The following is a 54,002-nucleotide window of genomic DNA, read 5'->3' as shown; positions in this document are numbered from 1 at the left end:
ATAGAAAATATTAGGTGATAATAATAAAATCACTTGTCTAAAAAAAGAATATGAGAAGAGATCTTCTTAACTTAAAAATATAAATATTAAAATGAATATATTCTTTTTTTTCATTGATAAAACTATTTAAATCATTAAATAAATAGATTATTAACAAAAAAATTAAGTATAAATTTAAAGATGTATTCTTAAAGGAAATAATTTTTCCCTTATCAAGAACTTAAAATTAAAATATGATATAAGTACTATTTTAATTTTATTGTAAGAGAAGTAACGATATTTTATTTAATTTTTTTTAAAGATTATTGGAAATAACAAAGTTTATTAAGTCTCATATTTTATTTAATAAATCACTTTTACTATATTTTATTTTAAAATATATCTCTTTTACTTTAATAGCACAATTTATTTAAAGATTTTAAGCTTGAAATTGTAATGTTTACTGATTATTAAGTTTTAATGTTTACTCATAATTTAGTAGCATGATGTTTATAAATAAAAGAACTAAAGAAAACATGCAAATAATATTTTCATTAATAAAATAAATATTAATCACTTGTAAAAATATATACAAATGAAGATTTTTTTGTATGTTATTTTTTAATTTTTATCGTTATAAGTTACGTTATTAAATGTCATGTTATCTAAGTGGTGATAAATCATTATATAACATTAAAATTTAATAATCAATGAAACAGTAAGACTAAAATTCTTTTTTTCATTAAAATTATGGGTTGACGAAAATAGAGGGATCAAAAATGAAATTTAGTCTATTTTAAAATTGAAAATGGCTAAATTACACTTTTAGTCTTATATTTTCATTGATCCGCAATTTTGCTCCTCTATTTAAAAATAAAGACATTTAATCTCTTTAATTTTAAAAATATGAAATTTTGATCTTCCTATTAAATTAACATTTACTAATTATTAGGTAATAATAATAAAATCACTTGTCTGAAAAAGAAATATAAGAAGAGATATTCTTAACTTAAAAATATAAATACTAAAATGAATATATGCTTTTTTTTTCATTGATAAAACTATTTAAATCATTAAATAAATAGTTTATTAACAAAAAGAAATTTTATAAATTTAAAGATGTATTCCTAAAAGAAATAATTTTTCCCTTATCAAAATCTTAAAATTAAAATATGATATAAGTACTATTTTAAAATTTTATTGTAAGAGAAGTAACGATATTTTATCTATTTTTTTTAAATATTATTGAAAATAACTAAGTTTATTAAGTCTCATATTTTATTTAATAAATCTCTTTTACTATATTTTATTTTAAAATATGTCTCTTTTACTTTAATAGCGCAACTTCTTTATAATATCCAATTCGTTATGTGAGTAATACTCAAATTTATCTGACTTTGATAGGAAATATTCGGTTTGACCGAGTATAAGTATGGATAATATCCAATTTATTAAAATAGATACGAGGATGAGGATGTGTATACACATATCTACTTTAAATTTCTAGAAATTTAATTTTTTTAAAAATTTACTTGACATTTATATAATTCTCTCTATTTTTAATTTATGTCAAATAAAACTTAAATAATATAATTTTATAATTATAACTCTATGTTGAAATTCTTATTTTTTAATATTTTTTTAAATATTTAATTATTTTTTTGGCAAGTAAGAAATGAGTACGAGTATATTCGATACTCGACGATGATGAAGACACAAATTCCATATTCGTCAAATATGGGAATGATGATAAGTATAAAGAGCGATGAGGATAATGAAAATCGTAATCCCATCACTCTATTGTCATCCATACTTCAAATTGATATCTACTGATTGTTGAGTTTTAATGTTTATTCATAATTTAGTAGCATGATGTTTAAAAATAAAAGAACTAAAAAGAATGCAAATAATATTTTTATTAATAAAATAAATACCTATCACTTGTAAAAAATATACAAATGAAGATTTTTTTGTGTATTATTTTTTAATTTTTATCATTATATGTCACGTCATTAAATATTATGTTATTTAAGTGGCGATAAATTTATATAATATTAAAATTTAACAATCAATGAAAATTAAATTGACAATAAGACTATTTTTTTTATTAAAATTATGAATCGAAAAAAATAAAGGGATCAAAAATTAAATTTAGTCTATTTTAAAATTAAAAATGACTAAATTACACTTTCAATCTTTTTATTTCATTGATCCACAATTTTGGTCCCTTTATTTAAAAATAGAGACATTTTGTCTCTTTAATTTTAAAAATATAAAATTTTGATCCTCCTGTTAAATTAATATTTACTAATTATTAAATTTTAACGTTTAGTTTTACTTAAGTACTATGACATTTAGTAATATCATATATAAAAATAAAAAACTAAAAATAACATTTAAATAAGATTTTTTATTAATAAAATAAATATCAATCACTCTAAGAAATAGATACAAACAAAAATTTTCTTTATATTAATTTTTAATTTTTATACTAATATGTCATGTTATAAAATATCACATTATTTAAGTGATAATAAATTATTAAATAACAAAAATTTAACGATTAATGAATATTAAATTAATAATAAGATTAAAATTTTATATTTTAAAAATAGAAAATTAAATATTTTTTTATTAAAAATAAAGAGAGTACAATTATAAATTGATACAAATAAAGAGAGATTAAAGTGATAATATTAATATATGTTAAAAAGACTAAAACAAGAATAAATAATTAAATTTATAGATATTTAAAACATTCTAAAAATTTATTCAATATATGTATTTTTAATTTTAGGAAGTGCATTTTGTGAGTATAAAAATAGAGTAGTTAGTTGTGGTGGAGGTGAGGTGCAGAAAAACAGGTAGCAAACAGTAAGAAAGAGAGAGAGCTGCAGAATTCCAAAAGAACCCACCCTTTCTACTCTTTCACATAAAAAGCCTTGGAACCATTTGGGGAAGGAGCCACCAAAACCAAAACCATGACATAGAGACAAACAACCCCTCTCGCTATCTTCGTCCTAATGGCAACAACGGTTATATTCTTCACCTTCACCTTCACTCTCCTAGCATTCTTCGCCACTGCCCAAAACGACACCGTCCTAGAGATTCAAGCCTTAACCTCCTTCAAGCGGAACCTCCAGGACCCTCTCGGCTCCATGGACGGTTGGGATCCCTCCACGCCCTCAGCACCCTGCGACTGGCGCGGCATTCTCTGCCACAACAACCGAGTCCACCAGCTCCGCTTGCCGCGTCTCCAACTCGCGGGTCAACTCGCTCCCTCCCTCTCCAACCTCCTCCACCTCCGCAAACTCAGCCTCCACTCCAACAACCTCAACGCCTCCATCCCCTCCTCCCTCGCGCAATGCCTCTTCCTCCGCGCCCTCTACCTCCACAACAACAACCTCTCCGGCCACCTTCCGCCGCCGCTCCTCAATCTCACCAATCTCCAAATCCTCAGCGTCGCCCGCAACCTCCTCTCCGGGAAACTCCCCGGCCACCTCTCCGCCTCCCTCCGCTTCCTCGACCTCTCCTACAACGCCTTCACCGGAGGAATACCACCCTCCCTCGGAACACTACAGAACCTTCAGTATCTATGGCTGGATTCAAACCGCATTCACGGAACCCTACCCTCGGCGCTCGCCAACTGTTCCTCTCTGCTGCACCTCACCGCAGAGGATAACGCCCTCACCGGAGTTCTCCCTCCGACCCTCGGAACTATGCCGAACCTTCAAGTGCTGTCGCTTTCGCTCAATCAGTTCTCAGGTTCGGTCCCGGTGTCCGTGTTTTGCAACAGGAACTTAAGAAGCGTGAAGCTCGGCTTTAATTTCTTCACGGGGCTTTCCGCGCCGCAAAGTGCCGAATGCGACAGCGTTTTGGAGGTTTTGGATGTTAAAGAAAATGGCATTGCTCACGCGCCGTTTCCCTCGTGGTTGACCCACGCGACAACGCTCAAGGCTCTCGATCTTTCTGGAAACTTCTTTACCGGTTCTCTGCCGCTCGACATTGGGAACCTTTCCGCGTTGGAGGAACTGAGAGTGGCCAATAATTTGTTATCTGGCGTTGTTCCGCGTAGCATTGTAAATTGTCGGTTGTTGGAGGTTATTGATCTTCAGGGGAACCGGTTCTCTGGGTTAATTCCTGACTTTCTCGGGGAACTGAGGAACCTCAAAGACTTGTCTCTTGCCGGTAACCTTTTTACCGGCTCGGTGCCTTCTAGTTATGGAACGCTTACTGCGCTGGAGACGCTGAATTTGAGTGATAATAAGTTAAGCGGGGTTGTGCCTGAAGAGATCATGCAATTGGGGAACATGAGTGCTTTGAATCTCGGCAATAACAAGTTTTCGGGTCAAGTTTGGCCCAACATTGGGGACTTGACCGCTTTACAAGTTCTTAATTTGAGTGGGTGTGGGTTTTCAGGCAGGGTTCCTGCTACGTTGGGGAGGTTGATGAGACTCACGGTGTTGGATTTGAGCAAGCAGAACCTGTCGGGTGAGTTGCCGGTTGAGGTTTTTGGGCTACCGGGCCTGCAAGTTGTGGCGCTTCAAGAGAACCGTTTGAGTGGTGATGTTCCTGAGGGTTTCAGCAGCGTAGTGAGTCTGCGGTATCTTAATCTTAGCTCAAATGAATTTGTTGGTCACATTCCAATAACTTATGGGTTCCTTAGTTCTTTATCGGTTCTCTCTTTGTCTCACAATGGTGTTTCTGGTGGAATACCTCCCGAGATTGGTGGTTGTTCTCAACTTGAAGTTTTGCAGCTAAGGTCAAATTTTCTAGAGGGTAACATTCCGGATCAAATCTCTCGGCTCTCTCGTTTAAAAGAGCTTAATTTGGGTCGCAATAAGTTGAACGGTGATATCCCAGATGAAATATCTGAGTGTTCTGCTCTGAGTTCACTCTTGTTGGATGCTAATCACTTCACGGGTCATATACCAGGTTCCTTGTCCAAGTTATCAAAATTGACCGTGTTGAACCTTTCTTCAAATCTATTGAACGGCGAAATTCCGGTTGAACTATCAAGCATTTCTGGTTTGGAGTACTTCAATGTTTCTAGTAATAATCTTGAGGGTGAGATTCCTTTAACGCTTGGCACTACATTCAACGACCCTTCTGTGTTTGCCATGAACCAAGGCTTATGCGGGAAACCCTTGCACAGAGAATGTGCAAACGTGAGGAGAAAAAAGAGGAGAAGGCTAATAATTTTCATAGGCGTGGCAGTGGCTGGTTTGTGTCTCTTGGCCTTGTGTTGTGGTGGCTACATTTACAGCCTCTTGAGGTGGCGCAGGAAGCTTCGAGAAGGGGTCACGGGTGAGAAGAAACGGAGCCCCACAACGAGTGTGGGAGGAGAGAGAGGTAGTAGAGGGAGTGGAGAAAACGGAGGAGGGCCAAAACTAGTGATGTTCAACAAGAAGATCACGTACGCAGAGACATTGGAAGCAACGAGAAACTTCGACGAAGAGAACGTGTTGAGCAGGGGAAGATACGGCCTCGTGTTCAAAGCCTCTTACCAAGATGGCATGGTTCTCTCCATTCGCCGTTTTCTCGATGGGTTCATAGACGAGGGTACCTTCCGCAAGGAAGCGGAATCACTAGGCAAAGTGAAGCACAGAAACTTAACAGTTCTTCGCGGCTACTACGCAGGCCCACCCGATGTGAGACTTCTTGTGTACGACTACATGCCCAATGGAAACCTAGGGACTCTTCTCCAAGAGGCTTCTCAACAAGATGGGCATGTGCTGAATTGGCCAATGCGTCATCTCATTGCACTAGGCATTGCGCGAGGGCTAGCATTCCTGCACTCGGTGCCAATAGTGCATGGTGATGTGAAGCCTCAAAATGTTCTTTTTGACGCAGATTTTGAGGCCCATTTGTCTGAATTTGGGTTGGAGCGGTTGACAATGGCAGCAGCATTGGAAGCATCGTCGTCGTCGACCCCAGTTGGGTCCTTAGGGTATGTGTCGCCGGAAGCTGTGTCGAGTGGGGTGGCAGCGAAGGAGGGTGATGTGTATAGCTTTGGGATAGTGTTGTTGGAGATTCTGACGGGGAAGAAACCGGTGATGTTCACGGAAGATGAGGACATAGTGAAGTGGGTGAAGAGGCAATTGCAAAGGGGCCAAATATCGGAGTTGTTGGAGCCAGGGTTGCTTGAGCTAGACCCGGAGTCTTCGGAGTGGGAAGAGTTTTTGTTGGGTGTCAAAGTTGGTCTCCTATGCACAGCAACGGATCCTCTTGATCGACCATCAATGTCTGACGTTGTTTTCATGCTCCAAGGTTGCCGGGTTGGACCGGAGATTCCATCGTCAGCAGATCCCACTACACTACCTTCCCCTGCTTGATTAATCATTTCAGGTTTCATTTTAAATTTGTTTTCTAATTTCTATCAATTGAATTAAATTATCATCATTTTTGGAGGGGGATCCATGGTCTTTTTAATAATGGTATGGTCCTAATTACTGTTGCGCCAAAAGAAGAATTCGTGTGTGCCTTTGACCAAACGGCGCCGTTTTCAATTCGGATGGTCGAATTGATTGTTCGAGACAAATACAATGAAAGAAAATGATTCGCGCCAAAAGGAGGAGCTATGCGGCCACGTGTCAAGTCAGGAACATCCATGAAAGTAACCGTTATTATGACATGGAGCTTGTAATGGATCAGACAAAGGCATCGAAAAAGTGGAATGGGACGTCTGAATTTGTCGGCTTTCATGTTTTTCCTTTCATTCTAGGATTTTTTATATATAATAGAAAAGGTAAACACAACATGATTCCAAATACTAATAAAATTGATTTGAATAGAAAACGGAAAGGGTTGGTGGGTGAATTTCTTTTTATAAATAATGCAACATAAGTGCAACAATTTTTTCCCCCGGGTTTTGATTTTTTTTAAATATATTTCTATTGAAATAACGAGTTAGAGGTCAGAACGGCACATGCAACTATTTTGGAATAATATTTAACGTGAAGTTTGTTTTAGAGTATATGATTGGCGCCACCTCCACACTCGCACCACCTAGTGTTACTGGGACTCAGTGTGTGTTTGATTTTTATATGTAAATTTACATGGAAACTCCTATTCATTGCTTCCGGTTAAACATGATTTTTCACGTCTCAGCTTTAATGCAAACACAAGCTCCATGGTTCGTTTTCGAGCTTCTCTCCCCGTGACGATTTCATTGCCTTCCAATATTAAATCACAATTCAATAGAATCATTTGGACCAAAAGATGAAGGAGTTACACGACTTAACTGAGAAACCCAATAATTATATATAACTCAAGTGTTCTAAACTGTTTTGTATATTATTGTTATTATGACATGTACTTTTCATAAATTTTATTATATATGAATTTGATTATTCTCAATTATTAATTTTTGTAATCAAAGAAATTATAATTATATTTTTCTTTGTAGTATATGTCTCCGTCGAGAAGAAAATCATAAATAAACGACAAATAAACAGGTGAACCTTCATATATATATATATATATATATATATATATATTTATTGAATCTCTCTTTAGGTAATTTAACGCTTTGATGATGAGAACTGAGGTCCGAAGGTAAAGGAGAACAAAAATGAATTATGGACACTTATATGCTATTAGACGCTTAGAAAGATAAAAAATAAAAATAAAAATAAGTATGGTAAGTGATTTGATGTAATGGGAAGAAGGATAAAGAAAAATAATACATGTTGGTAGGATATTTATAATTAATAGGTTTCCATCATTGTTTATACATTAAAGGAAAACTCCTTCCCAACTTTGCGTAGAATAAAACCAAAAATCATGTACAAGTTTCAAATATAAATAAATTTCAACGTGTTTTATTTTGTTTAGTAATATTATAATCAAAATAGTATTAATTAATGTTTATTCTTAATGGGTATGTTATTCTTGTTATCAAATTTCAATAATAGATAATTTTTAAAATATTTATTTTTTAAATAAGATTTTTCGTTTGGTATATTATTTTTTACAATAAGATTGATGCAATTAAATTATGCTCACAACTTATGATTAATGTAATTTTTTTTATTAATATTTAGAATTGGAGGGAGTAGAAGTAGAACGTTACGTCACCATCATTTCATTTTATATAATGTTGGTGAAAAATAGACTAAAATACTGCGTTCGATTTTGATAAGGGCGTGATTGGGTTCTGTTCTGGGTATTTTGAGCAGAAGGTGGGCCCTAGCGCGTTGTCTCACCCGCACTAATTTTGTGAAGCAATTATATATTGGCACGAAAAATGTTATGTATGTGATGGGTCCCAATATGTGACAATAAAAAAGGAATCCAATTCCCAGCACTAACAGTTGAATTGGAAAAGACGGAAGGATTTTATGTTGCTTTGCTTGTGTGATAAAATAAATACGATGGCATAGGTTGCATTGCATGACCAAGAACAAAAGCCTGCATTAATGTATTGCTATGAATTCAATTCAATTTAAGTTGTATGATAGTCCCAACGTCTAATGGCCCACAACCAAAAACCCGGAAATTAATAGCTCATGCACTTCTGCACTTGCCAGACTCAGTCACTCGTCGTATTTAGTGCAGTAAACGATGGGTCGTTTTCATTTTTCCATTCAATGGGGTGAAAAGTACAGGGAAACCAGGTGGCTGCCATTGCTTTTTTAAATCTTAGTGAAGTCAGTCCAAGCTTGTGAGTAGGAGTTTATATAATATAAGATATCCATTTACCCATGGTTACACAAGTGCCTCAGTGGCTGGTATAGTTGCTTTCGCACCTGAACTGAAAGCATTGCCGCAGTACCCATTTCTTTCTTGATTGGGACATTTCTTTTTCTTCAATGAAACGAGTTGGGGAAAAGGGTAAAAAACTGTAACTTATTAACCAGGAAAAGTAAGGGCAACTCCTGAGAATTGTGACTGAGGGTCAGGGTCCTCTAATATCAGAGGATATTTTCTCGTCAAAATTATTTTCTCATATAGCACAACATCCTAAAATTGCCTTCACGACATAAATTTATCACAAGCGCACCAAGCTTTAACCATAACAAATTTCAGTTGTGAAATTTCCCCTATAACTCGTTTTTGTTGAAATTGCTATTACAAATATTTCCACTAAAGAAGAATGTTAACCAACACTCTTCTAATACTATTTCTAATATTGGCTGTAATTTATAAACATTCCTCTTCCAGTTTAATGAAACAATTCAACTATGAAATTTAAATAGACAAAAACAAAATATAGACAGGATGGGCACAAAATTAAGACCCAACCTATGCAGAGGTTAGCCCTTCAGGAAGAGATTCATTGTTTGGTGTAAGAAACCTTCGACAAGCATAAAAAACAGCGGAATGGAAGGCAGTTGGGTTGTCAATGAACGCAAAGTGCCCAGCCTGTGCAACAAGTAACTATTTTTAGTTTTAATAATATTAAAAAATATCTCCATATTAGGGGAAATGGGAAAATATATACCTGAGGAACCCTGATGATTTCACATGGAACCTTCATATGCTTCCGAGCTTCTCGGGCACCTTCATAATTCATCCAGTCTTGGAAACCATATATGAAAGTGGTGGGCACCTTCCACTCGGAGGCACTGCAACACCATAGTTACGGGGAATAAAACATTAAAGTCAAGACTCGAGAATAGAGTGGTACATCAAGTAAATGAGGAATCCGTATTTGAAAATACAGAGAAGTAAAGCCTCAAGAAAATTTCGACTAAAGCCCATATATGACATTAACCTTAGAATTTAGGATATTTTCCTAAAATCTGCAGAGTAAAGAAAGTTTCAGTTTGACTAATGGACTCTGTGAACAAATATTTTCGGTATGTTTTCTTTCTAATGCTAGTTAGATATTACCAAGTAAGCCTCTTTCCTACGAAACAGGCTTCAATTTTCGTAAGTCAGCAATAAATCACACTACAAATCCAAGTTCTACTCGTTCACCAAGCATATTATTGATGTACGTTGTCAACAGTTATCTTGATAATGTTAATAAAGGCTAAAACACTAATTGGGTCCCTTATAATAATTGTTTGTTTCAATTTAGTCTCACTTTTATTTTTGGTTTCAATTTGGTCCCAAACTAATTAATTAGTTTCAATTTGGTCCCTTAAAAATTAATTGGTTTCAATTTGGGACTTCCGTCCAAATTATTTAAACGGAGTTAACTTTTGTCCACATGGATGCCACGTAGATGCATACGTGGATACCACGTGGATGCCATGTGGATGTCACGTGGATGACAATTTTTTTTAAAATACCTGGACCCAGAACGGCCCGTTCTGAAACCGGAACGGGCCGTTCTGGTTTCATTTTTGGTGTATTAATTTTGCATTCAGAACGTCCCGTTCCAAATGCAAAATTAACACACAAAAAGTGAAACCAGAACGGCCCGTTCCGGTTTCAGAACGGGCCGTTCCGGTTTTAACTTTTTTTTTAAAATATAAAATATTAATAATTTTACAAAATATATATTATTAATTATATTTTAATTATGTTGTTATATCTAATAAAATAAATATTTTAATAAAAATTAGTAATTTTAAAATTTTTACCATAAAAAATATTTTTCAAAATTATTATATTTTTTAATAAAATTAATAAAGAATATCATAACAATACGATTTTAGTTTCTCCCATTAAAAATTAATAATTTTAATATATATATATATATTGCGAAAAAATATAATGTATATTTCTCTGATTTGGGAAAAATACAAAAGTGGTATAAATAGAATACAAGGGAATAAATCTGCACACTAATCTATCCCTAAAAATTTAGGAAATAATTCTCCCTATAAATTCTGTATCTAAATAATTAAAGGAGGGGAAATAAAATTGATCTTATTAACATTAAATCTTTACAAATCAGAATTGAATATTCTGATTGATATATGCTGATTTTCAACAGATTCTGATTGATATGTGCTGATATCCAACATATATATATAATGTTTTAAAATTAAACAATTATTTATCTATTCAAATTAACATATGTTATAATTTTTGATATTATATCAATAATATTATTAATATATTTATAGATAAACTAATATACTTTTACAAAAATATAAGTATATTAATTAGAAATATATATATATGATCTTATATATTTATATTTTTGTAAAAATATATTAATATATATTAATATATATTTATCAAATTATTAGTTTATTTATAAATATAGGAAAAATATTATTGATATTAATTTATTAATAATATTAAAATATTAATAATATATAAATTTTATTTATTTAGTAATAATAAATATATATCATTTGATACATTACAAAAAATTATAATATATGTTAATTTAAATAAGCAAACAATTATATAGTTTTAAAACATTATATATATATATATATATTAAAATTTTAAAATTATTATATTTTTAATAAGAAAGACTAAAATTGCACAATCATGATATTTGAGAGATTAAAATTATTCAATTAAAAATGGTGAGACTAAAATTACACAACTATAATCTTTTAAAGACTGAAATTACTCAATTAAAACCTTAGGGATCAAAATTGCATAATTATCAAAAATACAATGAAGGCACTATTCTCAGTTTTGGAACGGCCCGTTCTGAATCCAGAACGGGCCGTTCTGATGCACTTTTGGTGTGTTAATTTTGCACCTGGAACGGGCCGTTCCGGATGCAAAACTAAAACACCAAAAGTGCAACCAGAACGGTCTGTTCCGGTTTCAAAACGGGCCGTTCTGGGTCCAGGTGTTTTAAAAAAAAAATTGGTATCCATGTGGCATCCACGTATACATCTACGTGGCATCCACGTGGCTAAAAGTTAACTCCGTTTAAATAATTTAGACGGAAGTCCCACATTGAAACCAATTAATTAATTTGAGACTAAATTGAAACCAATTAATTAGTTTGGGACTAAATTGAAACCAAAAATTAAAATGGGACTAAATTGAAACAAACAATTAATATAAGGGACCAAATTAGTGTTTTAGCCGTTAATAAATAAGTAAAAAAAGACTTAGTTTCGCAATCCTTCCTTTACTTTTTTATCCGTGCTCCTCTAAGGATGCATATATAGTTTGCTTGACAATACGGATGTAAGCAGGTTGGATTCGGCCGGATTTGGATAAACTCACTATCCAATCCAATCAAAAAATTTAATAGGTTGAGTCGGATTTATGAATTTTTTTTTAAATCTAATTCAACACCCAATCATAAATGAGTTGGATTGGATTGGATCAATTGGTTCAATTGGTTCAACATAATTATATTTATTTATTTTTGTAAAATTTTAAATATTTCAAAATAGATGTAAATCATTTGATACATTGTTGCAAATTCAATGTTATCAACCTATAAAACAAACAATAATACAAATTAAATTCTAAAATAAATTTATTAATTTGTTACATTATTACTCAAAAAATCAACATTAATTAATACAAAATAAAATTTAAAATAAATATATTATATTATTACAATGCTATTAACCTAAAACACAAAACTTATTACTAAGTGAGAGTTGCAGTGAGTATTGTTCTAAGCAAATAATCATTCAAATACAATTATTATTATTATTATTATTATTATTATTATTATTATTATTATTATTATAATATATGATCGGGTTGGGTTGGATTGGTAACGGATTGAAAACACAAAATTCGTTATCCAACCCCGTACAGTACCGGGTTTTAATCAGATTGGGTTGGGTATGATCTGAACACTGAAAAAATCTGATCCAAACTCATTGGATTGGTTTAGATCAGTTTGAGTTCGTGGGTTACACCCCTACTTGATGATACAGGATAGGATATGTACAAATCACTAGATGTAGTTTTGACATCGCCAGCAGCGGCTGCTATTTCATTCATAAACAAGGTCTATTGTTTTTATCTAATAGTTTCACATAATGTCAAGAGATTAGTATTTTGACTACACGAAAACAAGAATAATCAAGCCACTAGGAGTAGAATAGAAATGAAGGGCTTAGGAAATTTGGAAGAGGCTACAGGTTCAAACCTCCAATCGTTGTATAAATAAAAAGTACTACCTACTAAGAAGAAAAGAATCATTAAAACGGGAATTTCAAAACATTTTTTCTCTAGCAGGAGTTCCATTTATCTTTGGATCAAACTGACTTCAAGATGTCGAAAGACGCAGTGTTTTTTTAACCAAAGTTACCAAACTGGTGTTCTTAACATGTCTCTAGAAGCAGTGTACTGTATACTGATTTTGTATCTACAATTCTAATTTCTACATACAATTTTTTTTTCCAAGAATGACGTGGTTGTTGAACTACAGATTCCAGAAGACACTACATATGAAATCTGAATAATTTTTTTAGGATAACAAATAATTAGTTGAAGACAAATTCTAATTTAATAATAGAAAGAGAATGATCACCATACCTGAGAAGAAGGGGCATCCTAGCAAATGCTCCAAATGAAAAAATATACTTTAAGCAGAGCTCCCCACTAGCTTTGGCCGCCAATGTGTGGTAAACATAATCTTTAACAGACAGGAGACTAAAATTAGAATGCACTCTTACATCTATACAATATATCAATGTGTTCTTTTGCCAGACCTGTCAGCAACGTTGATTCCTCTTCGGTCAATATTTCCCCAGTTGAATGTGTACCAAACCTAGCACTTGTATACCTGCGGACTATGTTGGGACCCAAAGGACCTAAACCTCTGAAGCAAACATAAATAAAACAAAAAAATTAAATAAAGACAACTTAATAAAATCAAATGATTAACATAACAACAACTAGCAGTACGTTTGGTACTAAAAATGATGATTCCATAGCGAACTTTGTTCTATCATAGAACTACAAATCAACATCCCTTCCCAAAGAGGTGGGATTGGTGATTCCATGCTTCATTGAATGAGATTTAATTACATTTTCACAACATTCCCTCATTTATTTTCAAGAATGAGAATTATTGTTCTGTATTAAAGTTATTATTCATATAATCTTATTTTATGTTTAACCTACCTTTCATCTATTAAATTAATTTTAAATATTTATGTAAAATCTTTAAAGAATAATAATTATGTAAATATGTGAAAATATAAAAATATAACAATGACATAGAAATGCAATTGTGACCCAAAGTTTTATCAAGAAAATGTCATAAAAAATGTATGAAGTACTTTATCCAAAACACGTGCATATTCTCAATTGTTTTCCTACAAAAAATATTTACTCTTTTCTGGCAACATCATTTGTTATTTAAAAAAATAAAATTGAACATTATATATGAGGATTGAAGAGTGTTAATCCTCTTTCCTTTTTTCAGTTAAAAAAAGTCCTCTTTCCCTTTTTTCTAGTAAGGGTATTTATGTCATTTGGATATTCAATCCTGCATTGATTCCAAGGACTAAATAATTGAATGGCTCGGAAGTTATTCCATTCCAAAAGCAAACAAATTGTACATAGGGAATGATCATTCCATTTAAATTAATTTCATTCCATTGCAATTCCATTCCTATTCTGTATAGTTATCAATTCCCGTACCAAATGTGACATAAGTAAACCAAGTGGCAAAGAAAACTAGTGCATTTAAGTTAACCCATATTGCTTGATTTATAAATGGCAAATTGCTCGGATTGAAAATATTATATTTGAATGCTATCAATGGCAAATGGTTTGCAACTCAAGCAACAAGCCCCCTGTTATGCCAAATTACATAGAAGATAAAAATTCTTCCAAAACAATTCCATCCATGATTTAGACTTAGCAATAACACACAGAGCCCATCATTCAATAATGAATAGATCATGTGAATACAAGTCAATGCACTAGTCTACTTTAGTGGCATAAAATTATAATAGATATGAAAGTGAGTCAGAGAAATATTATTAACCTGAACATATAACGAAATGCATTACATTATCACCAAGTGCAACCTTTTATTTTAGTGTCAACTTATTTAAATTAAAAGATTTTAGGTGACTATATGAATCTAGGTACCACAGCAATAATGCCAGTCCAATAATCAGATGCAGATAAGCACTGGTCAAACAGACTTTCTTAAGCCAACAAGTTTGAGATACTACAAAACTCTACTAATATTATGCATGTGATACACATTGAGGCAGGCACAAGAACTGAAATAACAATAAATAAATAAATAAAAACCTATATTTTACGATGAACCTTCATCAAACCCTCAATACTAGCATTGCAAAGCACGTTTCACCTGATGAACTAACTTACACTTGAGAAAAGAGAAACGAGACAAGAAGTTTTACCTGATAATTTTTTGAGGTGTAAAATTGGATTCCCATAGATGGTTCAGAACTGCTCCCTTCCATGTTGAGCGAAACTTGGTAAACCACTCAGGCTTTGCATCTGATTCTGATGAAAACCCAGCAGGCCCAACCAAAATCAAGTGTTGTACGTGCTCAGGGTGCTATATTAAAAAGATTACAATAGACATCAGAACGATCAAGAAGAGGAAATAAAGTGAAAATATTTAGTATTTTAGTGCAATGTGGGAAGAGATTCACCTTGAGCGCATATTTAGAAGCAACATAGCCACCAAAAGAGTGTCCAAGTAGTATAAAATTGCTCAAGTTTTTGGCTTTTCTCCATTCCTCAAAAGAATCAATGAACCATGCCTCAGTTTCTGCATGATCAACAACAAATTGTGATTTATAAGAGGTTGCCACAGTTACGACTTCTAAGTTGAGCAACAGAGTATAACTTTACAATTCCAATTCCAGATCAACTGCAACATTGCATTCTTAAATGTAATTCTTAATTAACCTTCAGTGCTTTTGCATGTGAAATCAGGTCTGCTTGATCCACCCCATCTGCAAAACAAGTTTTGGAGTAGGCAGTGAGGAAAAGACACAATCATCCGTGCAGGGCAAAAGAAAAAAACTAAAAAAAAGCCCAGGGTAGAAGATGCAGCAGACCTATTAAAGGTCCCAGCCCAAATAGGCTTGACAATTAGGTACTCGCCCTTTAAATGTTATATCTAATTCACTTAATTTTTCCAAGGGAGAAATGCTAAGAACACATTCTCCAACACTCTTTTGAACACACTTCCTTCTATTGGTTGAAATCATTAAATTTTGTGGGTCCTAGATCTAAATTAATGATTCTCTCATGGTTTTAAAATTTTCAATAAATTTTATCCAACAAAAAAGAGTGTGTCAAAGACTGTATTGCTAGCACTCCTAACTCCTTCTTCCAGGAACAAAATGGAGCACAAAACCAGAAAAGTACTTTGAAACAATAAGTCAACAACAATGAACAGTGGGGACATTAGGATGAAGAAAAGCATAACTCACTCACCCAAGTTGATCAACAGCAATGACTCTAAATCGAGAGGCAAGCACATCAAAGTTGCGAAAAAAGAACCCTTGGGAAGCAGCATAACCATGAATCATCACAAGCGTAGGAGAGTCAGGTTTACTGTCAAAGGTAACGGTGTTAATAAACCGCGGCTCATTGCTGGATGACCGGAACCATGTCACTTTGGAGCCAGGAGGACCAGAACCTATATTAACATGCTCTTGAACATAACCAGTCCTGCCATAACCATAGAAAATTAATAGTCAATCGCACATAAAAATTCAGAGTATAAACTTTTCTTTTACGCATAGCAACATAAGAACCTGTTCACATTATCACCAGACCCACCTAGTAGTTCATTCAGAGTATAAACTACTATTTAATATTAATAGCAAATAGCAATCAATCCCCGAAAATTTAAGAGGCGAATAACTCTGAAGTTTAGGGTTAACAAAAAGGGATTTAAAATTACTTACTTGACAACGGAAAGAAGGCGCTTCTCGGCAGCGATGATATGATCCACTGAAGTGGGAATCCAACGAGGCCATAACCTGAAGCTTTTCGTTTTGGACGTTAATCCGACATCGTTTTTGCTTATCTCTTCCGCCATTGTTATGAATCTCCGGCGCTACTCCTTCAAAATTGATTCGATAATGAATTTACGAACGATAGATTGCAGAACACGCAATAGCAAAACAAGAGGCTTAAAATAACAACAGTGGTTTAGACTTTAACGCGTAATTAATAAACAGAATTGTAAAATATAATCGTCCTCGTCAATGAATACGTTACGATATGGTAAAGTATAATAATAAAATGAAAAAAGGTTGAATTTATATGTGAAAGCAATGAAACAGTTTTGTAAAGTAATCATCGAAACAAATTGCAGGAAAAAGTGCTTACGCGAGCAGTGACGCAGATCCATGGCGAGGCACCGACGCTTATCCTTGAATCGAATAATAGAAATTAAAGTCTTTTTGGCAAGCAAAGGGGAAGATTCCTATTACTTTCTTTTATACTATTAGGTTCCGTTTCTCTATATTTAATATGCTTAATTTTTAAACTTTAAGATGTTAAATTCAAGTTCTAAATTTAGTTAACTTTTAATATTATTTTTTATTATATAAAAATTTAAAGATAAAATAGTCTAAAAAATTATATACATAAATAAGATATCCTTTTATAATAAATAATAATATAAAGGTAATATAGTTAAAAAATTATATACATAAAAATAAAATATTTATTTTATAATAAATATATATAATAGCTTCCAAATAATATACACATTGATTAATTATTGAGATTTTATAAGATATCAATAGAGGTATTTTATGTCTTTAATAAAAAATTAAAATTATTAATATTTATTAAATCAATTGATTTTGTATTTAGTTTCATATTTTAAAATTTTGAGTTTGAGTTTTAAATATGTAAAAAAAAATTATTATTTAAAAATTTAAGAGTGGGATTGTTTAAAAAATATATACAATATGTAAAGGGAGTTATAATAATACTGATGTAACTTTTACTTTACACCGCTCAATAACTTTATATTAAATGCGAATTTTGTAAACCCAACCGTTAGATTGAAAGTTCATATCACTTAAATCATATATACAAAATTTTATATTAATTCAAGATGATTTGATACTTCATTTTTATAAAATAAAATTGATGTAATATATTCATTTCAAAATATACTAAAATATGAATGGTTTGATCACCTTTAAATTATTGTTCAATTTTAACAAAATTTGATATACATATATAAAGTGATATGAACTTTCAATCTAACGATTAGATTTACAAAATTCACATTTAATATAAAATTATTAAGCGGTGTAAAACTTGGTAAAAGTTACACCGGTGTAATTATAACCCCCTCATATATATATATATATATATATATATATATATATATATATATATATATATATATTATAAATATATGTTAAAGATGTATTAGGTAAAATAGTAGATATGTATATTATTCGTTTTAAATTTATACTCCATGGGAATTCCTATATTATTTGTTTTTAAGAAAATATTAAATAGTTGTAAATAAAAATATATACTTTTATTATAAATAAAAAAATAAGTATATTATATTAAATATTTAAAATCTTTTTTAAAAAGGTAAAATTTAAAACGGTCCAAAATTTATATATTAAATTTAATTCTAAAGTACCTTTTATTTTTAATTAAAATATAATACATGTCAAAGTAGCTTTTATAATACCATTTAATCATAAGCAAAAGTAATCATATTTATGATAACCATTATAAAAGTTATTTAAATAATGATTTATTATTAACAGTGTAAATTTTTTATAGTGTAAATTGAAATTAAATTCTTGTGAAAGATTATATATTTTCAAGATTAATTTCTATTGGTGTTAAAAGATTCCACAAAAGAATCCCAGGTGTTGTACTTGAACTAGACTCTGAACCGAAACTGCACGAGACTGACAAGTCATGGATGTGGCAACGGTGGATATGAAGCTGTAATGGTGCCCTGGTGGTATTTTTTTTTTATTTAATTTTTTCCTTTGGGAGTTTACCAGTTGGGTTGGGAGAGACAAAAGTTTAGAGTCTGACATGCTTTTGATTTTATTTTTAATTTTAATGAGTTGTCAATTTTTAGTGGTTGTGTGCAAAATGTGACGTGTTTTGTCGCATACAAGAATTACTCTAAAATTTGTCAATTCTTTCCCTGGTTGGGATGTATCAAAACTTATGCCTTTTCTAATAAAAGTGGACAAGTACCAACTTGGAAATAGCCATAAAGTGCAAGTTTTGTTTAGGGATATTAAAATTATCCGGGAGTATGACCACATAAATGATGATATGTGTTAATTTTGTCAGAACTTATATTTTTTAAAAATATTTTAATATTTTTTATTTAACCCATATTAATTTATAACTTTTTAAATAATAGTCCCTAGCCTATTTAAATATGTTTTATCTTCTTCATTTTCTTACCCATTTCATTTTCATTTTTGTTCTCCTTAAGCCTCCATCGGAATCCGAAGCCACCGATTCAAGATCGTTGTCGCTGCCGCCGGATTCTTCCCGGAGCTCTTGCTTCGCTTGTTGAATTACATTCAAGTTGCCCATAAGGTTGAAATTCAAAATCGCGGAGATGGAAGAACTGTTCTCCAACATGCTCCTACGAGAATCTTCCATCACAATGCTTATGTTCCGGTCCCACTCCGTGCCGTTTCTCAACTGCACTGCGGCGGCGACAGTAGCAGCAATAGAGGTGGAGAACATGCTAGGGTTGAAGTAATTCTCACGGAAATAGTGCGACAGCGCAGACATGGTGGAGTCGGAGCTGCGGAGGGAGATGTTGAGAGAGGTGAAGTTGGCGGGGATGGTGTCGGTGCCGAAGCCAGAGATGTGTCAAAGAGAAGAGAAAAAATGAAAATGAAACGGGTAGGGAGATGAAGAAGATAAAACATATTTAAATAGGCCGGAGGCTATTATTTAAAATGTTATAAATTAATGAGGGTTAAATAGCAAATATTAAAACATTCTTAAAAAATATAAGTTCTGACAAAATTAACACATGTCATCGTTTATGTGGTCCTAGTCACAGAAAGTTTTGGCACCCCCTAAACAAAACTTGCACCAAAGGAAATGCCTAAAATAAAATTAAAAAAAAGTGGGACATGTCTGCTGCATCTCTATTTGAATAAGTTTAATATTAAAAATAGAATATTTTTCGTTGTATACATTTCTACAAGATATATACTTCAAGTCAAACAATTTCAATGTTTTTAAACAGACATAAAAATTTTCATAAAATATCTATCAGACATTATCAATGTTAATTTTTCACTCAATTGAATGTGGATGAGAAGATCAGTCTCTCTCACCCACAACATCTCCTTCTCATAGAGATTTCCCTAAGGCATTCTTCTAATTGATGAATATTGTCCTAATGCATCTTTCAATGAGTTTGCCTTATGGTATCTCTTTCCTTTTTTCCTCTCCACCACTCATAAGAAGACTCGACACAGGGTAAGGGTAAGCCTCTGTTCACCATTTATATCCTTTGTTTAAAAAAAAAAGAATGTTTAAGCCGCACATCTAGATGATTTTGTCTGTGTGATTATTATATGTGCAGAGATACAGATATCAACTTGTGTTTTAAGCATGTTATTAAAGTTAAACTGTTCGTACTTTAAGTATATATATAGTTCTCTTGCTTAATATGGAATTTTTATCGAAGGTTTACTAGCATATGTGTGAGGCTAAGAAAATTGGATTATAATTTCTTGCTAATATAATTAGTTGTTTGGTTAGGTTACAGTGTTTTGCAGTTTGCTTTTTCACATTGGGTCATGCCAAGAGAAATATATTCAATATAACCATGTAAAATTGTTCATAACAAACTGCTTGGTGTTTTGCAATTTGATGTATCACATTACCTTTTTGATAAATTAACTGATGGTAGTAGCTCTAAGAACAATGTTAGGCACACACATCACTTCATAGTTTCAAGCTTCTAAATTTATCATCATCTTATTATAATTCTATAATGTTGTACTTTTTTAAGTCTGTACAGTACTTTACTCTCTTTTTGTCATTTTCACATGATGCATTCTCGTTCAAGTGATGGGTAGCAAGCTTTATTTTGCCTCAATTTTGTAGTGTAGTAATAACTGAAGATCTGCTTAAGGGGGATTGGTTCTTAGTGATATGCTTGTTGTACATTGTTGTCCATCTTCACATTCATCACGAACAAGAATCTTCTATCTGATATGAAAATTATACAATCACAAAAATTAACAATAACCTGAGACGTGTGATGGTACTGTCCTTAAGGACTTATCCGCGTGATCCGCAAGTCCCCCAAGATATAACGGGTTCTTGTTAGAAAATATTAAATAACACTATAATGTGACTCATGTGAATTAAGAGCTTAAACGTGATTTAATAAAATAAAAGGACTTATTGACAAATATGGGAAGTTATTATTTTCAAAATTTATAACTGCTGATAACTAACTTGATGGAAGTTAGTTGAATAAGAGGAACTATTTGAGTTCTATCTCTGCCATATGAAACATCTCTCATTGTTTTACCATCAAAGAAAGTGATGTGAGAATATGAAGCATGGAAAGAGATAGATTGGGAAAATGTGATTGAAGAACTTATTCTCATTACAGTTGTCATGGATCAAGGTAAGTCTTTCTTACTATTATAAATGTATGTGAGAATCATAAATTCTAAGATCTTTATGGTATGCAGTAGTTTTCTTAAATCGTGAATGATATATGAAGGCTACAACTTACATGTGGTATCAGAACATGTTTTGTGAAATTTATGATTCTCCACTAATTAATGATGTTTTTCCAATTTTATGAATCCTAATTCTAATCGAAAATGGGTCAAGAACCATATTTTTTGTTGTGCATATTGAGAATGGTTTCAATTTGAAATGTCCCTTAAAATCGATCCTGTTACGAGAACCATCATATTATGGATTGTTATCAATTGCTTAAAATATATATATATTGAATTTAAATGGAATTGCCGAATCATTTTCTTCATTGTGAATTTCAATTTCAATTGGAAATTAATTGGAATCGTGCTATTATGTTTTCGCTGTGCTTCTCGGAATTGTTTTCAATTTGGAATTGCTTGAAATGAAATTAAGAACCTTCCTGTACCTAAAATTCAATTTGACATGTAATTGGTTGCAATATTGTCAATGATTATATTTATATATGATGTGATTAGAATTAAGGGAATTTAGTCTCATTTAACTAATACGCACAGTTACAACATGTGTGTGTATTTTGCTCAGAATTGTATTTATTTTGGGATTAAATGTATGATAGATTTGTAATCATCAAAGTGGTCAAATCTTTATGTTTTAGTTAATTCCAAATTAATAATAAATTTTATTTCAATTACCCATAGAATGGATGCTAAATTATAAATTATTGATTTATGGGTTGATTGAAGTTTATTATTATAAGATGTTTATGGATCACCCAAAGGTTGATTAGTTATTTTTATAATTAATGGATATGACTGTTGGTAGTGAGTATGCACTATTAGCTTTATTTACATATCCAAAGATAATAAGTATTTCTAATTAATGCATATATCTTATCAAATAATGTTAATATTATTAACATCATTATGTTTTGTGTATTAATGTATCACCCAAAGGAAAACATTAGTATGCATAGAATGCTTGTTTGTTGTTTGAATTTGTATCGTATGTTTAATTTATGACTCAAAGTAATAATGTTAAGCATGTGTTAATTGCAGTATCTGTTCCTGTATCTTTGCATTCTCATGCTATGTCTGTTTCGGTCTTTAATGGGTTGAATTTCTCTGATTGGAGGGAACAAATCCAATTTCACTTAGGTGTGTTGGATCTTGATTTAGCTATTCAAGTTGAAAAACCTACTGCTATTACTGATGATAACAGCAATGAAGAGAAAGTCCATTATAAGGCTTGGGAAAAATCAAACAGACTTAGCCTGATATTTATGCGAATGAGCATAGAAAATAACATTAAGTCTGCTCTTCCCAAAACTGAAAGTGCAAAAGAGTTTATGAAATTTGTGGAAGAGCGCTCCCAAATTGCTGATAAGTTTTTTGCTGGGACATTAATGAGTACCTTAACCACCATGAAGTTTGATGGTTCTCGTACTATGCATGAACATGTCATTGAGATGACAAACATTGCAGCAAGACTTAAGTCTCTTGGAATGGCAGTAGTTGAAAATTTCCTTGTGCAGTTTATTTTGATCTCATTACTGTCTGAGTATGGTCCTTTCCAAATGAACTATAATACCATGAAAGATAAATGGAATGTGCATGAATTGCACAATATGTTAGTTCAAGAGGAAACCAGACTTAAGAATTAAGGAAATCACTCCATTCATTATGTGAATAATCAGGGAGCTGGAAAGAAAGTTAATAAGAAACATGGAAAGGGAAAGGGACCATTAAAGATTGATGAGTCCTCTACTAAAATCCAGAAGAAAACTGACAAATGTCATTTCTGTGGGAAGTTTGGTCATTTCCAGAAGGATTGCCCAAAACATAAAGCTTGGTTCGAAAAGAAAGGTGAGCATAATGCTTATGAATGTTTCGAATCTAATTTAACTAAAGTTCCCCATAATACTTGGTGGATTGATTCTGGATGTACAAATCATGTTTCTAATATGATACAGGGATTCCTTACAACCTGAACCATAAGCCCAAATAAGAAGTTTGTCTTCATGGGGAATAGAGTGAAAGTTCTGGTGGAAGCCGTCAGGACTTATCGTTTAATCCTTGACACTGGATTTCATTTAGACTTGTTTGATACTTTTTATGTACCTAGTATTTCTAGGAATTTAGTTTCCTTGTCTAAACTTGATGTTGCTGGATACTCTTTTAGGTTTGGGAATAATTGTTTAAGTTTATATAAGCGTAATTGTATGATTGGATCTGGTACACTTTGTGATGGTTTATATAAATTGAATCTTGATAATTTATATGCTGAAACTCTTATGACATTGCATCATAATGTTGGCACTAAACGTAGTTTAGTGAATGAACGTTCTGCTTACTTGTGGCATAAGCGTTTGGGACACATTTCCAACGAAAGGATACAAAAGATTAGTAAAGAATGAAATTCTTTCAAATTTAGATTTTACTGATCTAAATGTATGTGTGGATTGTATTAAAGGTAACAAACAAAACACACAAAGAAAGGAGCCACAAGAAGCACTCAGCTTCTTGAAATTATACACACTGATATATGTGGACCTTTTGATGTTAATTCTTTCAATAAAGAAAAGTACTTTATCACTTTTATTGATGACTTTTCACATTATGGGTATGTCTATTTACTGAATGAGAAATCTCAAGCAGTGAATGCCTTGGAAATTTATATAAATGAAGTGGAAAGGCAATTAGACAGAAAGGTGAAAATTGTCAGGTCAGATAGAGGTGGTGAGTATTTTGGAATATATGATGAGAGCGGACAACATCCTGGTCCATTTGCTAAGTTCCTTGAAAAGTGTGATATTTGTGCTCAATACACAATGTCAGGTACACCACAACAAAATGGTGTTTCAGAAAGGCCTAATCGAACCTTAATGGATATGGTTAGGAGCATGTTAAGTAATTCATCTTTACCTGTATCATTGTGGATGTATGCTTTAAAAACTGCCATGTATTTGTTAAACAAGGTTCCTAGTAAGGCAGTTCAAAAGACACCTTTTGAGTTGTTGACAGGTAGGAAACCCAGTTTAAGACACCTACATGTTTGGGGTTGTCAGGCAGAAATTAGAATATACAATTCGCAAGAAAAGAAACTGGATGCAAGAACAATCAGTGGGTATTTCATTGGTTATTCAGTAAAATCAAAAGAGTATATGTTTTACTGTCCTACCCATAGTACAAGAATTGTTGAAACTGGAAATGTCAGGTTCATTGAAAATGGTGAAATCAATGGGAGTGAAACTTCATAAAATGTGGAGATTAAGGAAGTTAGAGTACAAGTTCCTTTAACTAGTGCTTCTACTTCAAGAATTGTTGTTCCCCATGTTGTTGAACCAAACAACAATCAAGAAGAACAACAAATTAATGATCATGTGGTTAACAATGAACCTATAGTAGAACAACCATAAGAAATAGTATTAAGAAGATCTCAAAGGAAAAAAAGATCTGCTATTTCAAATGACTATGTGATTTATCTACAAGAGTCAGAAAATGACTTAAGCATTGATAATGATCCAGTTTCATTTTTAGAAGCTATTAATGGTGATAATTCTAAAAAATGGTTAGAATCCATGAATGATGAGCTTAAATCAATGGCACAAAATGATGTATGGGACCTTGTGGAATTGCCTGAAGGGTGCAAGAGAGTTGGGTGTAAATGGGTCTTTAAGACTAAGTGTGACTCTCATGGCAATATCGAATGACACAAGACTCGACTTGTTGCCAAAATTTTTACTCAAAAGGATGGCATTGATTATAAGGAAACCTTTACTCCGGTTTCTGAGAAAGATTCTTTCAGAATTATCATGGCATTAGTAGCTCATTATGACCTTGAGTTACATCAAATGGATGTTAAAACTGTCTTTTTGAATGTGAATTTAGAAGAGAATGTTTATATGGACCAACCAGTGGGGTTCATTGAAGAAGGAAAGGAACATATGGTGTGTAAACTTAAGAAATCAATATATGGACTTAAACAAGCTTCCCGACAGGTATATTAAGTTTAATGATACTATTATATCCTTTGGATTTAAGGAAAACACCGTTGATCGGTGTATATATCTGAAGGTTAGTGGGAGCAAGTTTATATTTCTAATTCTATATGTTGATGACATCTTGCTTGCAACTAATGATCTTGGTCTATTAAGTGAGACTAAGAAGTTTCTCTCTAATAACTTTGAAATGAAAGATATGGGTGAGGCAGGCTATGTGATAGGAATAGAAATATTCCGTGATAGATCACAAGGATTGTTAGGCTTGTCTTAGAAAGCCTATATTAATAAAGTTTTAGAGAGATTCAGAATGGATACATGTTCAGCATCTCCCGTTCCAATACAGAAAGGAGACAAATTTAGTCTTATGCAATGTCCAAAGAATGATTTGGAAAGAAAATAGATGGAAAATATCCCTTATGCATCTATTGTTAGGAGTTTAATGTATGTTCAAACATGTACAAGGCTAGATATTAGCTTTGCAGTTGGTATGCTTGGTAGATACCAAAGTAATTCGGGATTGGATCATTGAAAAGCTGCAAAGAAAGTCTTAAGATACTTGCAAGGGACAAAGGATCACATGCTTACTTATAAGAAATCTGATCATCTTGAGGTGATTGGATATACAGATTCAGATTTTGCCAATTGTATAGATACAAGAAAGTCTATATTTGGTTATGTGTATCTTTTAGCCGGAGGAGCAATTTCATGGAAGAGTGCAAAGCAGACAGTCATTGTTGCATCCACTATGGAGGTTGAATTTGTGGCATGCTTTGAGGCCACAGTTCAGACTAATTGGTTGCGAAATTTTATTTCGGGACTTGGAGTAGTTGACAGTATTGCCAAGCCGTTAAAAATTTATTGTGATAATTCTGCAACTGTTTTCTTTTCTAAAAACGACAAGTATTCCAAAGGTGCTAAGCATATAGAATTGAAATACTTTGTTGTTAAAGAAGAAGTTCAAAAACAAAGAGTGTCAATGGAACATATTAGCACTAATCTTATGATTGCTGACCCTTTAACAAAAGGGTTACCGTCCAAAGTATTTACTGGCCATGTAGAGAATATGGGCATTATGTCTACTATTGAATGTTGAATGTTAATGTTGTTATTAATGCCTATTTGACACTCTGAGCTCATTTAATATACAAGTTTCTGAAATTTGTGTTTTCTACTTTATGTATATGGATGCAAATTATGATGCAGAAAACATATTATGTGTTTATTAATGAAAGAGTGACTTTATGTTTGAACCCATAGTAAACTTATCATTTTACGGTCATATTAAGGAGAAGAATAATATAGTAATACATGGAAGGAAATGTGTTGATTGAATGACATATAACCGTCATGACTCTTATTATTTTTGTATCTTTAATTATGACTAATGATGGAGCCAATTTATCTAAGGTCTTTAATGCGCATTATGATTTATGTAATTATTAAATCATTAAGTGTTATGACATCACGAGTCAAGTGGGAGAATGTTAGAAAATATTAAATAACATTATAATGTGACTCATGTAAATTAAGAGTTTAAACGTGATTTAATAAAATAAAAGGACTTATTGGCAAATATGGGAAGTTATTATTTTCAAAATTTATAACCACCGATAACTAACTTGATGGAAGTTAGTTGAATAAGAGGAACTATTTGGGTTCTATCCCTACCATATGAAACATCTCTCATTGTTTTACCATCAAAGAAAGTGATGTGAGAATATGAAGCATGGAAAGAGATAGATTGGGAAAATGTGATTGAAGAACTTATTTTCATTACGGTTGTCATGGATCAAGGTAAGTCTTTCTTACTATTATAAATGTATGTGAGAATTATAAATTATAAGATCCTTATGGTACGCAGTAGTTTTCTTAAATCATGAATGATATATGAAGGCTACAACTTACAGTTCTTGAAGGAAATTGATTCCGTGTCCATTGCATTACAAATCAGAGTAATATATACCAGATACAAGCGCCAAGATAGGCTATAAAATAGCTAACTAATGGCTGAAATTATGGTAACAAATATTGACTAGCTAAATAAAGATATATACAAGTAATAAGAGAATATATGCTAAATATATTCTAACACACCCCCTCAGTCGAAGCGGGAGGCTCTCGTATGCTTAGACTGTCCCTGAAATCATTAAATAGAACGCGCGGAAGCCCTTTTGTGAAAATATCAGCAATTTGGTAACGGGACGGCACATGAAGCACACGGACTTCGCCACGAGCCACTTTCTCACGAACGAAGTGAATATCCATCTCAATGTGTTTGGTGCGTTGATGTTGAACAGGATTGCCGGATAAGTATATCGCACTCACATTGTCACAGTAAACTAGAGTAGCCTTTTGAATGGGACAATGCAACTCTAGAAGCAGGTTTCTGATCCAGCAAGAATCAGAAACAACATTAGCCACACCCCTGTATTCCGCCTCGGCACTACTGCGGGAGAGAGTATGCTGCCGTTTGGAAGACCAAGATATCAGATTATCCCCGAGGAAAACACAATACCCAGAAGTGGAACGACGGGTGTCAGGACACCCACCCCAATCAGCATCTGTATAAGAGATTAGTCTATCAATGGTGGATTTGTACAAATGCAAACCATGGGATAAAGTACCCTGAAGGTAGCGTATGATACGCTTGAGAGCACGCATATGCTCATTTGTCGGAGCATGCATATGAAGACAAATCTGCTGCACGGCATAAGATATATCAGGCCGAGTGAAAGTAAGATATTGAAGAGCCCCTGCAAGACTGCGATATTTGGTTGGATCATTAAAAGGAGCATCGCCGGTGGCACTAAGCTTGGACTTAGTGTCAACGGGAGTAGGACATGAACTGCAGTTAGACATGCCGGCACGTTCAATAATTTTTGCAGCATATTGTTTCTGAGATAAAAAAAGACCATGGGCATGACGAGTAACAGTAATACCCAGAAAGAAACTCAGAGGGCCTAAGTCCTTCATAGCAAACTCAGAACCCAAAAGAGTCATAAAATACTTACGAAGACGATCAGATGAAGCCGTAAGTATTATGTCATCCACATACAACAGAATATAAGCAGTGTCAGAACCATTCTTGTAAATAAATAAAGAATGATCTGACTTACTGTGAGAGAACCCAATGGTAGCAACAAAATCAGCAAATCGTTGATACCAAGCGCGAGGAGCCTGTTTCAAACCATATAAAGATTTCTTTAAGAGGCAAACATGATTTGGATGATCTTTGTCTCGAAAACCCATGGGCTGATGCATATAAATTGTTTCATTAAGATGACCATGTAAAAAGGCATTCTTGACATCCATTTGATGGATAGGCCAAGATTTAGAGACAGCAATACTGAGAACTGCTCTTATGGTAGCAGGTTTAACCACGGGGCTAAACGTCTCATCACAATCAACACCTTGCTCCTGTGTTTTTCCATCTCCTACAAGACGAGCCTTATAACGCTCAAAAGAACCATCAGATTTATATTTATGGCGCAAAATCCACATAGAACGAATAACATTCACATCCGGTGGCCTAGGCACTAATACCCAAGTCTTATTATCAATTAAAGCAGTAAATTCATCTAACATTGCACGATTCCAATTTGGGTCACGGAGTGCACTAACGGGATTTTTTGGAATAGGAGAAATGTCCTTAGTGGTGGTCGCGTGACAATTGGTAGAGTACTTAGGATTTGGCTTATGAATGCCACTCATAGAACGAGTTGTCATGCGGTGGAGCATGGGGTTATTGGGCCTAGGAGAGGAGTGTGGTGCTGACATGGATGTAGGTGATGAGTTTGGGTCAGGGACTGGGCCACGTGAGGTGGGCGAGGCCAAGATAGGAGAAGAAGTTGGAGGGGGCTGCTGCAGCGTCGGTGCTACATGAGGAGTGGGCCGAGACTGAGCAGCATGAGAAGTGGGGGTTGCTGAGCCCGTGTGAGACTGCGGCCCATTGGGAGGAATAGGTGGAGAGTTGGGCCGTTGGGTTGGGCCAGGCTGTGGATTTGGCTGTGGTGCTAAATTCTGAGAAATAACATGCATGATTGATGGATCAATATTATCACTCAGAAAATCATAATTTGTAGGAGTGGTTTTGTGGAATTTTGAAAACGGAAATTCGGTTTCAACAAAACGCACATGACGACAAATTATTATTTTTCCACTAGACATATCATAGCATTTTGAGCCACGATGGTTTGGAGCCGGACCAAGATAGGCACAAGGGGAAGACCGTTCCTGTAATTTGTTTATAGTAGTGGAGGGAAACAATGGAAAACATAAACAACCAAAAACACGCAAATCCGAGTAAGAAGGGTTACTTTGATAAAGGATTTGTGTGGGTGATAAATAATCTAAGACCTTAGAAGGAAGGATATTAAGAAGATATGTCGCCATAGATAGAGCATGATGCCAAAAGGACGGTGGCATAGAAGCATGAGCTAGAATGGTCCGAATGATATTATTGATGGATTTTATGTGTCTTTCGGCTTTACCATTTTGGGACGATGTGTGAGGACAAGAAAGACGAAAGACTAAGCCATGATGATCAAAGAACTGCGCAAGAGTGCCATTAATATATTCCGTGCCATTGTCATATTGAAAAGATTTTATATTACGTTCAAATTGAGTTCTGACTAAAGCATGGAAAGATATGAATAATTGTTTTACCTGTGATTTTTTTGCAATAGGAAAAGTCCAAAGAAATTTGCTATAGTCATCAAGAAAAAGAACATAATAATGGTGCCCGGAAGAGCTGGCAATTGGAGAAGTCCAAAGATCACTATGAATAATATCAAACGGTAGAAAAGTGTATGAGAAAGAATCATAAAAAGGAAGTTTAGCATGTTTTCCAAGAGGACAAGATGAGCAAAAAGTCTTACAAGCCTTATTACATTCAATAAATTTAGTACTACGAAGAGAATTGATAATAGTATCGCCAGGATGACCTAAGCGATTATGCCAAATATCATGAGACATAGTAGTAAAAGCTGAATGTTTGGGTGCTGTGGCTTGAGAATTTGAGAAGAGTGGATATAAGTCCCCAACACTGTCACATCTCATTAGTCTGGTCCCCGTCTGTAAATCATTGACCGAAAAACCAAAAGGGTCAAAAGAAATAGAAACCATATTGTCAGTGGTAAATTTACGAACAGAGATCAGATTTTTAATGAGTTTGGGAGCATGTAACACACTTTGAAGAACAAAGGGAGGATGAGGTGGGGGTAAATTAGTGCTACCGTGACCGACAACCGGAATTAAATGACCACTACCAACAACAATGTTTTGATGTTTAGTGCTTGAATTGAAATAAGACGAGAGAATACCTGCATCCGCCGTCATGTGAGATGTCGCGCCGGTATCCATGTAGTAGTTTCCATCAGGTTGAGAGAAAGATAGAGCATGCATAGCGGCCTCAATATCAGTTGGCGTGTAACTAGCAGTAGATGGAGTCATGACATTGAAGGCTTGAGGTTTGGGCCCAAGCACGCCAGGCCCAGTAGGTGGTCGTTGGGCCGTGTAATTTGGTCGTGGCTGCCAAGAATAGGCAGGGAAAGGACATGGTGGAATGGTCCACCCTCCCCAATTTGGCTGCCACTGTGGCCATTGAGACTGAGCTTGAGGACGTGGCTGCCACTGACTGGACTGACCACTACTGGCCCCACCTTGCTGACCGGACGTTTTGTCGTTCCCCTTATTTTTGTTGTTGTTGCGCCCTTTGTTGTTACTGTTGTTGCGTTTAGGAGCAGAGGAGGAGTCATTGCTAGTTGCTGCAACCATGGCTGTGCCACCGCGGGTCCCGGATTCACGTGCGACACGTGCTTTGATGGTGCGCTCTGCCATTTTCAACCGTGATCGACAGCTTTCGAATGAAGGTAGGGGCTCTTGATTTTGGATGAAATCAACCGTACCACTGTAGGCCTCTGGCAAGGAACCTGTGAGACGTAACACGAGCCGCCCATTTGACACCGGGGCATCAACATCCGCAAGCCGGTCTGCAAGAGATTGAAGGTAATTGCAGTAGGTGTCGATGGTATGGTGTTCCTCGAAAACGGCACCGGTGAAGTCTTCTTCGAGGAGGGTTGCTCGCGAAGCCTTATTGTCCTGAAATAAAGCTTCGAGCCGTTTCCATGCTCCCTCGGCTATGTCATTGCGTCGTAGGATAGCAAGGAGAAGGTCAGAGGAAATGGTGCCATATATCCACTGGAGAATCGCAGCGTCAAGACGTTTCCACATGGCAGGATCGACTGTTTTTGCAGCAAGGTATGCTGCTCTGGCAGGTTCCTCTGTGGGTGGGACAATATGATCGTAGAGATCGTGAACCCGAGTAAGGTTGGTAAACAAAGCAACCCATGAGTGATACAGAGCCTGCTCGTTATCTAATGTGACAGGAACAAGAGATTTCACATTGGTGATAGTGAGGGCAGGGTGAAATTTGGCGCTTTCTGCCATGTTTGAGAGTGAGAAGAAGAATGGGGGAAGAAGAAAAAGATGAACGGCTAGGGTTCAAGAGATAGGATTGAAACTGTCTGTGATACCATGAAGGAAATTGATTCCGTGTCCATTGCATTACAAATCAGAGTAATATATACCAGATACAAGCGCCAAGATAGGCTATAAAATAGCTAACTAATGGCTGAAATTATGGTAACAAATATTGACTAGCTAAATAAAGATATATACAAGTAATAAGAGAATATATGCTAAATATATTCTAACAGTTCTTCCCAATTAAAAATTGAGGAAACAGAACTTACAAGTTTTCTTAAGTGAGAATAACCCATAAGACTCATGATATAATCAAGAAAAGATGTGTGTGGATATATATCCTCAAAATCTTCTGTATGTTATATTTATAATAAAAAAAAACTGTTTCTCAAAACTACATTTGACCAAGTCATAAGATAAAATATATTATCTCTTGAAGACCAAGTCAAAATATAAGATAAGACCTAATCTAAAAGACTAAGTCAACAAGACTAATTCTAATTAAAATATTTATTTAATAAAGTATAATTAATTTAAAATATTTTCTAATTAAATAAACATATTAACCTTTTTGAACATCACTCAAAAATACAACAATGCTAACTAAGGCAAGAAATTCATTTTAGTAAAAAAAATGATAGAGAATCTCTATTAATGCTAACATATCACTTCATGCATTTCAGTCTTGAAAACATTAAAAATATGAATGTTTAAAACTAAAGACTCGGAGCAAGAATGCTTGCATGTGACTAAAATCAACGTGAATTGTAAGATAATTAATAGAACCAAGCATAAAGTAGTAATAGGAATAAGCTATGGTGTTAGAGTTGTCAGAACTAGGAATTAAGCTTAAATATTATTAATTTTTAATTATTAGAGTTGTTAATTTTTTGTTTTTTTTTATTTTTGTCAGAAGAGACTTATTCTCGGAAGCAATTAGGTAGAGGGATATGAATTATATAGATTATTAATTTTTTATACCTATGGACGAAGGGATGAGGATGATAAAAGTCATTACGACAAGAAGAGACTACATCTAATAATTTCTTTGTTTTTATAAATACCACTTTTTTAAGGATTTCTTAGTTGATATGTTATAAGCTTTTCATTATATGTTAATGGGGATATATTCTCATTTCCATGTAACTTTATGTATTCTAAATGATTTGACTTAGCTAACAAGTGGAACATGGGTAAACTCTATGATGTGTATGTATTGCTGGCACAAGGAGTATTACATAGCTTATTAAACAATCTTATCTTAAATTGAGAAATTATTAATTTGTTAAGATGAACAAGGACCGAAAGTATATATTTTACTTTGGTTAAGTGCTCTGAGTTTCCATGTCTGTAAATGCCATACTTATGGTGGAAATATCCATGTGTCAGCTCTTTTGTATTTTTTATTAACTATTGTTTATCACTTTATCCAAATTGTGTTATTGTAGTATGATTCATATATTTTAGTTTTTTTTTGGCATGTTATATATCGTGAATAATTTTACCCTTTTGTGTACTTATTTTAACTCCATTTTTTTTTATGTGTATATAGTTTCTCTCAGTTCCCCTTATGAATATCTTTATCTATGTTTGTATTTATATTGGGTTTTAAAAATGTGGTCAACTATCTTATAAGTACCACTTATTTTTATTTTTATTTTCCTACTGTTTATCAGTTACCTTCTCAGTAACACCTAATTTCTTTATTGTTTTTTAGAGTTAATGATGTAGACTGAAATTTGAATTTGAATCCAAATATTAACATTAATTTTTGCATCCTAAAATGATATCATATTGTTTATATATCAGTTAATGGATTGAGTCCTTCCTCACACCTCTCTTTGTACTGAATTCCTTTATCTCTTATTCTTTTGATTCCTCTTCACCTGAGTTTTGAATTTAATTTTATATCATGAATATCGTTGGAAGACCAATTGATATGGTGAAAAATATGTGAGAGAAGAAATGATTAGATTATTAAGATTAGGTCATTCGTATGTACTTAATGATCAATGTATCAATTTTATTTTATTTTTATCTTCGTATTGAGCTAACTACATTCACGGTCTAATTTCTCTGTAGTACCTTAAAGTGAGAGACAGAGTACCTTTGATCAAATTTTGAAATTCATTTTTGATCGTTTGTCTGTAATGTATTCCAAAAGTAAGGGATGCTAAGTGTGTGTAGCCTGCTAAGAGGAATCAAATGTCACCTGGTATGTCTATTCAAAGCAACTATATGGCCATTTAGATAATCAGTTTTATGAATATACAATCCAATTTAACAGCTCAAGAATTTATTTCATTTATTAAAATATACAAAAATTGATTGGTAATTGGTAGTAATTATCATATATTGACTTAAAATATAATGAGTGTTTTAACCACTTCCCAGTCACGATGTTGAGTTGTTGACAAGCTTTCTGCAATGCAATATGTTAATTGTATAAAATAAATGAAAAGTAAAAGAAATGACTCTTACTATAATCCAAAACAACAAATAGATTGACATCAACATCGAACTCAAGAAAGAGACCTACATCAATGCAAAGCACAATAGATATTTTTAAAAGAATTGCAAAACATGATACAAGGAGATGCATGAAGTACATGAATTAAGTAACTCACGGTGGTCGTGACCTTGCTGCAGAAAGTTAGTGGCCATAACTCATAAGTCATAAGATGCTGAACATCCAAGAGAATTGTGCTTAGATTAGATGTAATATATCCACTTTGATAATTAGATTAGATTGGTAATATTAGCATTATTACCATGATTAATTACAGGTGCATGAAATTTTTATTTTATTATAAAGATAAAGATAATCGACTTCCACTTGCTTTTAACAATATATTTTGACAAATATATTCCCGAGTTCGCATTATAATTATCTTTCATCTATTATTTATATTTTGTCCATTGTGGTTAACTTAGATGTTTTTCTTGACACGAAATAAATATATTAGATGTTATATTTCTTTAATTTATAATAAGATTTCATGAGATTAGTATGCGAACATTAAAGTGTGATAACTTTAATGATTTGTTTATGCAATTCAAACTTAATTTTTAATCTTCGTATTTGTATAACTCAAATCCTTCTTAAATTTTTCAAAGATATACACCAATACATACTTATCAATAATATTTTAATTATAATTAATTTCAATTTATATAAATTCTTATATATTTTTTTAGCAAATTTGATGATACCTATACGTGTTGGAGAAATTAAATACATTTATCATTTTATATTTTAAAATTAAAAAATATTTAAATTTAAGATAAGTTACATTGTTTTTAATTAAAAATAATTTTTTCATACATAAAAAATTATAATTTTATAAATATTTTAAATAAAATAAAAAAAATATACATTAAACTATACCAACTTAAATATTTCTATTTTTCCTATATTTTTAGAAAAAACTCAAATATCTAATTATGTTATCTCAATATAAAAAATAATTTTATAGACATGCATTTTTAAGCAGGAGTATCCTTCTAGTTATTATTTAATTATATGACTTTTACGTATCTTGTCTGAATTTTATTTGTTCACTTTATGGAATCCATATGGCCCCACGTTTAAGAGGTGCTTTTGTTTTTCTTTGAATTTTTAATGACCTTTTGGGCTTTTTAGTTGTGGGTCACATCTGTTAGGGTTGAGTGGGTTGGGCTGTCTCCATGCCTCTACAGTGGCCTAAAATGCGGGTGTGAATAGCAATATGGCAGATGATAAACACACCTCCACTCTCGTATAAGCACGCTCTTTTTTTAAAAAATATATATAAAATGTCTAAATTACCCTTAAAAAAATAAAATTTCTAAATTTACACCCCTTTCCCCACACTCCCCGTACCCCGCACCCTCACACCCCCAAAAACCCACACACTTCAATGTCATCGATTGTCAATTATACTATAGAACCAGAACATCGAATCATGAATCCAATCAAAAACTAATATATCTCATTCTCAAATCAAAATAAAAACAATGAATGCCTATCAACTGAAATCATAAAAAACAAACAAAACACACAAAACCATATTCAAACAAGAACTACTCACATACAACTTCAATCTATATCTTCTGGAAAATTCCTCCATCTCCTTTCCCCGCTGTCGTGCGTAGACCCACCTGCATCAAAAGGATTCCCCAGATATATTCTAAAAGTCCTGTGAACAGGCCTGTTACTCCCCCTTGCACCTGCACCGCCATTGTCGCTGCCACCACTATCTCTCCCACTGGACCTCGACCCATCACCGGCGTTCCCCTGCGTCCGATTCTCATAATCGGCGTCATTTGTGGGCAATTCGTACCGGCACACGCGACAAGAGTTGTGCAGGCGAAGCCAGGGAATCAAGCAATCACCGTGGTACACGTGCTTGCAGGGCATTTGCATCACATGCGACCCCTTCTCGAACTCTCCTGGCAAACCGCACACTGGTTCAGCTCCGAGTTCAGCATGTCTTCTTCGACGGTGACGGTGGGGAGGTTCTTGACGACGTCCTTGGCGGCAGGCGGCGTGCCATAGCGGTTGGGGTCGTTGTCGGCGAGCTGCTGCATCAACTGCTCGAAGCCAGGGCCGGGGTGCGGAAAAGGGGGTGTAAATTTAAGAATTTTATTTTTTTTAAGGGTAATTTAAACATTTTATATATTTTTTTTTAAAAAGGGGGTGTACTTATATGAGAGTGGAAGTGTGTTTTTCATCAGCCTAGCAATATCCGTGAACAAAGCCCATTTTTATCAATTCTCACTTCTATGTCCATTTTCACAGCCCATCAGTTTCCTAACGTTCAATTGTGATCGCTACTTAATTTCCATGACTGTTTTGAGACTTTGAGCTCAAGTTCTGTTCGTTGAATTTGCTGCTTGTTATAGCAATTTCTAGCACGTGTTGCAGCCTCTAATTGAAGTAAAATTAGAATAAAACAAAAACAATAAGATGAATATGTGTACACAGAAAAAAAAATACTATGTAAATTTTATAAAAATTCATTTAATTGGTCATTTACTTTCTATCAAATTTATTTAATTGAAGAATAAATAATATTATATAAAATGTAAGCACCATACTCTATGCAATTAAATAAATGAGTTGTATAAATCTATTCACAAAATTATAAAATTCATGCTAACACAGATAATATTGTATTCTTCAATTAACTATTTTAAAAATTAAACTATGAAAATATATAAAAATAAAAAAAAAATTAAGACAAACGAAGTATTTATACATAATAATTGGACTTCCAACAAAAATCTTCTTCTTCTTTTTTTAGACATGCATTTTTGCTACACATAAGACAAAACATTCATGTAAAATTACATGAGATAAATAATTTATTTGAATAGTATGTATAATATTTATATATGAAATTTGTACAAAAAGTACTTATTTGACGAACATGATATTGACAATAATAGAAAATTTAAAAAAATATTATTATGCATAAATTCTTAGAAAAAGATTGATATTTAATTTTGTAATCTCAAAACAAAAGTTTAACCCCAACTTATTTTTAATATAGCTTGTCTTCAGATATTTAAGTATGTATTGTTTGAAACATTTATAAACTTATAGTTTATAATATGTTTATTAAAAGTCAATAATAACAATGCTTTATTTTAATTTATGATATCATTTAGTTGGTGAAAAAAAAAAGTCATGTTACTATATATATATATGGTACTCTTAAATGTTTATAAATACTTATAGAAATAAAGTAAATTAGAAGGGATTATTTACTGTATATATACATAATACTATTAGATATTATATTTTTCAATAATGTAGATATTGATAAATAGTAATAAAAAAAATTGTGAAGTGAAGTCCAATAATGTAAATTTCTTAGTTAATTGTTATATATGTGTGTGTAATCTTATCATTTTTATAAATTTTTATATAATGTAAATTTAATTGATCAAACTATGAAATTATATGATATTATACTTAAGACAAGTATATCAAATTTTACATGATTTGAACTTTTATATATATATATATATTTTAAAATAAATATTTACACATATTTTAAATATCATATTAAATGAATTTTAAAATAAAAAATGCAATGAACTAGTAAATAATTTTGTGTGAAATTTGATATAAATAATCTTGAGTATAACATCACATAATTCAATGGTTGGATATCATTTAAATTTGTATTATAGAAAAAGTTATTAAAAATATAAGATTTGGTATAAATGTCTAAATTTTATACCTAGTGTCAAAATATCTGAACTCTATCTATTTATCTATCATCTCTTATTTATATATATATATATATATATATATATATATATATAGATAAGATACATATATTAAAATTTGCAGTAAGTATTATCTCTTAGATTTTAACTTAATTGAACTTTAATTTCTTATAATTGCATTATCTTTTGGTGATCATGATCCTCATCTCCCTTAATTATTTGCAAGTATTTTTGTAGCAATCATATTTTTTTATTATTAGTTAAAGTATTTTTAGGAACTTTTTTTTAGGAGAGAATTTTTAGGGATCCTCTTAACTACTTATCTAATTTAGTTTTTATTTATCATAATTATTTATAAATTAAATTTTAATTTTTAAAATAAATTATCTATAAATAAAAATAATCTTGGGTTACAATATAAATTATTTATCATAAATATAAAAGATAATGTATATATTTAAAATTATTTATTTTATAAATTTTAAATATAATTTATATATTCAAATAATACTAATTTTCTTTTGCACATATAATTTATTATAAATTTTAGTAATATAATAAACATTTAACTTGTGCATTGCACGTACTAAAATACTAATATAAATATTTTTATTTTCTTAAATTCAATTACATTTTCTATATATCATGTTTAATTTTTATTGTTAAATTAAAATTTATTTGTTTTAAGTTCTATCATATCATATTGTCTTTAATATATTTAGAATGGTATGATTATATTATTATCCTTCAAATTTAAATCAAATAAAATGTTCTTTTTATATTAACTTAATTCATTGAAAATATAATGGAATGATTTTAATGTATATAATTAAATAATTTATACAAAACTAATAAAAAAAGTAATTTATACAAAAAAATATATTAATCGGGTGCATTTGCAAGAATAAAATGTTAGGTTTACTTAATTATATCAAATACTAAAAGTTTTTTCTTCTTCTTCAATTCGGTTTGATAATTTGACTGAGTTGGATGTTAACAATTCTTTAAGCACCTTTAGTTACAATCACAAATTGACAACAAATTTAACGGTGTTCCAAAAATTAAATACTACAAGGCCCGAATGAAGAAAAAATTGGTTAAAAACTTTACCTATGCTCAAAGACTCGTATTTTAATATATACAGGAAGTTGAAGTTCCATGTATAGTTATTATTAATTATTTTGTTTGTTAAATTTTTGAAATTTTAGATATTTAAAAAGTATAACGATCGAATCATCTTTCGGTTAAATATGATAAATATTTTTACTTGAAAATAGTCAGTTATTTATTATTATCACATTTAAGAAATATTCACTCGTATCAATATCATATAAGATTACTACAAAAAAAAATTTAATGTTTGAATGTACACGATCTTTAACAAGAAGATAAAAGAAATTTGAAATATTTGTTTTTATTGAAAAAGATATAAACCTTATCCTATTACACTTCTTTTCTCTATATATTCTTCAAAGCTCTCAATTTTAGTTGTTTCAACTTTCAAGACAATCATATCACTCTCTTTTTCTTCTCTTTTTCCAATGTATGATTTTTTGAGTACATTAGATATGAAGAATTCAAGGCACTCAGAAGATGAGAATGATCTTACTGAACTATCACTTTGGCATGGTAGTCCAAAGAGAGCGAGAGACTCTCCCACAGTAACCCCTCCTCAGCCAAATATTTCTTCCATGGAAGAAACACAAATACTAAACCCTAATCCTAGCTCTTCATCAATGCCATCTACCAATGACATCACAGTAACCCCTCCTCAGACAAATATTTCCCAGTCTAGATTAGAGATGCGTATTCCACAATTTAATGGACCTGAGAATAATTTTGATGTGGGTATTCCACAATTTAATGGACCAGAGATTAATTTTACTCGTGATATTATCACTTTAACAGGTAACCCTGAGTCTTCCCATACTAATCCATCTCCCGAGCACAACATCAACCCTCAAAATGCTGCTGATGTGGGTGGAAATCTTTCCAAACCAACTTCGGGTCGCACTCGTCGTGCTCCATCTAAGGGTTTGGCTAGAGGAAAGAGTGAAATAATTCCAACACTTTTTCCTTGGGCTACAAATCGTCGAGCCACCGTTCACAACCGCAAATATCTTCTACAAAACAATATTCACATCATCACAGGAAAAGTTCAGTGCAAGAGGTGCGAGCAAGAGTTCGAGTTGAGGGTCGATCTGGAAGAGAAATTGGCTAAGTTACGAGAATTCATCAAGAAGAAAAACTCCATGTTTGATAGGGCACCCACTGCTTGGGTGAATCCGGTGTTGCCAAAATGTACGGAATGTGGAAAAGAAAATAGCGTCAAACCCATCCTCGGAAACACCAAGAAAAAAACAATTAATTGGTTGTTTTTGTTGCTTACCCAAATGCTGGGTTTCTGCACCCTTAATCAACTCAGATATTTTTGTAAACACAACAAAATTCATCGAACCGGTGCCAAAGATCGCCTTCTTTACGTTACCTATATGAGTCTCTTGAATCAGCTTGTTCCTGAGTGGTTCGAATAATTCTTGATGTACTCATACGATTCCTGGTTTTTTTGAGTCTAGGTCATTTCAATTTGAATGTTTGTTTTATTATTGTTAAGTTAGTTTGAAGATATATATATCTTATGTTTACTTTCAAGTAGCAATATATACGATATTCTCGTGTTATTTGTCATCTGCTTTTGCGTAAGATCGAAAGCTATTATATATTTTAGAATTGTTCTTTTACATCTTGTGTTCACGACTTTTCCATGTGTACGGATAAATACAATATTTATTACAGGTTTGATGCAAAAGAAAATGATTTTCGTTTATGGGAGAGATCAACTATAGGCTATAGCTCGATATAATTTAATCAAGAATTTAGCATTCTTATTATCGATATATTTATTTATTTCGAACTGTCAAAAATTTATTAAAAACTCAATTAAAAGCACAAGGAAAGTCTTATTTAAGTTAGGACAAAAAAAATAATGTACACCTCAAATGCAAGAGCAGCATACAAAAGTTATAAAAATAAGGTAGCACTGCTATTGGATAAAACGGCTGATACCCCATATTATTATATAAATAAGTTTTTTCTTGGCTGATAAAAAAAAAAAATAATTCAGCAATTGACATCAGTACTGTTCCCTCCAATTAGACCTTGCAAATGCTTGATATGCTCTTGTGCTTCATTATTATACATTGTTGTTTGAAAACCAAACCACCAAAAAGCATAAATACAAAACTAAGAAAAATAGGTTACATTCAAAGAATAGACGCTTAATTAAGTATCCTCCATCTTCTCAAGGCATCGTACACAAATTTCTGCGGTCTCATTGATTATTTCCCTTCTAGGAAAAATTCATTGTTGTTGGAAATTTATTTTGAATTGATTCTATGCAAAAACCAACACTTAGCAGAGTAAGCTTGTGCCACAATATCTTCCATGAGCCTCCCCATTCAATGTTATTATATGCTTATAATGGATTTATTAATATATATATATATATATATATATATATATATATATAAAGAAAACGAATTACGGTCAACTAGTAAAATTAAAAATAAAAAGGTGCAATAAACAATGACATTGTCCACTTCCAGATTTTAAAAATATATAATATCTAAATAGACAATATTATAATTATTTTTTAAATTAAATTTTAATATATTCTATAAAAATATCAACAATTAAAAATAATTTTAAATTAAAATTTATAAACATTATATCTAGTCCTTATAAAATATTTTCTGTTCTTATAAAATGAGTATATATTAGTTTTGATTCTTGTGAAATATTTTTTCTTTGATTTTTATTCTTTAAAAATTTAAAATTATTTTTTTTTTGGTATATTTTACTACTTTTTTGATATTATTTCTCAACAGGCAGGTGCAAATGATCTTATCATGCAACAGGTTCAGAATTTTATATATGCGAATGGGAATTATCAGCCTCCCTCTGCCTTTGATCTGGACAAGTCATTGTTGAAGGATTTGTTATTCAACCAAAGTCCCACCAAAGATGTTGCCCTAGCGTTTGGCTCGATGAGGTCTGTGTGCCATTTGCACCAGTTCTAGAGAAGCTTTCCCTTTCAGGTAAGGCCGTTTTTTTTTTATAGAAACTCTTGAAGACAATGTCATACCCATTTGCCTGCAGGAGAACATGATAAATGCTAACTCCCCTATAAAAGGTTTTCCGTTTGAAGGGAGCTGATCATTCTCCTTTTATATCTAAGGCTCAAGCTCTGCATAAGTTTTGATAGAAATCTCAAAGATCCTCCGAGTACGTTCATTGGCTAAATTGTTTGTGAAGTCCTACTAAAGTCATCATTTTTCTTTTTAACAATAATTTTAAGGTATATAAATAGCATATATTTTAAAAATTTATTAAATTTTTTAAAAGTTTCATGCACTCTCAGTTGTTTTTATCATTTAAGCTTTTAATAAATAAATAATTAAAAATAATCATATAATAATAGAGACTAAAAATAATAATTCTAAATTTTAGAAGAATAAAAAATAAAAAATTATTTTATAGGGATCAAAATCAAAATTTATTCATTTTATGAGAACCAAAAGTATATTTAGACCTAAAATAAAAATATACTACCTTAATATATATTTTAATAATGACAAATCTTAATTTTAAAATTTTAATTATGAAGAGTTTTCATATCTACCAGATTTATTCAAGTGTTTCAAATTTATTTTATTTAGTATTCAGAAGTTTTGTAACACCTTCTACTTCTGCTTCTCATGAATAATTATTATAATATAAATAATAATAAAAATTAACACTTCATTTAATAATTAAAAAAATTATGGGTAAAAGATATTACATAACAACTCCAAATAACAAGATTGAAAGTAAAACAATTACGATGAATAACAATTAATGTGAAAATATTTTCTTAAGAAAATAAACTAAAATTCTAATATAATAATGACAGAAAATAATCCTTAATTAAAATTTTGATGTCACATCTTATCATAGTAATTCCATCAACAATTTAAATTATTCCAAAATTAAAGTCACATGCATAAACATACAAAAAATAAGATATAAAAGAAAAAGTAGAATGAAAACATATCTCAGTCCAACTATCAAAATAAAATCTCCTGAAAAACTCGTTTCGGACTGAATTAACAACATCAAGAACAACCAACAAATGATGTGCTAAACAAAAAGTAAACTAAATAATAATACATAGAAAAAGTTTACACAAAATCTATCAGAGATAAAATTGTATAAGAGTTAATTAACAGAATTATTAATTTTTTTTCCCAATATAATGACATGATCAGGGACGGAGCCAGGATTTCAATACTGGGGGGCCGAGAATTGGAATGATCAAATGAGGCGCTACATTTTTTTAAAAAAAAAAAATTCCAAAGTGATACCACATAGCAGGCCGTACCAGAAGTCCAAAAGTTGAATAAAAAAATAAATTTGGGTTATTCATTTAATTATACATATGAGTTTATATTAAAAATAGGGGGTGCCATATAGTAATATATATGTATATAAAAAAAAATTAAAATTGTTGGGGGGGCCGTGGCACCCGTAGGTCCCCCCTTGGCTCCGTCCTTGGACATGATGTAATCCTTTTATACATTCATATTCTCAATATATTAATTTTTAACTTATTTTGTTTCTTTCTCCTTTCTCTTCTTTGCACTCTGTGTTCTAACATGTATCATGACCATATGGATTTTATAACTATTAGTTATAGATTTTTAAATGTTGTACATTTGTAATTATTAATAAAGAAAAAACATTTTTAAATAACTGTTTTCGTTTCTATTTTTTAAGATTTTTTAATTTATTCGATTATATAATAACTTCTTATAAATAAAGGATAAAATTATATATATATATATATATATATATATATATATATATATATATATATATATATATATATATATATATATATATATATATATATATAACCATATGTGTAACTGTTACCCTCATAACACATTCCGGTTCACTTTATGGAATGCATATGGCCCGACGTTTAAGAGGTGCTTTTGTTTTTCTTTGAAATTTTAATGACCTTGTGGGCTTCCTAGTTGTGGGTTACATCTGTTAGGGTTGAGTGGTTTGGGCTATCTCGACGCCTCTACAGTGCCCTAATATGCGAGTGCGAATAGCAATATCCATGAACACAGCCCATTTTTATCAATTCTCACTTCTCTGCAGTGTTTCCTAACGTTCAATTGTGATGGCTACTTAATTTCTATGACTGTTTTGAGTGAGACTTTGAGTTCAAGTTCTGTTCGTTGATTTAGTTGCTTGTTATGGCAATTTCTAGCACGAGTTGCAGCCTCTAATTGAAGTATTCAACACTTGATTTTTGGTCGTTGCTTCTTTGTTTCTTCTAATCCCCTACTGTCCGACCAGGTATATGCTCCACTCTTTTCTTTCTTTTAACAATTGCAAATTCGTGTTTGCAATCTTGTGGCTTGGCATGAGGATTGTAGCTTTTCTATTCTCTGTTTGCTGTGGTTATTGGAGGATTAAAATATATGTCAATAAAAAATGCTGTCTTGCTGATGCCAATTCATGTTTCAAGTTGTTTGGATTTTAGAAAGGCTAATCGACTTTAGAATTTGGAGCTATTTTATCATCTGCTAATTGCCATCTTATTCTTGTCTTGTTTTATTTTGCTCAAAAGCATTTTTTCTTTTAGAGCCACTAGGTTCAGCATAGTGGAGGAGGTTGTTATAGAATGTACATAATTATTGTAATTTCTATGGATAAAAAAAATAAAATAAATAAATAAATAAATAAATATATATATATATATATATATATATATATATATATATATATATATATATATATATATATATATAGATATAGATATATATATTTCTTTTGATATGAGAAGCTCAAGAATTAAATGTAATTTTCTGCTTAAACACCGATAGGCATCAACTCCCTAAAAGAATAGTAAGGGAAAAACTGATCCAGCTTTTGTTGATTATATCTATTTTGGACTTATGAATTTGTGTTTTGAATGTGAATGTGCCGTTTATTTTCAAGTTGTACTTTGTGAAATAGTATTTTGAAAGTGAAATGTTTTGAATTTATGTGGTTCAACTAATTCAGAATCAGTGATTGTGTGGAGTTTAAAATATTGATTTTGACTCAATGGGTACTAGGAGGGAGATCTTCATGAGTTGCCCCATTGAAGGAGTAAAGAACGAAGGAAGACAAGAGCATATGAATTCTACCAAGTCCCAATTTTGAACAGAATAAAACGAATAGTTGGGTGACAGCCAAGGAAAATAAAAATTTAGGAAAGACTATTTTTTCAGTTCAGTTTCTCCAAGTGGACTGTAAAGAAGTGCAAAGAATGAGCAGAAGACCACCACCTGATCCCGTGGCTGTGCTACGGGGTCATCGAGCTTCAGTCACAGACGTTTCTTTTCATCACTGTAAGCCAATATTATTCTCCAGGTATTCACTGCAAATGTTTCTGTCCTTTTTGGTTTCATGGGCATTACTCCGCTACACATTTTTTTCCCTGGTTATGGTAGATTGGTATCCATCAAGCGTTTCATTGGCTGCTAGTTATTTTTATAAGAAATTTTAACATTTACTGTAAAATATGCGTTCAATAAATGCTTGACAACCCCTGGGTACCATGCCCATTAGGGTACCATTGAAACTCCCTGTTTTAGTTGGTTGCTTGTACAATTAGTTTCACTTAATATTGAGTCACGTCATGCTCTTCTCGCATGCAGTTCTGCTGATGGTGAAGTGCGGATGTGGGATACCCTTCAGCATCGAACAGTGTCATCTGCATGGTGCTTAGATCTACATTTTTTTACTATCATTCGTATTTGTGAAGAATATCATTGATTTTCAGAGATTAAGATCCATGATGAAAATTTATTTTATATTGCAGGTTACACAGTGCCTCACATGGTATTGTTGCTGTTGCCAGTAGTTCTTCCCTCGGAACCAACAAATTTATTAGGTGCATCCTTTTCTACCTAGTCTTCCCTTTTCTATTTTAGCATCTTAGTATAACTTTGCTTTATTGATATTCATTTATATTTTTTATGCATGTAGCCAGGGTAGGGATGGAACTGTGAAAGTTTGGGAATTTGATGATGCTGGTTTGTCCAGGTACAGATTTATATTTACTTCTTCTACTTCTACAAACATCTCATCCTTTTCTAGTTATGTAAGGATAGCTTGTGTTTTTGTGATACAAGCTACAGAGATGTTCTTTTTATCTTCTTTCTGTTGATCTTCACCCCTGAACCCAGGATTCCATCACTTACAATCAAGACAAACACTTACCACTTTTGCAAGTTTTCCACGGTGAAGAGTCGTTCTGTCTGGTCTAAAGAATGCAAAGCATTAAAAGATTGCAACAGAACAGAGCTAGGAGGATTGTCTGATAGAAATATTCCGGAGGTTAACAAAGAGGCTTACACCAATCAAAGTTGTTCTGAAAGCTTTGGAGGTTTGTATGTTCTAGTTTGAAATTGTTGATGTTTAAGAATTTTTTTAACTTGTGACAGTTTAACCATTCTGGATTCTGAATTATTCTATATTTTAAAATATTAGAATAACTTGGCATCAGTGAACTGTGGTGATTTCAATACTAACTTAAAAATAATGGATTAGGTAGTATTGTTGTGTTTGCATGGTGTTTTTGGAATGACAGAATTTATGAACTAATTAGTGTTGTTTTTGTCTTTTGTGTAACTGTCATGTTCTTAAGCATCAGTAGGCGTATCTCGGTTTATCCTTTTCTGAATAATTTATTGTTAATGACAGTACAATTGCAAAATTTACTGAAAAAAATATATTTAAGGAGAAATTTGAACATATTTATTATTGCTACTGTTATTATTTCTCTTATTTTACATCAAATAATATGGGTTGACATCATCCTAGAATTTTCAGACTTATACAGTGTTTGGTTCAACTTATTTTAAAAAATAAAATAATATTATTTTTATTAGCTTTAAGAGAAACACAATTAATTTTCCAAAATTAATCCCAATAAAACATGCACTTAGTACACTTTTGCTGATCTGGATGATAATAGAAATTTGAAATTTAATAATTTCATTATCTAATTTCCTTTTTAATGAAGTCTTCTCTGAGTCTTCTAACTTATTTTTAAAAGGCTGCACATACAATTGCACTTTGGAGATGCTGCCATGATGGACCAAATTCCTCATATTACAGATCTTTATTGTTTCCTTTTATGTTCTTAAAATAAAATGTTTTTACTCTATATTACTGAGAGATACTTTATGTTTTACAAGTGAGATTGATGAAATCTCATTGTATTCACAGAAAATTTGTATAATGAAGGGCTACAATATGTGGCTTTGTCAGGGGAAAACTCTTCAGAGGTAGGCATGCCTTTCTAATGTAGAAGTTATATTTATCTTTTTAAATATAGTTCATTGCTAAATTACAGACCCCTTTGCTCATTAGTTCTATCATTTTTGAAGGTTGAAATTTGGGATCTCAAGTCAGCTGAAAAATTTTTAAGACTCCCTTCAAGCAATCCTAGTAACTCTTTGAGTGCTTGTAACAAAGGTAGATATTTGTTTCTGGTCTGTATTGAGATTCAGCTTCTACCATCAATTTTTGAAATTCTCATTTCTCAGGTTACATGGTGCTTTTATGCTTTACATTTTTTTCTACATTAATGCACTTCAACATCCTCCTTATTTTTTTCTTTTCAACATTTTATTGATTATAATTTATAAAAATACGTTTACTGAATTACTGCAACTGTTTCTTGTCAGGGATGTGCATGGCACTTCAATTGTTTTTACCATCTGAATCACAAGGATTTTTTCATGTCCTGGCTGGGTATATTCTTTTTCCTTCTTCCTTCTTCCTCCTTCCCTCTCGCTCTCACACTGGTATGTGTATGTAAAGATAATCAAGTGAAACGGGTGTCTCATTATGGGAGAGTGAGGGGAGAAAATCTTAACTGTCTTTTGTGAGAGGTCATGCAACCCACTTAGCTAGTAATATTGGCCATCCTTATGAGATTGAATGGTCAATATCTGATGTTCCTTTTGATCTCTTATGGAGGGTATGTCAGGTGGGAGCACTATCTTATTACGAAAAGTGAGATGAACCAATGTTACCCATTAAATATCACATGGATGGCCAATATTACAAGTTACTCAGGTGGTCACATAATCACTACAAACTTGTTGTTCTCTTGACTGTTTGTGTTTATCCAATGGTCAAGATTTGTTCCTCTAACTCGTAATAAAACCCCTCACCTGGTATGGTTCTCATACATACTTTAGAATATTAGAAGTGTGTTTGGATTATCTTAGAATATCTTTCTTGATGAAGTTATGTCTTATAGTCAGACGGGCTTGTTCTAATAACACTAATAAGTAATTAGTTATATAAATAGGAGTATTAAGGTTGTATTACATCAATCAATTATATTCAGTTTATTATTTAAAGGTTTGAACTTTCTTTTTCTCTTTTCTCTCTTTCCTAACACTAAACTTTTAATTCTACAATAGTTGTACTCATGGTTGTCAATCTCTAGTGACAACTCGTAAACTCGTAGTTTACGAGTTTACAAGAGCTTACCTGTACAACTCGGAGGTAAACTCGTTTTTTAGTGAACTCGGAGCGATCTCGGTGAACTCGGGTAAACTCGTGTAAACTCGCGAGACTACCTCCGATATTAAGAGATCACCGTTTTTTTTTTCCACACACAAAACGCACGTTTTGTGTTGTGTGTTAGGGCACTTTCACTCCAGACCAGACCTCTCCTACTCTCCTCTCCACTCCAGACCTCCGCAGCGCCTCTTCCACGGCTCTCCTCCTTCGCGCCTCACCTCCTTCGCGCGACACCTCCGCGCGTCTCCTTTCCTCTCCGCGCGACACCTCCGCGAGTCTCCTCTCCTCTCCGACGAATCTCCGCCGATCTATCCTCTCTGACAGTGGCTCTGTCTTCCCCGGCATCTGCAGATCTGTCTTCTTCTAAGAGGGAAGGCAGCGGCGACGGCTTGAGGAAGGGTTGCATTGCAGGAAAAATAATTAGGGTTGGAATATGGGCCAAATGGGCCAAGTTTTATTTTTTGTTTTGATTTGGTTAAGAGGGTTTTTACTTCATTATTTTTTTTAGAAAGTAACCTCTCTTTATTAATTATTAATTATTATTATTATAATTTAGATAATATTTTAAGTAATACAAAATTTAATATAAGACCTTAAATATTTTGTTTTCTTAATTTTTTTATTTTATTTAACTACTATAAATTTTTATTATTAAAAATATTTAATGTATAAATAGTTATATTTTTATTTTTATATGTATATTGTTAATTATTTGTATTATAAATTATCTAATATTTATATATATATATATATATATAAATAAATTAGAATAGTGTAATCTTGCTATATTTAATAAATTATTTTATTATTAATATAATTTGTTATTTTACTCTTTAATATAAAGTTAAAATGTTTAATTATTATATATTTTTAATTATTTTTATAATTTTGTTTATTGAGTAATCTCTTACGAGTTTACGATACGAGTTTACGGAGCCTTCACGAGATTACGTAAACTCTCGAGATTGACAACCTTGGTTGTACTCGTATCTTCCACAATGTGTAGAGTTTATCCTTCTGCCATCTTTCTCCTATATCTTCTCCTTTCCTTTCAGCTTAGCTTGAAATTAAGACTATTTAAAAGGAGAGGGGAAAAAAAAGGACATAACAGCATCCAGACATTTCACATTCTTAGTGCTGCCACCCCTGAGGCTACTGTTTGAACAATCTTGCAGTTGGCTAGTGGTTGCAGGTGACACGTTGGTCTGGCAACCAGTGAGCAATTGTTGTTGAGGGTGGTTATTGTTTTTGCTTTTTTGCACAAAGGGGTGTGTATGGTGATGAGTGGTTTTCATTGCTGGTGAGGTTGTTTCAAACTTACCTGGCTTGTGTTTTGGCACTGTTTGGTGTGCTTTCTGATGTGGGAAATCATTGTCTTTCCATATTGAAGAGGTGGTTCTGTGTGCCGTAGCATGGTGGAAGTTTGATAGTGTTGATGTGCCATGGTGTTACCATGTGAATGAAGATGAGTATTTGCTGTGATACAGTGCCCCTGTGGTGGAAGTGTATGGTGGGATGAGGATGGTGATTTGGTACTTGATGTGATATATATGGACCCTTTTGGTGATTGTGTGGTGGCTATTGCTTGTGAAGATGATAAAAACCTTGATTTTATGTTTGTAGGCTTTGGAGGGTATGGTGTTGTTTGGGGATTCTCTGGTCTCAGATGTTTCATGTGTGGCTAGAACAACTGGATTATGGCAGTGCATTCTGTTAGGAGGTTACTGTTGTAGGTGATAAAAAAAATTGTGAGAGCTTAAAGTTACTACCAGGCTGAAAATTTGGTGAGGCTTGTTAAAGTTTCTAGGTTGTTAGTAGGATCAAGATTTGTGATTGAAGTATTGTTTTCTGTTAATGCTATAGCATGATAGGGTTTTTTGGTGTTTCAGGGAGATTGGGGCTTTGGTGTGTTGCTCTTTGGTGTGTTCTATGACTATCTTCTAGCTGTGGCTATCAAATCTGGTGTTCAAGCAATTTCTTCTCCTCTCTATATGCATGGTCAAGTGTGCCCTGGATAGTGTCTGCGGCAGGAGTGTTGCATGTCATTCTTCCGCCTTTTCTCCCATGTAAAGCCAAGAGTGCTGTAGACGGTGTTTCTAGCAACTAGAGTGTTATAGACTTATAGTCAACTAGAAAGGTGTGACCAAGTATTACAAAATGACAAACTAGATTTGAAGATAGAATAAACAAGAACGAATATGCTATTGGAGACTGAAATCTCAACAGAAATCTCCTTCCTTTTTCCAAGGGTTTTCCCTTCACAAAGGGTTGCCCCTTTCTCAAACTGAGACTGCTCTGTTTCTGTTTGCCATTACTACGATTCTGAATGCCTCCGCTTCTATTCCCCATTTTTTTCTTTTTATTATTTAAGCTCGCTCATAAATCAATTTTGTAACTAATTACTATTGACAACTCTAGCTACTTTGCCCATTACTAGCTAAAGTTGGCTTTATTTCCCATTATTCTTCTTTTGTGGGTTCTATCACCAACGTAGTTGCAGGTCCAACAGCAGCTGTCGTAGTTTCTTGTGGTTTCAGCCAGATAGAAAATGTGAACTAGGGTGTGACAGGTTTCAGAGCCGGTGTCATCCTATTCCTAGTTTCTCCTCTTCAATATTAGGTGGTTCAGCATTGCCTTTCTTCATCTTCTTCTTTGTCCTGTGTATGGAATGCTGAGTTTCTCTTCTCTTGGTGATAGCTCACTATTAAAATGGCGTGCCTTCTCTTCTTTCTGGCTGTTTGGATTTGTCTCAATTTTCTTGTGAAGATTGCTGAGTTCTGTACTAAATTTAAGCTTTTGTGATTCAGGGAGAGCACTAGTTGCCTAAGTTGATTGGACAGATGGGCTAGTGTTATTCTTGTTATGTTTGCAGGTTTGATACTTGTAATAAAGCTTCAGCTTGAGGGAGTGTTACGGAATATTAATATCTTAATTTTTTTCCTTTATTTGTTTAATTTAGTGATCTTGAGCTTGTACTTGTAGTAAGGGTACTTTACCTAATTAGTATTTAGTAATATAAATAGGATTCTAAGATTAAGGTATTGACTTCCGTCTCATTCTATATTCCAATCTAGATATGAGGATGGTTCCATGCTTTGGTGGGATGTACGAAATCCTGGAGTTCCAGTAACTTCTGTAAAATTCCATTCTGAGCCAGGTACGGAATTTAGCATCCTTAGATTTCTTTTTTATGTTTTTTTAATAAAATTTAGTTAATAACTGATCACTTTTGTAGTTCTTAGCATCTGTATTGACGGATCTTGCAAAGGGGGTATCTCAGGAGCTGCGGATGACAAAATTGTCATGTACAGCTTGGATCATTCCTCGGTAACTTCCATTTTTTTTTATTCTCTTCTTCCACTGAAACATCTCTTGCTCCTAAAAGTTGTTCTTTTATTGTTTAGGCTTAGGATTTAGAAAGTGTAAATAATAATAAAAAATGTTACCCATTTTTTTATATCAAGTCTTTTTATTACATACGAGACTTTTCGTCAACATATGAGACCCTTTTTTTTATAATAAAAACGATTAGTAAATAATCTTTTATTTGTGTGCTTAAAACTTACACTTTTTAGTAGTTTTACCTTTGGACCAGCCCTAGTGATTACAGATATGAAGATAAATGGGAGACTACTGGCTTCCCACGTGAATGTTAAATCATTCAGTTGATTAGAGGTTGTTTTCCACGTACAAACATGCTTAATTTGTATGAATAAAAACAAGGATCAAGATATATTTAGCAAGTAACAACCTAGATAGTGTTAACACGTCTTGAATAATATAATATGGATTTGCTGTTCCACTTGGTTGGTATGACTAACAGAATAGCTATAAAGCAGGGTATGGGAACAGGAAATGACAGTTTGCTTTAGTTGTATTTCATGATTATTTTCAACAGAAAATTTTCTTATGCTGGCTTTTCAGTCTGCAGCTTAATGTTATCTACACCCCTTTTCAGCTTATTTATACTTATTCTCGTGTATATCATGTTGATGACTAAAGGGTACGTGTGTGATCAAGAAAGAAATCAGTTTGGAGCGACCTGGCATCTCGGGCACCTCAATTCGGCCTGATGGAAAAATTGCTGCAACTGCTGGCTGGGACCACAGGTTTTTAAATGCATTAACCCCTCCCCTCCCTCTTTTCTAAACATGCTTAGGGAAACCTCCCAGGGGTAATTTAACGTTTGACTTGTCTTCATTTTATCAAAACTTCCCCCTATTGAGAAAAGGAAAAGAATCAGTTCTTTTTTAGTGACTCACAGATCATAATTCATGATAAGATGTTCATATTCTAGGTTGCACTATCCTATCTATATGACAGACACATGCTTTGTGTGCTATATCAGTTGAAGAAATTCCTATATATAAACTATAAAATTTCTCGTACAGTGCACAAGTATTTTAAAATTTAGGTATAATTTAAAAATAAAAGTAAAATCTGGGATAAAAATTACCATTGTTAAACAATGACAAAATAACTTATCTTAATAAAGGAATATAATAGAAATCTTCACTGTTAAAAAAGATACGACTTTTGAAATTGATGTTTAAATCAAGTAAATAAATTATATGAATCAAGTCATATCATACATGTTTAAATTGTTATTTTGATCTAGTGTGCAAAATTTAGAATTCAAATTGAAATTAGGATTTAAATCTATGTAATAATATTTGAGAAGAAGAAAAAAATGTAAAGGACATAATGTAAGATACCTGACGAAGAAGTCTTGTGGCACACATTGAGAGTAAATTAGGAGCGTTCTTACTCAAGAATAAAGACTCAAATGTAATATAAGGATTGATTATGATTGTTGATTTGGAGTGAGCCAGAGCTGAATCCTAAACTGGAATTGATATTATTCAACTCCATTAAATATAAGGGTCCTGGTAACAAGTTTTTAGTATAAATCTCAATGTGGTCCATTTTTAGTCTACACCACTAGTAAGAGTGTCGAACTCATAAATTTTAAGTAGTGGAACGATATTCATATACAAATTTGTAATAATAAACATATAATTTTATATTTTTTGGAATAAAATATATATTTTAATTGTTCTTTACTAAATTTTATATTTTAAAAATATTGAATGATTTTCTGAATTTTAACATCTTTAAAATTATTTTTCTTTATAAGTAACAAAACAATCATTTAATCATTCATTTC

At 32.4% G+C, this 54,002-nt stretch overlaps 3 protein-coding genes and 1 pseudogene across 4 annotated transcripts in view; 2 read left to right on the top strand and 2 right to left on the bottom strand.

Moving 5' to 3' along the window:
• Positions 1–2,672: 2,672 nt before the first annotated feature.
• Positions 2,673–6,841, top strand: LOC109816639 (uncharacterized). Its single transcript, XM_020381714.3, has one exon. It carries the CDS (start codon positions 3,003–3,005, stop codon positions 6,312–6,314), a length of 3,312 nt encoding a protein of 1,103 aa, XP_020237303.1. The 5' UTR covers positions 2,673–3,002; the 3' UTR covers positions 6,315–6,841.
• A 2,147-nt stretch (positions 6,842–8,988) lies between these two features.
• Positions 8,989–17,279, bottom strand: LOC109816640 (putative 1-acylglycerol-3-phosphate O-acyltransferase). The gene is made up of 10 exons (XM_020381716.3): positions 17,158–17,279; positions 16,731–16,888; positions 16,255–16,491; positions 15,721–15,767; positions 15,462–15,580; positions 15,204–15,364; positions 13,530–13,639; positions 13,354–13,453; positions 9,425–9,548; positions 8,989–9,345 (listed from the first exon to the last, which is right to left on the bottom strand). The coding sequence occupies exons 2-10, from the start codon at positions 16,862–16,864 to the stop codon at positions 9,226–9,228; spliced, it is 1,152 nt and encodes a 383-aa protein (XP_020237305.1). The 5' UTR covers positions 16,865–16,888; positions 17,158–17,279; the 3' UTR covers positions 8,989–9,225.
• An 18,595-nt stretch (positions 17,280–35,874) lies between these two features.
• On the bottom strand, positions 35,875–36,607 carry LOC109816648 (E3 ubiquitin-protein ligase RING1-like; annotated as a pseudogene).
• A 7,591-nt stretch (positions 36,608–44,198) lies between these two features.
• Positions 44,199–54,002, top strand: part of EMB2757 (Transducin/WD40 repeat-like superfamily protein) — an 11,106-nt gene continuing 1,302 nt past the window's right edge. Inside the window, exons 1-12 of one of the 2 annotated variants that reach the window (XM_083073955.1) lie at positions 44,199–44,599; positions 45,364–45,661; positions 45,949–46,011; positions 46,113–46,184; positions 46,280–46,336; positions 46,480–46,679; positions 47,525–47,583; positions 47,686–47,773; positions 47,986–48,052; positions 51,910–51,992; positions 52,071–52,162; positions 52,838–52,944. In XM_083073955.1, coding sequence (XP_082930081.1) covers positions 45,558–45,661; positions 45,949–46,011; positions 46,113–46,184; positions 46,280–46,336; positions 46,480–46,679; positions 47,525–47,583; positions 47,686–47,773; positions 47,986–48,052; positions 51,910–51,992; positions 52,071–52,162; positions 52,838–52,944 — 992 coding nt within the window. In that variant the 5' untranslated portion in view covers positions 44,199–44,599; positions 45,364–45,557. The remainder of the gene's footprint in view (positions 44,600–45,363; positions 45,662–45,948; positions 46,012–46,112; positions 46,185–46,279; positions 46,337–46,479; positions 46,680–47,524; positions 47,584–47,685; positions 47,774–47,985; positions 48,053–51,909; positions 51,993–52,070; positions 52,163–52,837; positions 52,945–54,002) is intronic. The other variant, XM_020381723.3, reaches the window with a different exon arrangement.

The sequence above is a fragment of the Cajanus cajan genome, chromosome 4, assembly GCF_000230855.2.
Source record: "Cajanus cajan strain Asha chromosome 4, NIPB_CcT2T_4, whole genome shotgun sequence".
Lineage (NCBI taxonomy): Eukaryota > Viridiplantae > Streptophyta > Magnoliopsida > Fabales > Fabaceae > Cajanus > Cajanus cajan.
This window is presented reverse-complemented; position numbering and strand designations above follow the sequence as displayed.

Excerpts from the sequence above, each read along its gene's own strand:
- LOC109816639 (XM_020381714.3), top strand. The coding sequence starts at position 3,003 with ATGGCAACAACGGTTATATTCTTCACCTTCACCTTCACTCTCCTAGCA.
- LOC109816640 (XM_020381716.3), bottom strand. The coding sequence starts at position 16,864 with ATGGCGGAAGAGATAAGCAAAAACGATGTCGGATTAACGTCCAAAACG. Across the intron at positions 15,581-15,720 it reads CACATGCAAAAGCACTGAAG|AAACTGAGGCATGGTTCATT; the intron begins GTTAATTAAGAA and ends TTGATCATGCAG. Across the intron at positions 15,365-15,461 it reads CTTCTAAATATGCGCTCAAG|CACCCTGAGCACGTACAACA; the intron begins GTGAATCTCTTC and ends TTTTTAATATAG.